The 68,562-nt window shown below is 44.6% G+C and overlaps 3 protein-coding genes across 8 annotated transcripts in view; all 3 read right to left on the reverse strand.

Moving 5' to 3' along the window:
• Nucleotides 1–8,257: 8,257 nt before the first annotated feature.
• On the reverse strand, nt 8,258–11,104 carry LOC119048475 (STARD3 N-terminal-like protein). The gene is given in 6 exon segments (XM_053668005.1): nt 8,258–8,644; nt 8,685–8,756; nt 10,429–10,451; nt 10,801–10,937; nt 10,940–10,975; nt 10,978–11,104. Coding segments are annotated over 6 exon segments (678 nt in total). The 3' UTR covers nt 8,258–8,361.
• Nucleotides 11,105–13,087: 1,983 nt separating this feature from the next.
• VANGL2 (VANGL planar cell polarity protein 2) lies at nt 13,088–39,561 on the reverse strand. Of its 6 annotated transcripts, none has more exons than XM_037144072.2 (10): nt 39,269–39,561; nt 25,364–25,624; nt 25,104–25,224; nt 22,646–23,253; nt 21,759–21,895; nt 21,111–21,246; nt 18,815–19,046; nt 17,910–17,990; nt 14,317–14,365; nt 13,088–13,583 (listed from the first exon to the last, which is right to left on the reverse strand). In XM_037144072.2, the coding sequence occupies exons 2-10, from the start codon at nt 25,432–25,434 to the stop codon at nt 13,573–13,575; spliced, it is 1,446 nt and encodes a 481-aa protein (XP_036999967.1). In that variant the 5' UTR covers nt 25,435–25,624; nt 39,269–39,561; the 3' UTR covers nt 13,088–13,572. The 6 variants fall into 6 exon arrangements, 4 of the variants coding, with proteins under 4 accessions (XP_036999967.1, XP_036999968.1, XP_036999969.1 ...); XR_005082349.2 differs by lacking the exon at nt 13,088–13,583 and adding an exon at nt 17,252–17,353 and having other exon boundaries at nt 13,925–14,365; XR_005082348.2 differs by lacking the exon at nt 13,088–13,583 and having other exon boundaries at nt 13,925–14,365; nt 17,252–17,990.
• Nucleotides 39,562–65,127: 25,566 nt separating this feature from the next.
• NHLH1 (nescient helix-loop-helix 1) overlaps nt 65,128–68,562 on the reverse strand; it is a 5,150-nt gene continuing 1,715 nt past the window's right edge. Inside the window, exon 2 of the mRNA XM_037144093.2 lies at nt 65,128–67,330. Within this exon, the coding sequence (XP_036999988.1) occupies nt 66,755–67,156 (402 nt within the window). The 5' untranslated portion in view covers nt 67,157–67,330 and the 3' untranslated portion in view covers nt 65,128–66,754. The remainder of the gene's footprint in view (nt 67,331–68,562) is intronic.

Raw genomic sequence — 68,562 nt, forward strand, 5'->3', positions numbered from 1 at the left:
CTTCCACTTGCTCTGGGCTGTCTTCGTTGTTGTTCCTCGTGTACTTGTAGGTATAGGGTTAGGTTGTTTGTTTGAAATGTTTCTATCTTTTTGTGGTAGGCCTGTATCTCTATGAACTTCCCTTTCAAGACTGCCTTCACTGTGTCCCATAAGTTTTGGATTGTTATGAGTTCATTTTCACTTGTTTCCAAAAACTTTTTGATTTCTTCCCTAATTTCAATCTTGGCCCATTCATTGTTTAATAGCATGCTATTCAATTTTCATGAGTTTGAGTGTTTTGAGGTTTTTTTCCTTGAGGTCAATTTCTAGTTTCAGTCCCTTTTGGTTGGAGACAATGCTTGACATGATTTTAATTTTCTTGAATTTGTTGAGGCTTGTTTCGTGTCCTATCATGTGGTCTATCTTTGAAAATGTTCCATGTTCCATGTTGGAATTTAAAAATAATGTGTATTTTGCTTCTTTGGGATGTAAGGCTCTCTCTCTATATCTATCTATCTATCTATCTATCTATCTATCTATCATCTATCTATATATATCAGTTAAGTCTATTTCATCTAGGGCATTGTTTAATGACACAATATCTGTTGATATTTTGTTTGGAAAACAAATATTTTGTTGGGGTGTTAAACCCCAACAAAAATGTGGTTTAACACACCATCTTTGACAATGGAGTGTTAAAATTGCCTAGCATAATTTTGTTGCTATCAATATTTTTCTTGAAGTCCTCTAAGATTATCTTTATGTATTTGCGTGCTCCTATGTTAGATGTATATGTATTTACTATATCTGTGCCTTCTTGATAAATTCTTCCCTTGAGTATTATGAAGTGACTTTCTGGGTCTCTTTTTATGGCTCTTTTTTTGAAGTCTATTTTGTTCGATACTAGTATCGCTACTTTGGGGTTTTTTTCTCTTGTCCATTTGCTTGGAATATTTTTTTTTCAGCCCTTCATTTTCAGTCTGTGTAGGCCTTTTGTTCTGAGGTGGGTCTTTTGTAGGCAGCATATGTGTGGGTCATGTTTTCTTATCCATTGGGCTATTCCATGTCTTTAGATTGGGGCATTTAATCCATGTATGTTTAAGGTTATTATTGATAGGTACTTATTCATTGCCATTTTTTCATACCTGTGTTCCTCTCTCTTTCACTGTTTTTCTTCCTGTTCTAAAAGCAGTCCTTTTAGCATCTCTTGCAGAGGTGCTTTGGAGGGGGTATATTCTTTGAGGCTTCTTTTGTCTGGGAAGTTCTTTGTTTGGCCTTCTACTTTAATTGAACACCTTGCTGGATAGAGTAGTCTCTGTTACAGGACTTTGTTTTTCATTACTTGTAATATTTCTTGCCATTCCCTTCTGGCTTGGAGCGTATCCATTGAGAAGTCAGCTGATAGTCTAATTGGGGATCTTTTGTATGTTACTTCCTGTTTCTCCCTTGCTGCCTTTAAGGTTCTGTCTTTGTGTTGGAATTTTTGCATTTTAATCATGATGTGTCTTGCAGTGGGCCTGTTTGGGTTCCTCTTTATTAAAACTGTGTTTTCTCGATTTGTGTAACTTTTTCTCTCATCATATTAGGGAAGTTTTCCATCATTATTTTTTCAAACAGGTTTTCTACCCCTTGCTCTTCTTCTTCTCCTTCTATTATTCCTATTATATGGATATAATTACATTTCATATTGTCCTGCATTTCCACTAACCCCTCTTCAATCTTTCTGAGTCTCTTTTCCTTTTTTTGCTCATTCTGATTTTTCTACCTTGTCCTCCAGATCACTGTTCTGATCCTCTGCTTCACTGAGCCTGCTTTTGATTCCTTCTACTATGTTCCTCAGTTCAGAAATTGTATTCTTCATTTCCTTTTGGCCCTTGTTGACGTTTTCTATTTCCTTTTTCATGTTGATATAATTTGTAGTGAGTTCATTGTAGTTTCCCTGTAGTTTTTGGCAAGCAATTCTCTGTGAGCTCATTCAGCTTCCTTATTGCTTTGAACTCAATATCTGATAGTTGGCTTGCTTCTATTTCATTCAGCATTCTTTCTGAGGCTTCCTCCTTTCCTTTCATTTGGGGATTGTTTCTTTGTCTTCTCATTGTTTGTGAGACTCTTCCTGTTAGCCTCTGCTTCTTCAATTGATCTGTTCTGACTCCCAGGGTTGATGGTGTGAACTTTGTTGTGAGATTCAGTGATACAGTTTCTTTGATCTCCTGAGCTCACTGGTCTTGGGCTGTCTATGTTGGCTCTCTGTATGTCTTTGGGTTTTGATTGTTGTTGGTTCTTTGTTTGGTGGGTCCTTCCTCCACCTGGTTAACTGAGGGTCACTTTGTCCAGCATGTCTTGTGTTCTGTTGTGCAGGTGTTGGCCAGTTGTGTTGAAGCTGGTTCTTCCATGTGTACAAAGTTTTGAGAATTCTTTCTTGCTCTTATTCAGTTGTTTGTTCTGAGTAATTTCTTCACCATTTAGTTGTATTTCCAGACAGTTCCTGGGTTTAGTTAGTGTGGCTTTCACTCCCTCCTTCACCTTCTTCTGTTGTTATCTGTTTAAGGTTCCTTTGTTGATGGGTTTCCTCTTCCAGCAGGTATCCTGGTGGTCACAGCTTCCAGCTACTCTTTTTTGTGATTAGTTGGAGGGGGAAGGCAAAATGCTTTAAGGCAGTGGAAGTGTATTCTATGATATTTAAAGTACCAACCCACAGAGAAGATATAAAAGATCCTTTGGATTTATATAGTGTTAACTGTGATATTTCACCCAACTTGCCCCTTTTTAGAAAGGGTGGAAAGAAGATATGACTCTTGTTGTAGGGGGGAGGATTGTGAGTTGGATCTACAAAGCAGTGAGCTTATGGGAGGTCAGATTATGAGGTAAAGTGAGAATAAAGGATAGAAAATAGGTGTAGTGTGTGAGAGAATAGACTGAACCATAACAATAATAAAGTTCAGAAAAAGTGAAGTGGGCTAAGATATGGGAGGGGTGCTGTGTAGTATTTATAATTGTATGAAACAGCAATTATTTACATTAATAATGGAGCAACAATCATATGACAGAATCTATGTAATCTGGATAACAAGATAGGAAGTACAGGACCTAGAGTAGTGTGCTAATGGAACATAAGTGAAGTGAAAGACACTAAATTAAAAATTCACTACGAAAGAGAGAAGGGAAACCAGTGAAACCACACAATTTAACAAGCCAAGTGAAGAAGACTAAACAGAGAGAAAAGAAATATAAAAATACTAATAAAATAAAAGATGTAAGAATAATAAAAATAATAATACAAATATACAATAACTTGCAAGTTCTCTGGAGTAGCAAAGTGAAATTTGTCTCACTGTCTCAGCTGTTGGGATGACCCCTCTTTGGATCCAACTGTGGTCTCTTCACAGCTCCAGGTTTTATTGTCTCACTTGTGGGAATTTAAAAAAAGAATAAGAAGAAGAAGGAAGGAAGAAAAAAATAAAAAGGGAAAGAAGGGAAGAAAAAGAATAATAGAAAAAGAAAGAAGGAAAGAAAGGAAGGAGTTAAAAGAAAAAATTACTTAAAAAAAAAGTCTCCTGGACTTCCGCCAAGATGGAGACGTAGATGGAGGATCCACCTTGCCTCTGTGCACAACCAAATCTAAGAACAACTATTTTTAACAGCAGTCACAACCAAGCCACACGGAAAATCGACAATACGGAGTCCAAAGGACAACTAGATACTCGGCTGGACCAGTACGAGGAGCGAGGCCAGCAGCGGAGCAGGTTAGCAAGAAAAAATTCTCGGGGCGGTGCGCGCAGGCAACCGAGGGCGCTGATCGCCAGCGAGCTGGCTGCCGGAGCGCACAGGGAAGAGGCGCGGTGGGTCGGTCGGTAGCGCGCATTTACGTGCGGAGAAACCAGTGAGAAGGGAAAACCGCGCGGTACAGCAGGCTCGCCCGAGGCGTGTGAGTGACTGGATGGGCTGGGCTAGCGGAGAGGAACACCATTGCTCCCTCTCTGACCACGCCCCCACACACAGCGTCACAAACCAGCGACCTGGGTCGCCCCGTCCTGGTAAACAACTAAGGCTTCGCTCCGCTCACTTAACAGCACGAATAGACCAAAAATGGCTCTAGGACAACTCAGAGCCCCAGAACCGATAGACCTAAGTGATGAAGAAATAGCCAGTCTTTCAGATGCACAGTTCAAAACACTGGTTATAAGGATCCTTACAGAACTGGTTGACTTTAGTCAGTAATTAGAGAAACATATGGAAGCTAAATTAATTGAAATGAATGGGGATACAAAAGATACCAATAGTAATGGAAAGAAAATTGGGACTCAAATCAAGGGAGAGAACCAGAAGGAAGAAAAAAATGATCAAACAGAAAGGAATGAAGAAATAAGAATTCAGAAAAATGAGGAGAAGCTTAGGAACCTCCAGGACATCTTTAAACATTCCAACATCCGAATTATAGGGGTACCAGAAGGGGGAAAGGCACAACCACCAGTTGAAAAATTATTTGAACAAATAATAAAGGAGAATTTCCCCAAGATGGCAAAGGAAATAGACTTCCAAGAAATCCAGGAAGCTCAGAGAGTCCCAAAGAAGTTGGACTCAAGAAGGAACACACCAAGGCACATCATAATTACATTAGCCAAGATTCAAATGAAGGAGAGAATCCTAGAAGCAGCAAGAGCTAAGGGGACAGTCACCTACAAAGGAGTTCCCATCAGACTGTCAGCTGATTTCTCAAAAGAGACCTTACAGGCAAGAAGGGGCTGGAAAGAGGTATTCCAAGTCATGAAATCTAAAGATCTACAACCAAGATTGCTCTACCCAGCAAAACTTTCATTTAGAATGGAAGGACAGATAAAGTGCTTCTCAGATAAGACCAAATTCAAGGAGTTCATCATCACCAAGCCCTTATTATATGAAATGTTAAAGGGACTTACCTAAGAAAAAGAAGATAAAAAAGATGAACAGTGAAAGGACAGCAAACTCACAGTTATTAAGAACCACACCTAAAACAAAAGCAAACTAAGAGGATAGCTAGATCAGGAGCAGAACCATAGAAATGAAGATCTCAGGGAGGGTTAGCAACAGGGGAGTGGGAGGAGGGGAAGGGGGAAGAAGGTACAGAAAATAAGTAGCATAGACAGTAGATAGAAAATACATAGGGGGGAGGGTAAGAATAGTAGGGGAAATACAGAATCTAAAGAATTTGAGACACATGTTCATGAACTAAAGGGGGAAATGGTGGGGGAGGGGTATGCAGGGTGGAGGGGAAGGGGGGGGGAATAGAGCAAATGTAATGGCATAATCAATAAAAAAAATAAATTAAAAAAATTTTTTAAAAAAGTCTCCTGCTGGCTTCAAACTGGCCAAGCTAGTCCTGCTGGTCTTCCTGGCTGCAGCATGCGAGGAGGATTGGTTTCACTTTTTTCCCTTCCTGAGCTGCACTCCCCCCACCCCACCCTTGCCTCCAACACAGTTCCTCTGGACCCCAGTGCTTTTTTGCATCCAGCCTAGGCCTTCAGTCCACCAGTTGTGCTGTCCTTGAGGTACACCATTTAGGGGCAATTCACACACCACCTTCTCTTTCTTTGCTGTTCCAGGGACTCTCAGAGTCCCTTCAGGCTAGTTCAGCCTCTCCATTGAGTTAAGTCTTTCTGGGGATTGCTGACTCCCTGAGTTCTGCAGTTCTCCTCCTCAGGGGTGTCTCCATCTTCCTTTTAGAGAGCCAGTGGGCACTGCAGGCCAGGGGTGCCGCTGCACCTCCTCTGCTGCTTCCCCAGGGTTGCAGGGGTTGGGTGCGTGGTGCCTCTCAGTGGCAGTGTCAGGCACGCTCCTTCCTGGTATTGCAGGCATGAGCACTGAGCACTGGGTCTCTGCTACCCAGGCAGAATGAGCAGCTGCCAATCCTGCAGGTTCAGAAGTGCACTCTCCTTAGGGCCTCGGGTGTGAGTGCAGGGCCTTCAGTGCTACTGAGCGCGGGGGGGGGGGGGGGGCGGGGGGGGGGCGGTGCTGCTGCAGGAGAATTCTCCAAACAGCTGCCACGTGAGTGCCCCTTTTTTACATTTTCTTTTTGAAAAATTTCTCCTGCTCAAGCCTGCCGCTCCATATAACGGCATGGCTTCTCACACAGCCCAACTCTCCAACCAGACTGGGGACTATCCGGGTCAGGGTCTGTCACAGCCCATCTCTCTCCAGTCCACAGTCTCAGTGGGTGCACACAGGCCTTATGTGTTTGCTACTTCGTCCTATCCCGCCTCCCTGAGACTTCAAGCAACCAGGTCTCTCCTGGTGCAGCTCACCTTGTTTGGCAGGGGAGGGAGCTGTTGACCTGGCTCTCTTCCAAGAACCCTGCAGCAGACCCCGTGGACACTGGACCTGGGGCTGGGGCCACCCTGGTCCCTGCGCTGGACCCAGAGACCTTATTGTCCTAAAGCCCTCTACCTACCATTTGATTTTTCAGTGTCCTCTACAGTTTCTGGTCTCCAATCTTCAAATATGCTGGGATACTGTTGACTGTTCACTCTGTTCCTCAGAAGATCAGCTAGGTGTTTCATCCATGTGCAGGGGGAAGTGGACTCTCCTCACACCTACCTCACGGCCATCTTCAATCCTCTGATCTATTTTTAAAATTTTTTTGACAAATCTATTTTTTGAGATTATGTATTTATTTATTTCTAGAGAGGGGGGAAGGAAGGGAGAAAGAGAGGTAGAGAAACATTAATGTGTGGTTGCCCCTCACACACCACAACTGGGGACCTGGCCCAGGCATGTGCCCTGACTGGGAATCAGGCCAGCACTCAATCCACTGAGCCACGCCAGCCAGGGCTCTCTTTTTATTTTTAAAACAAAGTATTTATAAGTTTTATTTTAGTTGCCATCACTGTGTCTTAAATAACACTTTCTTGGTTCTCCAGGAAACCTATTGACAAATTCCTAAGGTCCAATGATTATGACACTTCTTTTTTGATATGTTGGATTTTATTTTTAAAAATTATACAAATGGCACATGTACATGAGTTAAAAACACAAAGAAAATGTAGGATGTTTAAAAAGAACACAAAAGAAACGTGAGTCATAAAACAAAACAATTGCATTCTATGAATCCAAATAAAAAGATATTTTGTTTACTAAAAGTGTTATCCAAGTACATTAAGAAGTCTTTTGATTAGGAATACAGCACAAGACTTTTCTGAAACTGTTCATTAACAGATCAAAGTCAGTCACTGTGTACAGGCTGGATCATTACATTATCGTACCAGCTACTGGCAGGTTATTAAATATATGTGAATATGATGCAGTGTCTGTGAGGTATTACAATAAATAAATTCTTTATTAGTCATTTAGTCAAGTTAGCAGTGGAAGTTAACATTTCAACTTTCCATAGAGAAACCCCATCTCCATTCCTTTTTGCCCTCTAGTGATTTTCAATGAAGGTTTTTCACCCTTAGAAGAGAAAACACAAAAAAAATTGAAATTTTGTGTTAAAACACCAAATGCTACATTTTGCTTTATGTTTTTACTAGAAAAGTCTGTGTACCAAGGATGGGCTGTGTTACAGACACTTAAAGAACAATGGGTGTGGTCTCTATTGAGGTATAATTGACACAATACTATATTAGTTTCAGGTTTACAACATAATGATTGAAAATTTGTATATATTACAAAATGATCACCACAACTCTAGTTAACATTCATTACCATTCACAGTTACAAAATTGCTTTTCTTGTGATGAAAACTTTTAAGATCTACTCTTTTCCCTCTTATGTTTAAATAATTAAGCAGAGTTACAGCTAAAACAATTTACTTTGTTTGCTTTCTTGTATTACTGAAGTTGTAATGCTTTGATGCTTCCTTTGATGCTTTTGAAGGGATTTGACAATGTGCCTCATCTTGAGGTACATCAAGAGCTACTGCTTTGACTGGATCATGCCTTTTATCTCAGAAGCTCCAAAAACTTCTGAGACATTCTGGTGCAGGGCCAGAGAGAATACTGTCACAGATGGGCAGGGCTGAGTCCTGGTTCTCCATTCACTAGCTGTGCAGCCTTGAACAAATAACTCACCCACCCTAAGTCTCACCTGCCTCAGATGTAAATGGAGACAATAACAATACCACATCATAGGACTACTACCCTCACAACACACAGGGACATTCTGGCTAAGTAATCAAAAATAAATTTGTTCTTATTTAGAAATTTGGGGCTGTGAGGTATTTTTCATACTTCATAAGTATATGCCCATACAGAAAAGTTATGAAATTTTTCAGAAACAAAATGTGACTGATAAACTTATGTAAACAGGACAAACCTGGCAACATATCCACACATGCAGTGTTTGAATTTTACTTGAATCCATTCAAAGGAATGCTCCCTATTTCAGTCCTTTGTTATTAGAGTTTCATTTTCAAAGACTTACTTTGACAAATGTAGTACTCATAGTATCTAAAAGTGGTTTTTCACTGTCCTGCTCTTCTTCAGCTTCTTCAGATCCTGCTTCTGATTCAGGAGGAGAATAAAACTAACCATCAGAAAGACCACCAGGTATAAGTGCCACCCTCTCTGAAGCATCCTGAACTATCAGGAGTCTTTCTTCTTCTGCCTCTTCCAAGTGAGGTAACACTTGGAAATCCGGGAACCACGTCAGGATCCAGACAAGGATAAAATGAATAGCAAAAGCCCCTTGAGAGGATCAGTTTTGCTAGTAGAAAGGTACTGGTTACTGCTGTCATCTACTCTATTACCCACCAATGGTGCAGCCTGTCTACAGCATTAACAAGTATTAACACTTTGAATCAAAAACTGTGTTCTGGCCAAGATGGAGGCATAGGTAGACATACTGTGCCTCCTTGCACAACCAAAATAAGGACAACAAAAAATTAGAAACAAAATAACAACCAGAACTGACAGAAAATTGAACTGTATGGAAGTCCGACAACCAAGGAGCTGAAATAGACACATTCATCCAGACCAGGAGGCAAGGTGGAGTTGGGCAGCCGAGAGGAGAGGGGTCATGGCACAGGAAGGGATGACACTGAGCACACAAGGCACCCCTGGTGCGCAAGATGAAGCAGGTAGACCCTGGGCACGCAGGCTGCAGCTGGCAAACCCCAGGCACTGGGTGGCAACAAGCAGACCCAGTGAGGCCGCAATTGAGAAGTGGGGCACCGTGCACAAGGCGGCTGGCTGACCTGGTGGTGTTCCACATTCACATACAGATAACTGGGGAGCGAGATAGACCATGCAAACCAGGGTCCTAGCGCCAGGAAATAAAGTTTCAAAACACTGATTGAAAATACCTGTGGGGGTTGAGGCGCAGGGAGAGACTCCCATCCTCACAGGAGAGTTCATTGGAGAGACCCACAGAGTCCTAGAATGTACACAAGCCCACCCACATGGGAAATCAGCATCAGAAAGGCCCAGTTTGCTTGGGGGAAGTGGCAGAAGGGACTGAGGTCTGACACAGAGCAGAGCAAGTGCCATTGTTCCCTCTCAGACCCCACCCCTACATGTAGCATCACAACCCAGGAACTGGGTTGACCTGCCCTGGTGAACACCTAAGGCTCCACCCCTTACTGTGTAAAGGGCAAGACGAGGCAAAAAAAAAAAAAAAAAAAGGCCAAAAAGGAAGAACAGATCAAAGCTCCAGAAATAATACAATTAAGCAATGAAGAGATAGCCAACCTATCAGATGCACAGTTCAAAGCACTGTTGATCAGGATGCTTGCAGAATTGGTTGATTTTGGTCGCAAGTTAGATGAGAAATGAAGGCTACACTAAGTAAAATGAAGCAAAGTGCACAGGGAACCAATAATAATGAAAAGGAAACTGGGACTCAAATCAAAGGAGTGGACCAGAAAGAGGAAAAAAATGACCAAACAGAAAAAAATGTAGAAACAAGAATTCAAAAAAATGAGGAGAGGTTTAGGAACCTCCAGGACATCTTTAAACGTTCCAACATCAGAATTATAGGGGTGCCAGAAGGGGAAGAGGAACAGCCACGAGTGGAAAACTTATTTGAACAAATAATAAAGGAGAATTTCCCCAATCTGGCAAAGAAAATATACTTCCAGGAAATCCAGGAAGCTCAGAGAGTCCCAAAGAAGTTGGACCCAAGAAGGAACACACCAAGGCACATCAGCATTACATTAGCCAAGATTAAAATGAAGGAGAGAATCCTAGAAGCAGCAAGAGATAAGGGGACAGTCACCTACAAAGGAGTTCCCATCAGACTGTCAGCTGATTTCTCAAAAGAGACCTTACAAGCAACAAGGGGCTGGAAAGAAGTATTCCAAGTCATGAAAACCAAAGACCTACAACCAAGATTGCTCTATCCAGCAAAGTTTTCATTTAGAAGGGAAGGACAGATAAAGTGCTTCTCAGATAAGATCAAATTCAAGGAGTTCATCATCACCAAGCCCTTATTTATATGAAATGTTAAAGGGACTTATCTAAGGAAAAGAAGACAAAAAACATGTATAGTAAAATGACAGCAAACTCACAATTATTAACAACCATACCTAAAACAAAAACAAAGTAAGGAAACAACTACAACAGGAACAGAACCACAGAAATGGAGATCACATGGAGGGATAGCAACAAAGGAGTGGGAGGAGGAGAAGGGGGAAAAGGTACAGAAAATAAGTAGCACAGATGGTAGGTAGAAAATAGGGGGAGGGCAGGAATGGTATGGGAAATGTAGAAGCTGAAGAACTTAAGACACATGGACATGAAATAAAGGGGGGAATGTGGGTGGGAGAGGGTGTGCAGGGTGGAGGGGAATGAAGGGAAGAAATGGGACAATTGTAATAGCATAATGAAAAAATATATTTAAAAAACTGCCTACATATGAATATGTACATGTATGTGTGTGTATGAAGACATCGTACTGCACCACCTTCTTCTCTAATGTAGTCTCAATGCCTCCATTCACATTTAACTGTTATTCACAGAATGTTACAAATAAGAGGTCAACTGTGACAAACAGAAATTCCTCCTGGCATCTAATATACCTTTCTTCCCCTTCCTTCATGGGACTCAATTCTGGCCATGAAATGTGTAGAGTTGATGGAATGGACGTCATGCAAAGAAGCCTGAGAGCTCTGGCTCCCTGTGAAACAGTTCTCCAAGTCTTGTGGCATTGAGTTCATTTTGGAGGGAAGTCAAAGTAGCCTTTCTCCAATTCACCATCCCTGGAAGAAAAGATTTCATTGCATTGTTCTGGGAGACTGCCCCAGACTGGCCCAGGAATAGCAACTCCATGGTCACACCCGTGGGACCCTCGGGGACCCTCCCTTGCAGAAGAGTGGCCTGGGCAGGGGGGACCCAAGGATGGATCCCTGCAGGCAATGCACCATCCACCACCTTGGCACACTTCTAGCAATTATAAGGATCTTTCTGATCAAAATTGAAAACCTTGAGGTTTTGTGCCTCACCCTTTCAAGCAGTTTTTCCATGAAGCTAAAATGACTTTTAAAGAAAACTTCCTTGATGGCACCTCTCAGTTAGGTTCATATTATAAGGTTCCCATAGCCCCCTCCTTCATTACATTCATCACATTTGAAATTATGTGATCAGTATCTGTTTGTGAACAAAAACTACATCTGTATTATTCATTGCCTTATTACCAACACTTATCATAGTTTCTGGCACATAGAAGGTGTTCAACAAATATTTGTTGAATGTCTAAATGAGTGGAAAACACTAGACACAAATAAGGTAGCTTCCAGAAACATCAACTACATGATACTGAACACGATTATGATGCTGAACAACATATCAAATGATAATGATATGACAATTTTGGCAAAGAATTTGAGGTGGTATTTCTAAATTACTGATATATAATAACTTACTTTTGTTTTATACCCATAGCAATTTAATGTAAGTACTGAAGTAGAGCAAGCCACTTTCTCTGAAACTCTATAAACTTAGTAAAACCTCTGAATTTCTTCTGTTCTATTGATCATGTGGGCAATTTATGGCCAATAATAATTTTTATTGGGACTCCTTTAATTTCTAGGGCCTTTAGTAATAAAGTCTCAGTAGCTTGGCCCTTACTTAGTACCATTACAATGTCTTGTATCAGTTGAGGGGCCCACTGATGTGCTTTTGCAAAAATTCTCACATAAGACCATTTCACAACATATTTGAGTTTCATAAATGACAAATTGATACAGATGGTGCAATCCTGTAACATGAGCAACTATGAATTTACCAAGCTATTCACTACATTCATGAAATTTAGATCTTTTAACAATTTTAGCTTAGATCAAGTATCTCAGTGTTAAGTAAGGCAAGTTTGGGCCCCTCAAACTGTCTTAGGAAAGCAAAACTTCTTTTAGGGCCTTACTACTCAGAGAACAGAAGCAGCAGCAGCACCTAGTACTGTGCACTGAATGTGTCCCCCCCAAACTCATGTTAAAGTCCTAACTCCCAGTGTGATGATTTTGGAGTGGAGATTTGAGAGGCAATTAGGTTTAGATGAGGTCATGAGGGTGCAGACCTCCTATAAGAAGAAAAGAAACCAAAACTCTTGCTCCCTCTGCTATGTGATGATACAGGAAGAAGGCTGTTGTCTGCAAGACAGGAAGAGGGTTCTCACAGGAACCCAACCTGCTAGCACCCTGATCTTAAGACTTTCAGCCTTAACAACTGTGAGAAAATACATTTCTGTTATTTAAGCCACGAGTCTGTGGTATTTTTTTTAGGCAACCAAAGCTAAGACACTTGGAAATTTGTTAAAATGCTGAATCTCAGATCCTACGGCAGACCTGTTGAATCAAAACCTGCATTTTTATAAGATCTTCAAGTGATTTTCATACTTGCTATATGGCACAATTAAGGTTTGGGAAGCCCTATATTGGGGACCTACATCATAATAGAATAAAAACCACCTAGACACTCAATCCCAGGACACAGGTTCCCTGGTGTCAAATTCCTCAGCACACTCCCAACCAGAAGTACTGCACTGCGGACCAATCCTTAAAAATAAAACCTTCAGGGATGGCTTTCCCTGCTTCCTTGTTAACAAGATTTCATCCTGAGGCTAGTGGTACCATGTTAAGATGTAATGAGTAAACAGGCAAAAAACAAGCAATCCTTTGACAACAGGTAAGTACTTTTTCCAGCTTTATTGAAGTATAATTGACCAAGAAAATGTTATATATTTAAAGTATACATAAAGACTTGGCATATTATACTTTGTGATATAATTAGCACAGTCAGGTTTACAGATCCATCATCTCACAGTTACCTTTGCATACATTTGGTGAACACACTCAAGGGCTACAATCTTAGCAAATTTCAAGTAGACAACAGTATTTTAACCTGAATATGCTTATTCACCTCATAATGGAAAACTTATACCCTTCAATAACAGTTCTTTATTGTAAAAACTAACCCTCTCAACCTCACTCTAAAATCACACATTCACATATCAGAAAGTAGCTTTAAGAGGAACCTAAAAGGTGTGAAAATCACAACTAAGTTAAACCATGTATCTCTTGACATAGTGAAGTCCACTCAAGCAAATTTTCAGCTGTCAAAAGTGTTGATAGGCCACCAGATTCTCCTCTTCCTCTTCAGTGGGCCCCTCTTTACCATATTTCCAAGCTCATCAGTGACACACTTTTAAAGGACCCAGGAAAAACAGCATACAATTTCACTTTTGTTTTCTGAATCACAAGTGCCTATGCTATCACTTTTATTACTAGACCTATGTCTAGCACTAAGTAAGGTTACGCCTGGTTTTAGTTTAGTTTTGCTTTTTAGTTGACTTTTCTTTCTGTTTTATTGTGATACCTTTGCCATAGAGCACTGTATAACTTTAAGGTATACAGCATAATGAAATGATCTACATATTTTTACTTTTTATTTGTTAGTTTTATTTGTTAGTTTATTTGTAGAAAGATCTACATATTTCTACATGATAGAAATAAGATATTATGAAATTAGACATATACTTCAGGTAATTTTTAAAACAATTTATTTACTTACTTTTAGAGAGGAAGGGAGTAAGAGAGGGAGAGAAATATCAAAGTGTGGTTGCCTCTCATGTGGGTGCCCCTACCAGGGACCTGGCCTGCAACCCAGAGCTACTCCAGCCAGAGCTACTTCAGGTCATTTTCTTAATGAAATGTGATGAGCTGTCACTATTGACTAAAATCAAAGAAGTTTCTGAAATTCTTATGGATCTTTCTTTCCTCCTTACGCTGACAATCCCTTACCCCCACACCCCAAGGCTGAGTGAATCCTCAGTTCCCACATCTGTCTCCTCCCAGAATAATTTCCTGCTCCTACGTCTGAAAGACAATGGAGCAATGATACACTCACACTGCCCCCTCCTGGCCCACCTACTCACTATCAAGGAGCACACATATCCACTCTTGCAAGACCCTCTGCTCCCACTCCTGCAAAAAAAAGAAAAACAAGAAAATGCCCCGCAAAAGTCAAATGTCTTTATTTATATTAAAAAAAGTTTGTACAGTTTTAGTTCCTATGTTTAAGAAAAAATCCCTAAAATTGCCATAATGTTTAGATTCACTGCAAACTATAAAAACAAGCTTTTTATATATTAAAGAGAAATTTACATTTTACAATTTTCTACACGCATGCACAAGGTCTCAGTTCTGTAAACCACCCCTCCCCCCCCAAAAAAAAGAAAAGAAAAATGTCTAAATCCAACAGTAGAAAATTCTACATTTACAATCTCACTTGGAAGAGACTCAAAAAGCCCTCTTCCTTTCGCACACAGAGAACAAATCACAACAAACACACACCAGGACCAAGTCCATCAGCAGATGCTGCCCGTGGAGAGGACAGAAAAATGAGAAGACAGACTGACAGACACTACAGAGGGTTGGAGAACTCATCTGGGCCCAACAGTGAAGCACAAACTATGGGAAACAGATGTTTGATATGAAAAGATCAGGGATCCCAATGTCTCCTCGCAGGGTTTACAACAGGAATAACCAGGTGGGGGTGGGGAAGTGAGAAATTAGGGCTGAAATGCAGGGGGAAGAATATAAGAGACAAAAGGGAAATAAGCAAGAATAAACACAGTACAAAGAGTAGATTACAGAAAGGGACCAATGGGGACAGCCACAGAGTGGCGAGGTAGGTGTAGGACTGAGGCACAGTGTCCTGGTAAAAAGGAATGGAGGGTGAGTGTTCCAAAGTGATGAAAAGAAAAACCTAGTGGGGCTGCACTAGGGTGCCACACAGTCAGAGAGAGAAAGAGAACGTGGGAAAGACCTGGCCACACAGCCACAGTATCCCCTACAATGACAGGGAAAAGGGTAGGAGTGAGGGGCTGTGGCAATAGGTGGGCACCCCACAGGGAAGAATGAGAAAATCTGGAGAATGATGGAACAGGCAAAGTGAAGGACACTGCTCAGAGGGACTGAGTCAGCTGCATGTCCCACAGCAGGTCACAGCATGAAGACAACCTTCCATACAGGAGAAGCAAAGGACAAACATAGCCATACACTTGACAATTCATCCCAACATTTAAAAAAAAATAATAATAATAATCAAAGAAAACAAAGATACCACAGTTCTGATGCAAAGGACCAAAAGACCCCATTCTTAGTCATGGCCCTTAGTGCTTAGAGTTGGTGGGAGGGGGGTGGGGTGGGGAAGGGAGATTCTTTTAGGAAAAAGGAATGAAAACATCACAGTGATTAAAAACATGGCAGGTTCTCAAAATAAATACTCCTGTGCCCCTAACCTAGGGCAGCAACAAAGATCCCAAATAGTTTCCAACTCAGTCCTTAAACCATACCATATCCCATTCCTGCCCACAAAGGCAATGACCCCAATCACCATCCAGGCCCTATTTTCCAGGATAGTGAGGTATTTAGAAATGTGACCCAGAGGGTCTCTTCCCAAACCAGGTCTCTAAAGAAAAGATACCTTCCCAGTACCTCCAGGAAAGGATGTATTTCCCTCAGGTCTATCCAAAACCCACAGCTCCTGGCTGAGGCAGACCTCCAGGCCCTGCCTAAGTCAGCCCCGAAAACCAACCCTCTGGGAGTAAGGTAAGCACTGGCTGAAGAGCCCTTCTCTAGTAAGTGGTGGGTGGACAAATGTGCTTTTTCAGAAAGAACAGCAGGAGAAATGCCCATCACTAGGGTCCACCAAGCCCAGGAATGCCACAACACAGAGAGGAAGCCTCCCTGCTGAGACATCAGTGGGGATCTTAATCTAGGGTACACTCTACAAGGCAACAACCAATGAGCTTTCCAGGGAAAAGATGGACCTACCAGGAGCATCATGAGTTATTAGAGGACAGACCCTGGGTATGTACCAGCCCAGTCACTAGAATGATCCACTATATGGATCCTGGATGGAGGTATCTGGATACTTCCTAGTTCTATTCCCCTTGGCTAAAACTACATGATTTAAAGGCTCAGATTTACACTAAATACATGTTTTAAGAGGGCCAGTTAATTTCCATCTCATTTTGCTCAAAATGAGATGGAAATTCTCAAGAATTCAGATTGAGTGAAAAGACTATTAAAGGTAAATGGAGTAAAGGGCTAAGTACCCACAAAAGGCAGCAATCCTGGTCCTTCACCTCAACACAGAGGGAGACCAGAGCCCAGAGAACCAGGCAGAGAGAGAAGAGGAAGGGACCCTGGCAGCCAAGGAAAAAAGACCCCTGAGAAAAAGAGGTGGACTTAAGGCAGGGGATGAAGAGGAGCTGCTGCCTCCCCCTAAAAAAGAGATGAGGCATCAGGTCTCTAGAGCTGAACAGAGACAGCAAGACTGGGGGTAGCTATGAAAGAAAGAAAAATGTTTGCCTAAGACCACTGGTGTTGGGTTGGGGTCCACAAGCCACTAATTCTGTACAGGAGTCTACATGCCATCCTTCCCTGGAAAGAGGAACCTGCCGCACTAAGGTGGGAATGAAGGTGGAGGGGAGGTTCAGAGGGCAAGGATCAGTGATGTTCGGGGGGGGGGGGGGGGTCCTCTCCTACCCTTCCCTCAAGGGCTGCCTAGGAGAGAACCATAGGAAGAAAGGAGGTCACAGACAGTTTCTGCCTCAGTTTACCCATGGTCACACATGACCATACAAGTCAAAAACAAAAGGTGGAGATTTCAGAGTAAAGAAGAGATATTCCCTTGCTCTGAGTATGTGTGGCTGGTGTGGGAGGCTCTAATGACTAGGAGCAAATAACCCTGACAAGGGACCCCTAACTCTGGGGCTGTGTGGGAAGACACAGGCATATATCCTTGACTCAAGAATTCAGGGTCTGTTACAGGTGGAGTGAGTTGCGAAAGGGGTGAATCACCTGCTGTCTGGAGGTTTCAGGAAACTGCTGCCCTGGAGAATTTGGCACTGCGGTTCTCTGGAGTCATGTTTGTGTCCTCCAGAGACAGCCTGTCAGGAGCCGCTAGAGAGAACAGCCACAAGAACCTGGGTTTGAGAGTGGGGGCTCAGGAAAGCCCTGTGCACTTTCAAAAAAAGACCATCATCCACGGAGAGGAGAGGGAGAGAAGCAGTGGTTCCTATAGGGCCTGGAAAGATACAAAAGTGAGGGCAGAGGAGACGGATTTCCCAGGTACTGCTGGCAGCAAGATGGTTTCTCCAGGTTCCAATGAGGTGAATGAGGAAGAGACAGAGTACGGGTAAGTTAATTCAAGTAAAAAAAAAAAAAAAGAGGGTAAGATGGGTAAGAGCTGCAGGAAGGGGGCTGAGCCTGAGCACCAAGCCCTCCCCATCGCCCTATGAGCTCCCCCACCACCCAGCCTCCCACTGCTGTTACATAGTCACACTGAGGTCTCAGACTGCAGCCTCATAACAAACTTGTGGGACTTGGGGTCCACAAACTCCTCAGAGAGTTTAAAGAAGGGAACCTTCCTGGTGCTGACCACCAGGCTAAAGTCCTGGCGCTTTAAAAGGAAAATAATGCCATCCTTAAGCCCATTGGTCACCGGCTCCTCGCTCACCAGTGTCCACTGTTTGGCCAGCCAGCGTTCCTTGTGGTACTGGATGGTGGGTCCGGCCTCCAGGTACCGCTCTAGGAAGGCCTGCCGAGGGGAGAAGGAGTTGTGTTAGAAGCTCTTCCACCCACCCTCCCTCCTGCATCCCCTGGGGGCACAGCTTCCAAAGACAACCAACATGCCCCCAGCTCACTGTACATATGATCTTATTAGAATGTCAGAGCGGGAAGAAGCCTGAGATGATCTGCTTCAGACCCTTGCTTTATAAGTGGGAACCCACAGAGGCAATATGGCTCAACAGGGTCAGGACTGGAACTCGGCTGTCCTGACATCCTCATCCTCTGCTCTTTCCCCTGTACCATGGGATGACCTGGGCAAGCTCTCCCACATTCCTCCTTCCTCTCCATTCAGGTGGCATGATTAGCGACAAGCAGGTCTACACCAGCAGAAAGTTAGAAGTGTCATGATTCAAATGCAACATCTTTAGTCATTCATTCACACCAAGGATGGCTCAGGGGAAACAAGTCCAGAAAGTGGACAGTAGAGTTGAGAGATGGGTAATGGCTCAAATAGAACAAAAAAGACCTGGTGGAGGTGAAGGGGTAAATGGGATTTTGGATCTGGAAATTCCAGAGCTCTTCTACAAATGAGAAATAGTTCTTGCCATTCTCAAAATGGTCCCAAAGCTCCCCCTTCTAACCGCTAAGAACTTTACCCCATACAGAGATGGGAAGGATGGAGTAGAAATGCAAGAAGAGACTATAAGGAGATAGACATGAGAAAGAGAGACTGAAAGAGAGCAAGAGATGGAGAATAAGAAAAGAAGTGAGAGAATATGGGAAAAGAGAAGTGGAAAAAAAAGGGCCAGAATTAGAGAAAGAGGAAGGATGCTGAAGGTGGAACAGCCCTACCTTAGGTGTCATGTCATGTGTAATGCAAAACTCCAGGTGCTGCAGGATGCTCTCCATGGTGTGGTAAGGCTGCTGCTTGGTGGTCCGGAGGTACTTCTGCATGGCACGAGCCATGGATGCAAAGATGGCCTGGGCTGCCTCCCGGGGGTCCATCACCTCCCTGGGGTTCTTCTGCTCCTCTTCCTGCAGCCGCTTAATGTGAGTGAAGGCCTCCTCCACTGCCACCACAAGCCTGGGGGACAGGAGGGATCTGGACCAGACACATACCTCTCATCTTCCCCTCCCCCCAAGCTCCAGCCCTCTAGTAGCAAGAATAAGGTCAGGCCTTTGTGCTCTTGAAGAAGTACTGGGAGAGGGTAGGAGCATTTCCCTCAGTGGGGACAGGAAACAGCTGTAGAGCTCAGTGAACCAGCCCAGCCCAGGGACTCAGAGAGGACACTCTAGTGTCGAACCCAGAGAGACAACTAGGAACTGTGTTATGGAAAAGACCAGCAAACCCTAAGAAAAGCCTTCCTAAATAAGTCACTCAAAACACATTTCATGGGGGGGAATGAATAGATACAACCACATCAAAATGACATTTCTATTCAACCACAACAGCATGGGCAGCACTAATGAACATCTGTTGGGGCTGGGGCAGAATGCAAGGAATTTGCTAGAAATCAAGATGAAAAAAGGCAAAAACACTACAGAAAAATGGGCAAAAAAGATGAACAAACAATTCACAAGAGACCTAAAAGGCTAGAAATATATGAATAAGTCACTTACTAGTAATTTGAAAAATATTTATGATGTTAACAAGATACTACTTATCTAATAAAATGTAAAAAACCAGGAAGATGATTATAATCCAAACACTGGTTAAGATTTGTAAAAATTCCATGAACTACTCTGCAGAGATAGGATGCAACAAGCTGGATGTGTAGGCAACATCAGTGAATCTCAGAAACACAGTGTTAAGGGGGAAAGAGAAAAAATAAGCCAATTTACATCAAAAGCATAAAGACACACAAACCAACACCAGTATTCAGAAGCCCTTCAACTAGCTTAGAAAGGGATTCTGGGTTACGTGAATGTGTGCATCTGTGCACATCAACAGTCTCCCTGTTTATTCTTTTGCTTCACCTAAGCTTCTCAGTAAAGTTCTTTTTCAAATGATCCTGTTGTCTCAGGAGCACCAAGGGAAAAAAAGTTTTCTTCTGCTTGTAACACAGGTAACAGGAAGGAAAGGGTTCCTATAGGCCAAGAATGGTCACGCAGAAAATCTGAAGACCAGGATGGAAAGTAAGAGAGCAGGGGACATCTCTGGTTTCCTTCCCAAGAGAGCCACTTCTAAGACAACTGGGAACATGTTGGAATGTTGCAGATGAGGTTGGTGATCTTTGATCTACTGCTGAAGACACCAGGCTTGTGGAAGGACAGGCTACCCTCCGCCTTTGAGACCTGGATATCCACATGAGAGGAGGGACCTGAGACCTTCTGCTCCTCCCCTTGGAAATTCTGACAGACCCATGTGGGACCAGCAGCAGTAGGCACCAAGGAAGGTTCTTCAGGCTCTACTTAAATTTGCATAATAATGTGTATAGAAAAAAGGAAGCAGTGAGGACAGCCTTTAAGAGTTTACCAAGACATGGCACTCAACCTTCATTTTTTGCAGGTAAAAATGTACCATGTGCCGAGCAAGACTTCAAGATCTGCTGTTAGGTCTCGTCAGCTTCAGTCCCTGCTACTGCAGGGAAGACTCACATCTTTTCACTGGGTCACTGGCCCACTGTGGTAGGCAAAATTCAAAGATGCCTCCATCCACCTCTGCCAGGTTCCCACTCCCTGATGATTCAATAACCATGGTACATTTTCAGGATATAATTAAAGTACCAAATCAGTAGACTTTAAAATACGGGATTGTCATGGTGGGCCTGATCTTAACCATGTGAGCCCTTTCAAAGCAGTTTTCCCCGGCTGATGGCAGAAGTCAGAGACCTGTTCCTGCTGGCCTCAAGAAAAAAGCCAATCACATGTTGTGAAGTGCCTACAGAGCCAGGTGACAAGGTTCTGCCAGCAACCAGTGAGCCTGGAAAACAACCCAGGCTCAAATTTCAGCCCCTATGACCTCAATGGAGGTCTGGTAAACCCCACCTGACACAGGGACTGTGACTTGTTTTGGCAGCAACAGAACATGAATACATGCACCCACCCTTAACAGTGCTCGCTCATCCATCTATTGCCAACCATTACAAAAACCAGATGGTTTTCCTCTCCTGACCCTATCCACACCCACCACCCTCCAGGAACCCACCTGGCCCTCCGCTTGCGCACCCTCCGCTCATGCTCTGCCTCCTCGTAGTAGTACTCATTGTGGCTGTTGTCCCGCCTCCGGGCTGCTGCAGCAATCACAGCCCGGGACTGGCCTGTGGAGTTGCTGGTGCTGTTTTCTGCACAGGAGCAGGGGAGAGAGGGGTTGGGCACGTTGGAGCATGGCCTTGGTTCTCACTCCAGGAAGTCTGGAGACAGCAATCTGACACGTCCTGAGGAAGCTATGCCCACCCCCAGCAATATCTCCTGTTCCCAACCCTCGTGACCACGGCTGGGAGAGACCCACAAAAAACGGTAAGGTGGCACTGGAGGGCAGAAGCTCTGCACATGTTTCTCGCCAGTGCAAGAAGTTCTGGAGCTCAGAGAGCCGAGGGCTTGGGACCAGGGCTGATGAGCAGATGGAGAGGAGCCAGACTGGAAGGATACACCACGGAAAAATGGGACAGCAGGTAAGATCAGCACCTAAGACCAACCACCTGGAGTCAAGGGAAAGGACAGGACAGAAGATGCTGGAACAAGGGCTGAGGAAAGGAGAAAGCAAGGATAGGAGGGTACGAGAAAAACGGGGAGGAAGTAATTTGGAATCCTCCTTGGGAAGAGACCAGGAGGGCTGAGGAGCAGGGCCGCTCACCCTCTCCGAGGGAATACACCTTGAAGCCAGACACTTTCTTGGCCAGCACGGACTTGGGCAGGTTGAGAAGGGCGGGGTTGTAGACAGGGAAGTCATGGTAATACTTCTCCAGGATCCACACTGCCACTCGCTGGATGCTGTGGGGGAGACGCAGAAGGGGGAGGGAGGAGGGACAGGCAAGGAACACAGGAAAAGGGATACATCAGGGCAGGTCGGCAGGGCAGGGAAGGACACAGGACAGGGACAAGCTGCTTCCAAGAAGCCTGGCTCAAAGCCTGAGGTCTACTTACCAGGCTCCCAAGCCTTTCCCAGGGCTAGGCCTCCTAGTCTTTCCCTGCCATGCCATAGCCCAGCGGAAAAAGGGCATTGGACCTGGGTCCCTAGCCAAGGGTCACTAATTCCTTTCAAGATTTCCTCCCACGATTCCCTATAGGAACAGAAAGTGCTACTGATATTCTGTATGGTATGTATAATATGGGAGCATCCTGCTCACAAGTATAGGTGTGGGGGCAGAGCTGAAGGGCTCTCCTTATCATTTTTTACTCTGGGGGTCCCCCCTCTGGCCAGCTCATCTCAGTGACCACTCATCCTGTGCTCACAAGAGGCTGTGCCTCCAAGAAAGAAATAGAAAAGTGATTTCCCAAAAGCCTGTTTGTGCCACAACTTGCACCTCTTTAGCCACTCCCCCTCTAAGATCTCTAACTGTTCATTTGCTCACTACTACCACATCGTGCCAAACCAGACCCTGGGCATCAAGCAGCAAACACTGCTGGGAACTCCTTCCCACATGGCCCTCCTTGCCCATCATTTCCAGCCCCACCGTTGCACCCCTTGCCTTGTGGAACCCCAGCCTCCTTCCCATGCCTGTCTGCCCCAGGTGGTCATACCTGAGATGGCCCACGTTGTAGAAGCGGCTGGCTCCATCAGTGGAGCGTACAACCTTGAGTGTGAACTGAGGCTGCAGTTGGCGCAACTCCAGCAGGACCACTGCCAGGTAGTGTACAAAGAGCAGGGCATCCACCAGCGAAACAGCAAACTGCACCACACCCTGGTAGCTGCGTTCCCGGGCATCCAGGATGCGCACACCGTAGAAGAGCCAGTAGGAGACAACAAGCAGGAAGACGAGCACCATGAGCAGGGCACGCAGCACGAAGACGCGGGGCAGTGAGACCTTGGGACGGCGGAAGAACAGGGCCCAGCTGCCCAGCAGCAAGATAAGAAGCTTGAAGGCCACAGAGATGAAGAGGCCTTCGCAGGCTGTCCCACAGGGCTCCAACTCCTCCCGCCACAGCAGAGGAGGCAGCAGCAAGAAAGCCAATGGTGTGAGGAAGGAGAGCAGCGCCAGCGTGGTACCAGCAGCCACCCCCAGGTGACGGGAGCAGTCCAATGGGACACTGTCCTCCATGTCCTTGGTGATTCGGGTGAGGTCATCATGGGAGATGCTGTGTTCTGAAGTACCTGTTACTACCGTGGTCGTTTCCCCCCAGTTGTCATCCTACAGCAATGAGGGTGAGGAGAACAGGAGAAAGGACAAGGGGCATGAGAGAAGAGAACAGAAAGATACGAGGGCAATCAGCTGGTATGAAGCCATCAATGAACAGCCTGAGCTCCAATGTGTCCAAGCCTGACCATCTGAAATTTGGACACTGAGGATCTTTATATCAGTGAGAATAACAACAACAAAAAAACCCTGCACATGCACAGATGACCCTCAGAGCAGAGGGTACGAGAAAGATGCTGAGGGAGATGCTCAGGCCATGACTGGGACTTAAGGTAACACTAATCAGGCAAAGCAGATAGAAGACCTACAATACTAGGGTAAGCAAGAAACACCTATTCTCCAGGCACTGAGAGCCACTGGAGGTTTCTGACGAAGGGAGTAATGTGGCAAAAGCAGCACAGTGAAGAAAAGGGGGACACTAAGGGGAACAGAGGGGGGAAGGTGAGTGATTACTGCAGAGTGTGGGAGACATGGTGCAGACTAGCACCACTCTGGCTCTGTGGTCTGCCCAGCCAGCTCTGCTGGGCCATCTATATGCCCACAGCACAGGGGCTGCCTATTCCTGAAGGCAAGGGGTGGACAGGCTGAGGTCCACAGATGCCCTTCTGAGTATGGTCCTCTAAAGCTATTTCTCTAAAGAGGCTAGATACCATCCCACAGAGGAGCCACAAGACCACCAATGGCCATCAGCATCCATGCTCTTCACTCCTGTGTCCATATTCTGGGGATATGGAGTCATACCCTACACCCTGGGGATTCAGGTTACAGGACTGAGTCATGGGATGAGGCATGTTGGCAACTGCCTGGCAGAGTCCAGGAGTAGGAGGTTGAGGAAGCTTCTCTCCCAAACACAAGAGTCTAATCTGAAGACAGAAAGTGGAGGCACTGACCAGTTTCAGCTCAAAGAATAGGGTCTACTCCTCAGTCTAGTATGACCCTGGATATATCACCTACCCTTTCCAATGATGAAGGCTTGGCCATGCCTCCCAACAGCAAGTGAACCTATCACATCTTGGGGTCACTTTAAAAACTCAGGAGGCCAAGTTGCAGGGAGAAGACAGGATTGCAAAAAAGGGAAAACAAACACTTTTCTTGGGTACTGATCTGTCCCCAAGACCAGGAATTCCCAACATTAGTCACAAGGGGTTTCCTCACAAGGGGTTCTTGTGAGGAAAAAATAGCTGGGAGTCTCCAGTCCCCTAAGATGCTCCTGAGAAAATAGAGGAGGGACGAGACATGGGCAACCTAGGGTCGTCTCGTATCTTGGCTCTGCCCTATTTTTAGCACTGTGTTCTGCCTACAAATCTCCCTACCAGGCGAACACAGTGGGCAACAGAGGTTAAAGCAGGTGCATTACTGTCCTGGAGAACTCTCTTCCAGCCCCCTCTCCATCTCTCAGCCTCACTTCTCCTCCCTCCCCTTTCTCCAATGACTCCTCCCACACATCATTTACCCCTTTACCCAACACCCAAGCAATGCTATTCTACAGGCTGACACCAGAGGGTACCACAGTGCCCTTGCCTTATGGCTTCAAGAAAAATCAGGGTTGCCCTTATCCCCAGGCCTCGCATAGCACCAGCCCTCCTAACCTAGCTTACCAGGAGCCTGACTGACCAGCATTGGTCAGAGGAACCAGGGAATTCCCACTACACAGCCTAAATCACCCCCACCCCTCTGAAGATGGGGATGAAAGTGGCTGTTGCTCCCAAGAAGATTTCAACTGAAATTCCCTGAATTCTCTTGAAGTAGGGTCTGACCCTGGGACAGATACAACAGGCTCTTTCAGATCTGGAACAGCCTCCCAGACCATCCCCCTCTCTGCACCTCATCCCCCTGATGCTCACCCGCTCATCCCCTCGAGTGGACTCATTGTCCAGCAGGGGCTCCCCTGGAGCCTGGATTGTCACCGATTTATCCCCACGATTCCCATCTCGGCTCTTAGAGCGGTGTCGGTCCCGTCGGTCCCTGCAGCAGGAGGCCAGGGGAACAGGCACAGAAAGTCAACAGGAGAACCTGGGTCTTCTCAGAAGCCACACCCACCCCACTTCCCCCACATGTACCCACCTCTGGAGCACTCCCAACCTCCCTCTGCCACCTGTGTCACCTGTGCTTTCGGGAGCTGCGGGAGTGGCCCGATTTGTAAGAATAGCCCGAATACTGGGATTCAGTGTCCATGGCGTCTGAACGCCGTGCCTTATAGCGCTCCAGGGCCACAGGCTGAGGCCTTTGCGGGGGCCTCACAGCCACCTCCTTCAGCACCGGCTTCTTCAGGCCGAGGGGCACCTTCAGGAAATCAACCGTCACCCTGAGGGACTCTATTTTGCTGGACAGGTGGGCTTCTCTCAGAGAAAATCAAGCAACGCCCCTAGGGAGAGAAAGCAGCTGGTTAGGGGTAGCTGAGCTCCTGGGGACGAGAGGGGGGAATCAGTACAAAGGAAAACCATTCCCGAATGGAAGCTTCAGCAAACAGGGGAGCCCAGCCACTGCCTGAGACTATTACATCCAAGTTCTTTCTCTATCCAAGGGGTCCACTTCCTCCAGCCCTGCATCCTGGGAAGGGAGCCCCTGAAACTGTGCCAAGAGCTCAGTGTGGAAGGATGACAGCAAAGGCCTCCCAGAGTGACTCGACACTGGAGGAAAGAATCAGAGCAATGCTTTCTTTCCTATTCTTAGCCAGGGAAACTGAGGCTCAGAGAGTGCAGTGCAGGCCAGGTTGACAGTGTGTACAAATGGAGACCCCAGACAGCAGGAAGCTCTCCCAGGCCTCACCTTCACCCTGCGGTCATGTCCCACCCCCACTTCACAGCTTCTGAGTGTGCCTGCAGGGGGCTGCCTATAACTGTTCTCTTGGCACTATCTCCCCAGCATCTACGTCAAACACATCCATAGTTACTAGCCAGGTAGGTCAGCTGAGTGTGTGTGTTTGTGCATGTATGTATTAGGGGGCAGGGTGAGGGATGGCAAGTAGTGGGGATAGGGTGAGAAGGAAAGTAGAAACCATTCTCCAAATGCCTAACACCCTGAAATGAGCAAGACTGTAGTTTATCTGGCTATTTGTGTGCTGAGGGGCAGCATCTTTCATCTATACTTTTACATTCTAATTCTGTAGAGAAAATGGCCTCTCCCTCCCACCTCCTCCCCAACTCTCACCCAAATTCTTCTCATTCTTCAGAGCTGGCCCTTAGCCCTTCTCAGAAGTCCACCCCCCACACCTACTCTAGCATCCAATAGTCTATCTTCCCCTCTGACTCCACCAACCATCATCATGCACTGAGTATTTCTGTTTGATCTTCACTCATTGAGTCATCAACTGTTTCTTGGGCACCTACTATGAACTGTGTGCCCTGGGTATCCGGTAGTGAAACAGGCTCTGAGTTAGCAATCTAGCGGGGCAACTATACTCCGAGCAAGTAAGCAGGTACACATACATGACTAACCATACAACTGATGAAAGGGGAAGACCAGGAAACTATCAGAGCCAAATCTAGGGAGTAGGGGCTACTTTAAACTGGTTGGCTCTGGAAAAGTCCTTCTGATAAAATGACATCTACGGCTTAAAGGAGATCAGGAGTTCACTACACAAACTGGAAGAGAAGCCCAAAGAGCAGAGACCCACACATGGAAAGGCGAAAGGCAGGGACAAGCTCAGTGTATTTTAAGAACCTTAAAGGACCAGTGGAGCTGAGGAAGGGAGAGGACAGTGGAAGTGGGAGCTGAAGAAGTCAGGTTATCACAGGATCCGTGGGCCCCGGGGAAAGCTCAGCTTTTATTTTAAGAAATGGAAAGGCTACATAGGACTTCAGCTATGCAGACGTGGAATGGAAAGAGGGAAAAGTAGAAATAGGGATATCGGTAAGGAAGCTACTGCTGTCGTGCAGTCCTGAATGGGACAGAGCAGCAAAGGAAGTAAGAAAGTCGTATTTGAGAAAAAACGGTGGTGATAGGATCCACAGGACCTAATGAGGAGTGGTTGGGGAGAAGCAGAGGGCTGAGACCTCTGGCCTGAGTGAATGAGTTGATGGCAGTGCCATTATAAAGTAGGGAAGACTGTGGAGGAAGCAAGTCTGAGAGGAAAGATGACGATTTCCATTTCCAGCATGCTGAGCTCATGACTTTAGAGGCATTTGAGTAGACAACTGGTGCCAGAGGAGCTGGACTTAGTAGCTGGAGATGCAAGGTCATGAGAATGAATGGAATCACCTAGGGAATTAAATAAGAGGTCCCTGAGAACCCCAATATATAAATGTGTCCAGAGTAAAAGGAGCAGGCAAAGGGCTGAGAAGGTTAGCCTGGAGGAGTGGGCTCTCATGCAGCCAAGGACTCAGAGCTTGTCAAAGTGGGAATGAGATCAGCCAGGTCAAGTGCTGCTGAGAGGTCGATTACGTTAAAAACTAAAATGAGTTTGCTTTGCTTAGTTGTTAACTTTTCCCCAATGAAACTAAACCATCGGCAACTTGCAAATAAGAAGTATAACAGTATCCACCACTCACCTGCCCGTGGGCACAGAGCAAGGAACTGACACCCATGTAGTAAACAAATATGGCTCTGACTCTCAGGGAAATGGCAATGAATGCAGGGGGATGAAATCAATGCTAAGTCCATTCATTTATTCTCCTAACCAAATTATCTGGAGGCACTCCATGGTCTAGTGATGTTTGTTATATCCCCATGTCACAGCAAGTGTGTGACAGAGACATAACACCTTGCCCCAACCACAGCCCTCTCTGAACACCTTTGCCACAAGTAGGGTCCTTGTTGGTCACTCTGTGTGCAGTTTCCATTTTGGGAACCTGCCTCCTAAGAACCCATTCCACTGGTTTAGTCTTCAATATACAGGGTGGACCAAAAATAGGATTACGATTGTGAGTACATGAAACAGAGTTTATTCTCATATTATTATTTAATAATTATTGTACTATTTTCCATACAAACCACTGTAAACCCACTTTTTCCCCACCACGTAGTTTAGACATCTCCTTTACATCTCTCTTCCTATGGCTCAGACTGTTCTCTCCAGTCCTCCTCCTAAAAACTGAATTTCACCAGGAGGTTCAAAGAGAGCAAGTGGGTGACAGACCCATAGCAGTGGGGACATTAAGGGGGAAAGGACTGCCATTGGATTGGGAGAGACACCAGAACCTAGACTTTCCATTCCTCAGCCACAGCCAAGTATTCACATCTGACACAGCCATCAGCAATAAGAACCTGGGATTTGCACCCAAGGATATGTATTCAAAACCTAGCTCTCCCACTGACTAGCTCTGTGACCATGGGCAAGTTACTTCTCTGTGCTTTGTAGTCCAGTAGTCTCATCAGCAAAACTGGAAAAATAATGATACACACTTGGTGGAGTTGCTGTGAGGATCCTGGGGGTGAAAGAAGGGCTTTCATAAACTGCTCAGCTAGTAATTAGGTAAGCAATTAATATGCTCTGGCTCCAGGATCCCTCATACTCCAATCCCTAGACACTTCCTCTGAGACTTAGGAAAGAGGTAGTATAAATAAATCCTGGTGTTAGTGTGACTAAATAAAAAAGTCATACACAGACAGACACACACACACACCCCTCTTACCAACACCACCACTTCAAACACACCCAGAGGGAAACTTATGCCACTGTGTTTCCCCTACAAATAAATTTCAAACCAGACAAGGGTGACAGTACCACCCCCCCACCCCCCCTACCCCCACCCCCGCCAGCCCTTTGTTCTAAGCTGCTCAGCCTAGGGCCCTACCAGCTACTTCAAAGACACAACCAAAACCCTGCTCCCCTGGCCTGCTTCTCCTACCCCTACTAACCCAACTCAGGATACCAAAATAGCCCCAAAGCATGCTCCTCCCTCCCCTACCAAAAAGGGGGCCAAATAACCCAATTTCAGAGACCAATTTTTATCCCCTCAAGTATCCCCAGAAACTAATCCCAGCACTGGAGAGGTTGGGAGGAGGGATGGTGGGTGAACAAACAGAAAGGCAGAAGTTCCCCTGGTATAATCAGTCTCAGAATGAGAGGTTTGGAGGGTCTCCAGGGTGGGCAGTGTTCCCAGGAAAGACAGTGGGGGCAGGGATCACTGGATGAGATCAACAAGTGGAAATGAAGGGAAGTGGGACTTGTGGGGCAGGCTATGAAAGGGAATATGTCCCATTACTTTTCACCTTGCTCCTAGCCTCAAGGCACACAAACACCCTCACTCAGTCCTCTGCTCAAACCAACCATGGATTATCTGGGGTTAAAAGGAGACCACAGAGGAGTCTCAGAGAGAGAGAGAGAGAGGGAGGGAGGGAGGGAGGGAGGGAGGGAGTCTGTCACAAAAAGGAGACCCTTCTCCCCTCCAAAGGCCTTTCAGAAATAAAATTAAAGGCATGTGTCTCAGTATCATCCCAAGGGGCTTGGGGGGAGGGATGGGGGGATGAGGGGGGCTTTTGTCCTGGTTACCCAGCTTCTCCCACATTGATCACCATGGAAACCAAAGCCCCCTGTTGCCTAGGTGATGGCAGCCAGGTCCAAGAACCCAGACCCAGTATACGAAGCAAGGAAGGTTATGGAGATGGGGTAGGGCAGGGGTGGTGTTAGGGACAACGCAGGAGAGAATGAGGTTTCTCCTCTGGCAGCCCAAGCTTTTGTCTGAGCTCTGGGATCATGTTTCTTCAGGAAACAATTGGAGGCCTCTGGAAAAAGTATTCTCAGAACCTGGCAACAAGCAGAAGAATCAAGGCCCTAGGAGGAGGGGAGAGGGGGGAGGTTGGTGTTAGCCAAAATGCAGACCAAGGCTAGACCCTTCCCCATTGCCCCACTTGGAGGAGCAGTTCAGATGAACGAGGGCTTGGACACAGATGCTGGCACACCAATTTGGGGCAGGCGCTGAGGACTGATGAGCAGGGGGCAGGCAGCTAGTTTACCACCTCTTTCTTCGGCTGCTCTAGTGAAGGGCCACCCCACCACCCAGTCCCAGCTACTTCAGGTCTGGAGTGGGAAAAGGGGGCAGGACAGAGGTGAGGATGGGGCTGGGGAAGGCACTGTGGGAGCCAGACAAGAGGTGGGGAGAGGAGAGGACAGGACACAAACATGTACCTAAAAAGGGTGTTGACTGTTTCTCATCCACACTAAGCACATGGCTGCAGTGCAGCAGAGGTGTGTGGGTTGGTTTGAGAGTGGACTTCCAGCTGGAGAGGAGGAAGAGGATAAGAAGCCGAAAGTATTCCTCTGATAGAGCCAGTCTCTGACAGGATCACTTTTTAATTTATTTTTATACATGTATATATATTTAGAGAGAGGGAAAGGGAAGGAGAAAGAGGGAGAGAAACATCATGTGTGGTTGCGTCTCACACACCCCCTACTGGGGACCTGGCCCACAACCCAGGCAGGTGCCCTGACTAGGAATCCATCCAGCGGCCTTTTGGTTCCCAGACCAGCACTCAATCCACTGAGCCACACCAGCCAGGGCAAGAGGACCACTTTCAATAAGCGGCCTTCCTCTCCTCAGGTGGGCACAACAGGAGGGTGATCCTGCTGGGATGCAGAAGGATGGCGGTAACCACCTCTTCAGACCCCTCCTGGAGTAATGAGATTTTACCCAGTAAAGATCTCTGCTTTCCACACAAGAGCCTGGGTCTCTGCATGTGCCCTGCACCCCCTTCCTCACTGCAACCCATGGGTGGTGTGAACATGTGGGCACCCCAGCCCCAGGGCACCCTAAGCTTCCCCCACCATAGCCCCAATGTCCAATGACATCAATATGAGCTATACACCCCAGGTGCTGGATGACCACCCTCCTACGTGGCACCAGGAGCCCAACCTCCCAGCCAGGGTCCCAGGAGATAGACGTCTGTCCAGAGAGAAAGCACCTTGCCAAGTCATCAGGCCAGAGTGAGGCACAGCAGAGACTCCAAGCCATACCTATCCCTCTTCAGACCCCTGGTTTTTCCTCTTTCCCATGTTTCTCCCTGAATCTCATTGGTGTGCTCAATCCAGGCCACCCTGTCAGACACTAGAAGGGGTGGAAATGTACAATGTTGGGGTGGGGGGAGGCAGCCCCTAAAATGGCTCCTATGGAAGACAAAGGCTCCAAAACCTGACTATTCCCCATGTCATTCCACAGCTACGCCTCTGATCCCGTCCTTCAGAAGATAGTGAACTGATCCACCCAGTTCTCAGCAGGCTCCAGCACTAAGCTAGTACAACTCTGGGTTTTACAGAGCAAAAGCTGGGGCCCACAGAAAGAAGGTGGCTAGCCCATGGTCAGGACATCTGAGCAGTCCTCCTTTGGCTTCCATCGTTTGAAAGACCTCACGAACGCTGTGACTTTGAGTTGTGCCAGAGACCCATTTCTTTCACAAGACTCCTTCTGGTTCTGCACTCAAGACTGTAAGGCAAGGAAGGACAAAGGAGAATTCACTAATTCCTACCCCACCCCCTCTCCTCACCAGTAACAAAGGGACAGAGACTAGACAGGGCAAAGCCAAGACAACTGAGACCAAAGAACTCCTTCTCCTCAAAGAGGTGGTGTCTGCCCCTGCCATCCACTACTCCTGACTAAGGGTCCTGATGTCCCTTCATTCATTCCCATCCAGCCTCAGGCCATGGACAAGCCATCCATCTGAGGCCCCTGCTAGGTTTTCTCTACCACAATAAGAACTCAGGGACAGAGTAGGCCAGAACCAGCCCCAGGCTCTGGATCCTCAATCCTATACCATAAAAAAGGCCCCAGTGTCCCTGGGGTCAGTGCTGTCCAGAAGACCAGAGAGAACAGCTGGATCTCAGTGAGCTGCAGGGGAGGAAATAGCTGGACCAGGAAGCTCAGGAGCTGGCACCAGTGCTCTGCCCCAGCCCTGCTCACCAGGTACTCTCGCAGAACAGCCCCAGACATGAGCTCACCATCCTTACAGCCCCAGGGCAGAGGGCAGAAACCTTCTCACAGGGCTGAGAAGCAAGGCAGAGGCTGTGCTTGTGTCACCCAGGTGTCTCTGCTCCACAGCAGCTGCTCACCACCAGACCCCAGGGCAAGCAGCAAGAGAGGGCCCACAGACCGGGCTCCTGGCCAGGATACCTGAGCTTGCATTCTACCTGAAAAGGAGTTGGGGAGTCCAGAGCCAAGCCCTCTCCACCTTAAGGAAGTTCCTTATTCTCCCTCTGTCTAAGGCAAGGGTAAGGATGGGTCCCCTCCAATTCCAGACACACTTTAACAGAATCACACACATATGCCCACAGGAGTACTCCTCTGAAACCTCGAAGGGCTCCTGCCTGTCCCACCCAGCTCCACCTACCCTAGCTGGACAGGTTGTGTAGAGACCTGCTCTGCTTTCTCTGGCACCTCCACTCCCACCCCAAATCTCAAAAGTTTCTGCCCCCTAGGACACCACACACAAGCACACACAAGTATGTGCACACTCACACACACAGCCTTCCCAGTCAATCTGGAAGGAAACATGGGCAGGGAGAGGAGTGTGAAATAGGAAGGGTGAGTAATCCCTCTGGCATACGTCCCAGGTGGAGGCTAAGCTAGTGAGAAGATAACCAGGGCTTCTAGATACCTGGATGTCCTGTTGAATTTTCATCAATGGGCAGGTCTCAAATTCCCACACACCAGGCTCCAAACTGCTTCCTCCCTCAGCTGGGGTACAAAGAACTGGCCTGTACATGCCCACTAGGCAAGCTATGAAAGAGCCAAGAAGAAAAACGGGTACCTTCAAGTTGTCTACAGGAAGAGAAGGTAGACAATGGAAGGTTTAAGTGGCTGGATTTGTAGGGTACCCATCCTTACCCCTGCCTTAGACAGAGGAAGATTAGGCCAACCTCCTGTGCAGACTACTCTCATCCTCAGAGAAAACAAAAAATGCCTCTCTCTTTTTATAAGACACTTGGTAGGCCCCAGTTGTCACTAACCCCAAGAGGCCCTGCCACACAGCAGGAGGAGGTAAAAGACACTACCTGTGAGGGGCAGTCAGCCACCCACAGAATTGCATATCGATGGAGGCAACAGTGATGTGGGGCCGCTGTGATGTGGGGCCACTGGCGATGAAGACTGGTTTGTATGGGAAGAGCAGGAAGGTGGGCCCACAGGTGTGAGACACAGTGTGACTGGGGATGCAGGTGGCACACCTGAGTTTCCCCATTCTGAAAACCTTCTCCTTCCACCTTAGCCAATTCTTATCTAGGAAAACCAAGCCAGGTGAAAGGCCCCAAAACCAAGCAACTTCCATCATCTTGACAAAGCCACCACCTGAGGTTTTTTACTCTTTCTAAAGAGTCCAATATCTTGCACCCCTTACATGTGCTACCTCCATTCTTGGGTAAAGCAGGTGATTAAGAAAAAGACAAAACCAAGTGTCTCTGTTCACACTTGGTTGTTTTTTAGATTAATGGATTCATACCTAAGGCTCAGCACCTATTCCTGAACTCCCACTTACCCTAAAATGCCAGAGTCCCCCTCCCCAGATTCATGCACAAATTCACCATCTGTCTTCTGACCAGGGTGGAGGAACCAGGAACTCTCTGATGAAAGCAAGGGTCTGAAGGACAATGTTAGGAGTTTGCTGAGAAACTCTGTAGGCAATGAGGGCCAGGCCCCTCCTCATCACAAACAAGGCCTAAGGGCTATGGTGGCTGGAGGCTCCATGTGTGCAGTGGCCCAGCAGAGAGCAGGAGGAGGCCAGCCCCAGGAGATCTTCTGCCCAGGTGGTAGCCATGCCCAGCCTTGTGACAACCTTGTTCCTCCAGAAGACTCCAAGTCAGGGGTAGACTTCTCTACTCCTCAGGCTGGTGACTGGACCCAAGTGTGCTTTATAGGAGACAGGAGAATTATTCAAGTTCAAGATTCAAGTCCATAATGAGCAAAATCAGACCTAAATGGAATGAGAGTAATGAAAAATGGAAAAAGCACTTTGGGAAACAGAAGAGCAATGAAGTTAGATAGACCTCACACAGCTTCTTAGGAGTTTTGTAATCTTAAATGAGTTGCTCACCTTCTCTAAACTTCAGTTTTCTTATCCATAAAATGAAAATTATAGTGTTTACTTCAGAAGGTTGAGAGTTTTCAACAAAATGATGTATATAGAAAATCACAGAATCAGGCATGTAATAGATGCGCAATAAAATGTTAGTTCCATCCTTTAGAGAATGAACAGCCAATCCCCTCACCTTCCTGTTCCCACAGCCTCATTGTGAGAAGAAAAAACGCACCCAGAATTTGAGGAATCACCTTTGGCTACAGTGTTTGCCCCAGCCCCCAAATGGCAGTCTCTCTCTGAGACTACACCCAGGTGCTGCCTAAGAGAGCAGCCAAAACCTCTCTTCCTCTCTCTGCCTCTTTCCCCAGGGGGTCCCGGGTCCCCAGCCTCTCTTTCCCCTCCCTCCTAGCACTTACAGTGAAGCAGGGCCTATGCTTGAAACACCTCTCACTCTCCTACAGGCACTAAGTTCAGCTCTGTGTGGAATTGCAGGGGAAGGGTACCCCAAGCTTCCTGGCCCACCCCAGCCTCCAGCTTCTTCCCACTCCTCTCTCTCACTGCCCCTCCCTTATTACCAGGATATCCTCAGCTATGCTGATTTCAAGCCTGCTTCTCCCAAGCCCATTCCCAACCGTCACATCTGTAATTAATAACCTTGCAAGGGGCATTGGAGGAACACAGCAGCACCTAACTTCCAAAGACCACCTGTCCCCAAGGCAGGCCTCTGCCTTCTACTCTGTACTGTGCAGGGTAGAGGGAAGGATGGCAAGATTCTCCCTGATGCACCTCATTGCTCACCAGATCACAAAAATAAGATGACAGAAAAAAAAATAAGATGACAGAACACTACCCAAGTCAGGTCACCAAGTCAGAATTTTAGAAGGGGTGTGTGCTACTGGGAGCAGGCATGGTTAGCATTTATTCCCAGGTCTCTCACATCTACCCCCCAGCAGCACAAGGTTACGCATCTGGAGAGGGTAAGAAGAGAAATTTTAGGTCAATTAAGAGAAAAGGGAAGTTGACACCTACTAAAACAGGAAGATGGGAAACCAAAGAGATGAGGGTCAATGCATACAGGAGGGAGCTGCCCAAGAAAAGAGTGAGTTTAAAAGTTCCATCCCATCCAGACCCTGAGAAGAGGCAGTAACATCCCAGCCTCTCCTCTTCCTTTTTCCTCCATCCCCACCAACCACATAGGACTTAGTTATAGGCATACTTCAGGATCCAATAATACCACACTGTGTATGGTTCACCAACACCCCTGATCTGGCTGAGCCTCTCCTTGCAGTACTTTGCTTAGTCCCCTCACTGTGTGCCTAACTCATCCTTTACATGAGGCTGAGAGCAATCCATACTGTGGAATACAATTCTGCCATTAAAAGGAAGGAAATCTGATACCTGCTAAATGAACCTTAAAAAGACTACAGTTAGTAAAGAAAGCCAGACACAAAAGATCACACACTGGATAATTCCATTTATATGAAGTATCCAGAATAGGTAAATCCATAGAAACAGAATGTAGATTGATGGTGGGAAACAGGGAGGAACTGTTCACTGAGCACTGGTTTCCTTTAGAGGTGCTGAAAATGATTTTAGACAGAGGCCATAGTTGCAGAACACTTAAACACTACTATTCATCTTTAAATAGTTAACTTTATGTTATGTAAATTTTATCTCAACTTAAAAAAAAAATACCAGTCAGCTCAGGAAGCATCTCCTCTGTGTACCTTCCTGGACACCCACCCCAGGGCCCGCATTCTTGCTCTATGCTCTGATGGCCTCCGGAACCCACCTCCACACAGCACTCATTAGGCTAAGTGAAGTGACATGTTTACACATGTCTCCACTGTGAAAGCCTGCCTTATGTGCCCCTCCATTCCTCATGCTTCACACAACACCTGGCAGATAGTGCCCAACAAACCAAAGCCTAGCTCTCCTCCCCAGCCCAGAACTCTCTCCATACCAATCCTCAAGCAGAACCCAAACCACAGATGCTACCATTTACTACTGCGTGCTTCCCATGTGCCAGGCACTGTGCGATATATTCTCTATTTATGACTTCATTCAGTACTCATAAACCTAAGAGGCAGGGCCTATTTTTAACTCCATTCTACAGGGGAGGCTTCAAAAGTTATCTACTTTTCTTTGAGGTCACAGAACTAGGAAATGACAAAAACAGAATAAAAGAGCAGCTGGAACCCAGGGAAGGAGGCCACTGGGGGGATCTGAAATTCCTTGAGGAAGGCCCTATCTGCAGTTGGAGGATGGTATCTTAAGACACAAGCTGAGAAATGAGGTTCTTAAACCTGAACGTCACACCACTATTAAGTCCTAAATCCAACCAACTATGTTAGACCTCACAGTGTGGGGAGCTGTTGGAGGAATGAGCTAGGGAGATAACTGGAGTCCCTAAAACTCAGAGGAAATGAGGGGAGTTCTAGAGCTCTTCCCTCCAAAGCTTCTGTTAACCAAGTCCACAACTCTTCTAACTGGAAGGACCTCTTAGAAACCAGATGAGTAGATAAGTCTGTCTTGCTCTCCATCCAAGGAACAGGGCACTTCCTCAGACCTCCAAGGAACAGAAGGCATAGACAGGTGGCACAACAGAGGCCTGCCCCTGAAAAATTAGAGGAAACAGAAGCAGAAGCAAGACAATGGGGAAGGAGGGGTGCATGTGGCCAGAGTCCAATCTGGAAGTACTTGTAGAAATGGCACTTCCTATTGTCTGGCCACAATTCCTCCTTCTTGGAAGAGCGCCCCAGCAGTATACACACATGAATTAATGCACTGAGCAAGCAAGGTGCCAAAAGTCCAGAGCACACTGTCCTAGATGCAACCACACACTGGCCTCCGGAGTCCTACCCACCTGACAGGTGTTGGATTTGACGGAATAATGCATTTTTTAATCCAGTCTTTTCCTATTCTGTCCCTACCCCCAAACGCAACATTTTCTAATTGCCACCACTCTTACCTCCGGTCTTAGGAAATGGTGGGAAGCCTGAGGACTAAAGAAGGAACATTCCAATTACCTGTGTCCATTAGGGACACTAACATTCCAATCCAATTCCCCAGAGACCCTAATGGCCAATCACAGTCTCAGCTCCTAAAACTGGGTATGTTGACCTGACTTCTGGCAGCAAGAGGAAAATGGCTGAGAGAGTGACATGGGCAAACGAGGTGAGCATTTGAAAAGAGAAGGCCACCCCCTTCCCTTCCCTCCAAAATAGAAAAGGCAAGAAAGAGGAGGAAAGCAAGTGGCTGCTGCTTCTTTTGGAAGAGATACATTCACTTCCCAGACAATATGACTTCCCATTGTAATATCATGATGATGGGACATGGGTACCTGCCCCTTCCCCAACTCAGGCACCTGCCCTCTCGCAGCTCAACCCTCACTCCTCACCCTCAGACCTTGCCACAGACCAGAGCCCCATCCAATCATGCTTCTTGCCAGTGAAACAGGAAACCTTCTCAACCCCATGGAGGGAAACCCAAGTTGTTGGGCACCAGGTCTCATCCCTCCAGCATGCATGCTCCTTCCTCTTGCCTCCATCCATTTCAAACTCCAAGACTCCTCAGGAACTGTTATATCCTGGAGGCAAGCAGTGTTAATGGGTTCTGAAGCAGAAACTCCAAGATGGCTTTCCAAGATAACTACGACCTGGGTGGGGGGTGAGGGTGGGTGGTGGTGCAAATTTGGGTTGGAAAGCCAAGACTGTAGCCTCTGCAAGCACAAGAACCCAACCTATGACTGGGAAAAGGGCAGTGGTCCTTCTTACTCTTTTCCTGGACTCCTCCAATCCATGATTTCCCTAGGGCTACAACCAAAACCCCTTTTCCCTATTCCTCTCAATACACATCCTTTTCTAGAAAAACCTACTTCCCAAAACAGGCCCCTCATCAGACAGCCCACTTACTGTCACCTATATAGGTCTGAGATGCTTAAGGCAGTACCCTTGAACCCAAGCAGGGACATCCAAGAAGCCTCAGAATCCTCCAGACAGCCCTCCCTTTAGGCTTTCTGCCAGGAAAATCTGCCTGCAGAAGCAAGAGATAAGTAACCCCAAAACACACACCACCTAAAGCAGGCAATCACACACTCGTACTTACCCATCCACAAAGGTTACACACAAGAGAGCAGATTCACTCATATTGCTTCCCAGTACACAGGTGCACACACACCTATTTGTGTATACCCCATTCTGCTCTTACACCCACATTCCTCAGTCCTACACACCTCTTTCCCTCCTTCACACACAAACACACATGCTTTCCCTAGAAGGTACATGTAAATCCATGTCCAAACACACAGCAGATCCATGGTCAGCGGCTCCCTGGGTGCACACACTCAGGCACAGAAAAACACACCTCCAAACCCACCTGCAGGACACAGAAAACAAAGAATAGTGCACACTGGTCCTCCGCCAATCCTTTAAAACTCATATTGCAGAGCCCATCACTCCCCAAACAGGTAAACAGGAATGGGGAGAGGGATGATGGGGCCTGTCTCCTGGGCCTGCTACCCAATGCCCTGGTTTCCAGCCCACTAACCCCATCCTCGAGCTACACACACACACACCCTCTACTCTCCAGGCTCCCCAGACTCCACCTTACACCCTATACCATCCCTTCCCCAGCCCTCCCCACACTCTAGAGATGTGAATGCACCCTGAGCATCTCCACTTCCAATACCTGCAGACCCCATCCTTAACACTGCCTCTCCCCCTACCTCCAACACACACTCCCATTCTCTGGCTTTAACCGGCTCCCCCCGGATCATTAAGGCCCCCCGCCCGACCCTGGGACCTGGGAAGTTCCGGGCTTTCCACGCCCTGCTCCGCCCCTCCCCACGCACCCCTTCCCCTCCCAAAGTTGCAGTGGGGGGAGCGGACCGGAAGGGGGTTGCCCCGTGCTCCCCTTCCCCCCTAAGCCGCCTCGCTAGCGAACCGGGCACCCCCTGGCTCCTTGTATGACTGTCCTCCTTTTCTGCTTTTCTTTCTTTCTCTTCCTTTCTTTTTTTTTTTTTTTGAAACTTTGCCCCCCCTCCACCCCGCGACCCAGCACTCACCCGCCGCTGTGACCTGCCCAGTGGACTCCACGGGCGCCTTGGTCGGCTCCGCGCCTTTGTATCCGCAGCGCCTCGGGTAGCTCCGAACTCCGCGCTCCCAGCCCGGGTGTGGGGACAGACGGGTGTGGAGGGGGCTCGAGCCTGGTCACCCCCTCTTCGTCCCAGGCCGCTGCCTCTGCCCCCTCAAGGCCCGGGGGCAGGGGGGCCGGGGGCAATGGGGGACGCTCAAGCACCCATGGCGGAACCATGTATCTAAGAATCAGGGATCGGGAATCAGATCGAGAGCCGGCGGCGGAGGGGGAGGGGACTAGGCGTGGGATGCAGGGGGCGGGGAGCGCGCTCCCGGTGCCGCCTCCCGGCTGTTCCTGCCGTCGCCGCCCTCCCACCGTGGTGTCCATTGTCTGCGGCCCAGCTCTTCCCGGAGTCACCGCTCCTCCAACCTCCGCCTCCAGAGGCCTGCAGCCCTCAAAGATCCCGGGACTCGGCGGCGGGACTGCGACCCCGGCCCCTAACGAAGGCCTGGGGAATTCCTCGACTTGGCTCAGCCCAGAGGCCCTCCTGCAGCTGCTTTCCCCGATCCACTGTCGGAGAGCGAGCCCCGAGATCTCTGGGGATGGCCATGTTCAGTATTTCAGGGCCCCAGATCCGGCTACACTAAATTCAGTGGAATCTGGGACGCGGAAGGCCACCCCGGGCCTCGAGAAGGGAATCATCCCTGATGTTAATTAGTGGCGGGAGACGGTCCCCCCTTCCCAAGCATACGGGGATTTCCCTGACACCAACTCCACCATATTCCCTCAGCTTCCAAAAATAATTTAATTACATTGTTTTCTAGCTGTGAGCGCTACCGCCCAGTTAGTCTGCTCCCTCATTAACGCTATTTCCTCCCCTCTAGTTTGAGCACTGGGATTAATTACAAAGGAAACCCTGCCTTGGGCGGTGGGGGGTGGGGAGAAGACGAATGCACCGAGAGTTTGGTTGACCAAAGTGAGGGGCCCTTATCCTAGGAAACTTCCAAGAGTAAAAATGTTATGGCCTGTTGGGTCTCTAACCCTAAGCAGGTAGGGCTCTCGGCCCCAGGGGTTTCAGATACCTTCGAGTTAGGTGAGTGTACGATACAGAGATTACAGAGCATCTAAAAATATCCGCCATAATTGAGGCATTTCTGCCTCCAAGAAACCTGTCGGGGGTTTGTGAATTGGTGCAAATAGACTGAACCCACCAAGAGTGACCTCCGCCATAAAAGTCTAGGCTGTAGGAAGTCCGTGTCTCCCTTGGAGAAAATGAAAGCAAAGTATGATTATCGTTATCATAGTATTATTGCTGTGCAACCTGGCACTTACCTACCTGGCACTTACCTAGAATAGTAATACTTTAAAAGGACCGCCGCACACTTCTTCCTGGGTAGGACAGGGCCCTCTCAACACCTCAACATCCTCCAACTCCCAATCCTGATACCTTTTCTCCCACCCCTGTGATTAAGAAGTCCCAGGGAAGGAAGACCAGCCTGTGCTCCTCACTTGTTTGAGGAATTTCTCTTTGGCTCCTCCCTGATGATTTCGGTTTTTTCCTGAGACCCAATCTAATCCCTTTCCTGCTTCCATTCTAATCTGACTATAGATGAAGACAGCCATCTTCATCTGCATTGTGACCTTTCAAAGATGGAGAACCTTTAGAAACACTTCCCTTCTCCTTTGTCTGAAGCCTTGCCTCTCCTCATTCCTCCTTCCCACATCTTGGGTCAGCAACCACAGTCTGCATGGAATATGCCGAATCATTTCAGGTACCCAGGTTCCTGCCTGCATCCAGGTTTGTTTCCTTGGTGACTATTACTGCTCCAGGAACTGGGCTGTACTGGGAGTCCTGGCAATGACCACAACCATGAGTATGAGAGACAGTGATTAGGAGAGCTGGGGAACAGTAAAGGAAGATGATAAGGAAGCCTTTGGGTGTTCTCAGCCCTGCCCCAGTATGGGCAGCAAGTATATAATTTGATGCAGTGTCAGGCTGCCATGGCTCTGGCTGACGATCCAGGAGGTTAGTGTGCACAATGTTCACACAGTGCTAGCCTGTGTCGCATACCCAACAAGACCCAAAGAATTGTACACAGAGCTTCTGACACCAGAATTACTTAATTCTGTAGATTGGCCCCACATAAAGCTCAAAACCTAAGTCAAGATGTCAAAAGATATCAGGCATCGAGCTGGAATAACCTGGTCTCTCCTTTTTCTTCTCTGAAGTTGAGATTGGAAACATTCAACTATATCTCTGTAAACAAAAACACTGGATTACAGAGGAAAGGTCTAAAATGAAATCCAATTGGTATGGTGTGTTCCATGCAGCAATTCTCTGGATCGCCTTCTACCCTACCAGGGTGCAAACCCACCTGTATCTTATACATTCTTAATTCACAGAGTGGGAAAAGAGAGACTCAAAGAAGAGGCTCTTGTGCCCCAGGGCCCAAGGGACCTAGCCTAATTCTTCAGAAAGGAGGTAGGCATTGAGGTGACCTCTAACCAGGATTTTCTCAAGGGGGCCCACCTACAGTTGACAGAGGGAAGGTAGGAGCTTGAAGGACAACAGAGTAGAGCAGATTGAACTTTGAATGTATAGCTCCTACCTTTGAGGATGTGTGCAAGTTTCTTAACTTCTTCAAACCTTAATTCCTGTATATAAAATGGAACTAATAAGGTAACAGAAGGAAATCCCTCCACATAGCCATGGTGCCTGTCGATTCCCAGTGAAACTTTCCCTCTCTGTTCCATGTCTAGGGGATTCCTAGTGCTTTCAGGAATCTTACTCAAGGAAGGAGGCTCCTAGCCAATAATCAGGACCTGCAGTAAAAGGTTTACCAACTCATGGGCCTGACTCCTTAGAGATGGAACAAGCAGACCAGAGACTGCCCTGGAAAGTTGAGTCTCCTTGGAAAGATGCAAAGGGCTCGAGGAGTGGCAATGGACACTCTCCAGAGGAAGGTCTTAGCTACAGAGAAGTGCCTGCTTCCTATGTAGATTAAGCTGTTCCCAAAAGTCAGGCCCAAACCATGGCAGCAAAGGTTAGGTCTTCCACTCTAGTGAAAATCACTGCTGAGAAAGCGGAATCCTTGGTGCCTTGCTCAAGCATAGAGAGGTTGCACCCTAGAAGAATGGCCATCAAAGTTTTTCATTGTGAGTCACTAGCAATTTCAACCACTCCCAGGTACAACTAACCCCAGTAACGTAACCACATCCCAGGCCAGAACCACCATCTTCTGGCAGCCTAGAGATAAAACCAGGGACAGCTCCATCTCCACTAATAATTAGAACTCTTTCCCTAGCACCCATTTTCTTAGAAAGACTACTTTCAATACTTATAAATCCAGTTTGTACTTCGGAACAATTGGATTTTGTTTCACATTTAATGAAAAGAAATAAAATAGCAAAACAAACAAAAAAAAAACCTTAACTAGTTAAGAACTCTGTCACGTATGTCATCAGGTTGTTGTGAGGTGTTTCTCACATAAGCTCCTAATATCTTGAGAACAGGACCAAGTCTCATTCATATCTACATCACTGGCCCATGAAAGTAGCTAAGTATTTATTTACTTCCCTTTTAACTTCCTTGTCTTTCTCCCTTCCTCACCTATCCCAAAACATTACCACTCCCTATCCATCCAAACTTTATCAAGTATGAGCTTCCATTATCATCAATCTAAAAAGGTACCTACAAGTAAAGTAAACCAGTGGTTCCCAATCCTGACTGCACATTTTAATCATCTGGGAAGCCTGAAAATATACCTACGCCCAGGACACATCCCAAACTAATTAAAACAAAAACTTCCAAGGTCCAGACCAGCTATCAGCATTTTTTAAAGTTACCTTAGTGATTCTAGTGTGAGAACCATTAAGTCAAACTATTTCTAATTTATTTCCTTCTTTCTTGGCAGAATAAGTATCCCTCCCAACTTCCTTGCCTCCAAGTTTGCATTTGCTCCTATCTTTTTCCACTTCCATTAATGTCCCTAATCTCTCCTATCTCTAACTTTGACTTCTTCACCCCTTTTCACCTAGCAGGTGTAATAAAATACCTCTATCCAGTATGCAGCTTCTTCTTGCTTCATCCCTCTCTTTCCTTTTCTTCTTATTCAACCTTCTTAAAAGAGTAAATTCCTCACCACCGTCCTTCACTTCTCAACTCCTTCCAACCTAGCTATCCTTTCAGTATCACTTCTCCTCCCAACTTCAAATATTGATATTTCTCAGAATTCAGCCTTTGGCCCCTTCACTCCTCATCCTACATGGTCTCCCAAAGTAATGTCATTCTCTCCCATGGCTTTATTCAGTGCTTACTTATTAATGCTCTTAAATTTAGATCTCTCTCCTGAGCATCAGACTCATATTTTCAACTTCTTACTGGACATTTTAACTTGGCTATTCTCTGGGTACTCCAAATGTAATAGGTTCGAAAGAAATGTATTATCTTCCCTTCACCACCACCCCATCCCCTTAGCTTATTCAGACCTTTTTCACTTCCAGACTTGCATCATTCCCTTCCAATCTATCTTCCTTTTCTGAAGGAAAAAATCACTATTGCTCCCTTGCTTGAAACAATTCAATGCTCCCCTCTGTCTGCAAGATGAAGCTAAAACTTCTTGACACTGGGTGAAAGGACAGTCAGTAGCTGATTCACTTTCCCCTCTAGCCTCATCTCCTGTTTCTGTCTGTGCATTCAAAGTCCAAACATTCAATGCACATCCATTCAAATTATGATCATTCAAACTATGCTCACCTACTGCTTGTTCTGCCAACTTGGAGTTCTATTACTGCCTCTGCTTTCACCTGGTATTTCTTTTTCCTGAAATGTTATCCTCCTCCTTCTCTGCATAGAAAGTTCTGTTCATCTTTTAAGATTCAGCTGTGGTCTCCTCTTTGACCCCCTAACTTTTCAAGCCAAGTTGGATGCCCTCTCCTACAGAGAGCCTTTTTTGTGCTCCTAGAGCTCTGCATTTTTAATAATATTGTATGGTAATTTCTTATTTACATCTCTGCCTGCCCAGCTGGTCTGTGAGCTTCTGAAGTGGAAGGAACAGTAGTTTATTTCTCTTTCTACAGCCAGAACTTAGCTCAGTGAATGGCATGCAAAGTAAATGTTTGTCTAGTGACACAGAAGAGAAGAGAAAAGAGAGAAGAGAAGAGAAGGGAAGGGAAGGGAAGGGAAGGGAAGGGAAGGGAAGGGAAGGGAAGAGAAGAGAAGAGAAGAGAAGAGAAGAGAAGAGAAGAGAAGAGAAGAGAAGAGAAGAGAAGAGAAGAGAAGAGAAGAGAAGAGACTGAGAGGAGATGCACTGTGGAATATCTGATGTTAAAGGAATCTGCTGGTAAATAATAAAATATTAACATTTTGAGACTGGAAGAGATCTTTCTCTATGTTACAGATGAGAAAACAAGTGTAGAGCAGATAAGTAGCTCATTGCCCCAAAACCATACAACTAAAAACCAGTGGCAGCACCCAAACTAGAACCTAGGTCTCCTGACTTCATGTTCAGTAGTTTATCAACTGCACCATGTTAATGGAGCTCTTATTGTTTCACTTAAATTAAAAATATAGAGCAGTGGCCCTTAGCTTTTTGTGGACTGTTGCTTTCTTTGAGACTCTGATGAAAACTATAGGATCCCTTCATAAAAATGCATACGAAAATTTCATATCCATTATCAAGGAACACAGGATGCTGGTGACTGAGTGAGGAATGAAGAGTCTAGAAATGGAGAGACTAGTAAGAAAGCTGATGCAAAAGTTGAGAGAGAGAGAGAGCGAGAGAGCAGGACCTAAGACAAGGAGGATAAGAAAGAAAGTTCAAATTTAAAAGGTGACCTGCAGATAGTAGAGGTAAGAAACGAGGAGGTATGTAAGATGACTCAAAGTCTTCTGGTATAGATCTTAAGGAATGTGTGATGCCACACATAGAATTACGGCTACTGAAGGAATAAGTTTGAAGGGTAAATCATGTGTTTGATTTGACAGGTGTCTTAGATGTCTGCAGGCCATCAGGGTGAAGATGTTTACAGAAAGCTGGCAATATCACAAGCATCTTCCACATTTTCTCCTGCCACTCTTCCTCATCTTGACAATCTATTAGTCCCTGCTCCAAACACATATTTCCTGCCTTCAACTCCTTTGTTGGTTCCACTCCCTCTGTACAATGTATGTTCCATTCACCATCATCCTTATTGAAAATACAAGGCCTAAGTCAAATCATATTTTCTATGATAAGCCATTCCTGGCACTACCCATTGACCTAATCTCTCCCTCCTCTGAAATATCCATTTTTTTCTCAGAACCTCTCTTACCATATTTTACGTTTTGAATTTCAGTTATGTTTTTTTAAAGGCATAAAGAGAGGGGAAGGAATCACGAAAGATGGTACAAATAGATAAAAATAGCAAGATTGAAATTTTAAACCTAACTATATCAAAAATCACATTGAATGTAACTGTTCTAAACACCCCAGTTAAAAGGCAGAGTTTGTCAAATTGCAGTATAAAAGCAGGATCTAACTATACAAGAAATACCTTTAAATATAAAGACATGAATTTAACCTATTCATGGTTATATTTAACTATATTTATATTTATAAAAGGAAAAGGAAAAATATATATCATGTTAACACTGATCAAAATAAAGCAGAAATGGCTATATTAATACTAACTAAAGTAGATTGCAAGTCAAAGAGTATTACCAGGAATAAAGAAGCTCATTTTATAATGGCAAAGAAGTCAATTCATCAAAAAGACATATCAGAGACTGAAAGTACAAAATCAGCCGTGACTCACTGATTGGGTGTTGGCTCAGTTAGATGTCGTCCCACGAATGGAGAGTTTGCCAGTTTGATTCCCGGTCAGGCTACATACTGGTGTTTTGGGGTTGTGGGGTTGAGGGGCCGGTCCCTGCCTGGGGCATGTGCAAGAAGCAACAAATTAATATTTCTCTCACACATCGGTGTTTCTGTCCCTCTCTTTCTGCCTCCCTTCCCTTTTCTCTAAAAATAAATAAATAAAATCTTTTTATTTTTAACGTACGTGAATCAAAAACTGACAGAACTGCAAATAGAAATTGACAAACCACAATTATAATTAGAAATATCAATCCCCTCCTCTCAGCAATTTATAGAACAAGTAGACAAAAAATCAGTAAAAATAAAAAGGACTAGACTAAAGCTATGAACTAGCTTGATTTAATTGACATTTGTAGAACATGCCACTTAGCAACAGAATGCACATTCTTTTCAAGTGCCCATGGAATATTTACCAAGGTAGGCCATATCTTGGACCATAAAAGAAATCTGGATAAATTTAAAAGGAGTCAGATCATACACAATATATTCTCTGACCAAAATGCTATTAAATTGTATGTCTGTAATAGAAAGTTATTAGGGAAAGCCCCCAAATAATTGGAAACTAAGTAACACAATTCTAAATTATTCATGGGTAAAGAAAGAAATCAAAGGAAAAATTAAAATTTTTGAACTGAGTGAAAATAGAAACACAACATCATAAAATCAGTGGGAAAATATTGGCAAATCGCATCCAACAATATATCCAAAAGATTATACACCATGATCAAGTGGGATTCATCCCAGGGATGCAAGGATGGTTCAACATTCGCAAAACAGTAAATGTAATTCATCACATAAACAAAAGCAAAGACAAAAACCACATGATCATATCAATAGACGCAGAAAAAGCTTTCGATAAGTTACAACACCCATTTATGATAAAAACACTCAGCAAAATGGGAATAGAGGGAACATTCCTCAATATAATAAAGGCCATCTATGAGAGACCTACAGCCAATATCATACTCAATGGACAAAAACTAAAAGCTTTTCCACTAAGATCAGGAACAAGACAAGGATGTCCACTTTCACCACTTCTATTCAATATAGTATTAGAAGTTTTGGCCACAGCGATCAGGCAGGAAAAGGAAATAAAAGGCATCCAAATAGGAAAGGAGGAAACAAAACTGTCACTGTTTGCAGATGACATGATAGTGTACATGGAAAATCCTATAGACTCTACCCAAAAACTGCTCAAACTAATTAATGAATTTGGCAAAACAGCAGGATACAAAGTCAATATCCAGAAATCAAAGGCATTTTTGTATACAAACAATGAATCAGCAGAAGCAGAAATCAAGGAAAAAAATCCCATTCGATATAGCAAAAAGAAAAATAAAATATCTGGGAATAAACCTAACCAAAGAGGTAAAAGACCTGTATGCAGAAAACTACACAGCACTGAAGAAAGAAATCAGGGAAGACACAAACAAATGGAAACATATACCGTGTTCATGGATTGGAAGAATTAACATCATCAAAATGTCCATACTACCCAAAGCAATATACAGATTCAATGCAATACCTATTAAAGTACCAATGGCGTATTTCACAGACATAGAACAAACACTTCAAAAATTTATATGGAATCATAAACGAGCCCGAATAGCAGCTGCTCTTTTGAGAAAGAAGAAGAAAGTAGGAGGGATCACAATACCTGATATCAAACTGTATTACAAAGCCACTGTAATCAAAACAGCCTGGTACTGGCATAAAAACAGGCACATAGACCAATGGAACAGAACAGAGAGCCCAGAAATCAACCCAACTCTCTACAGTCAATTAATATTTAACAAAGGGGGCAGTAACATAAAATGGAGTAAAGATAGCCTCTTCAGCAAATGGTGTTGGGAGAACTGGACAGCTACGTGCAAAAAAATGAAACTTGAGCACCAACTTACACCATACACCAAAATAAATTCAAGGTGGATAAAAGACTTAAATATAAGCCGTGACACCATTAAAGTCCTAGAGGAGAACATTGGCAAGAAAATCTCAGCTATTCCACGCAGCAACATTTTTACGGATATGTCCCCTAGAGCAAGGAATATAAAGGAAAGAATAAACAAATGGGATCTCATCAAAATAAAAAGCTTCTGCATGGCTAAAGAAAACAGTATTAAATTAAAAAGACAACCAACTGTATGGGAAAACATATTTGCCAATGATACCTCAGACAAAGGTTTAATCTCCAAAATATACAAAGAACTTACACGACTCCACTCTAGGAAGACATCGAACCCAATTAAAAAATGGGAAAAGGACTTGAACAGACACTTCTCTAAAGAGGACATACAGAATATGCAGAGACACATGAAGAGATGCTCAATATCGTTAGCTATCAGAGAGATGCAAATTAAAACCACAATGAGATACCACTTTACACCAGTCAGGATGGCTATAATAGACAAAGCAACAAACAACAAATGTTGGAGAGGGTGTGGGGAAAAGGGGACCTTAGTTCACTGTTGGTGGGATTGCAGACTAGTACAACCATTATGGAAAACAGTATGGAATTTTCTCAGAAAAATAAAAATTGACCTGCCTTTTGACCCAGCAATTCCACTGCTAGGATTATACCCCAACAATCCTAAAACATCAATTTCAAAGAACCTATGCACCACAATGTTCATAGCAGCACAATTTACAATAGCCAAGAGTTGGAAGCAACCTAGGTGCCCATCAGTAAATGAATGGATCAAAAAATCGTGGTACAAATACACAATGGAATTCTATGCAGCAGAGAGAAAGAAGGAGCTACTACCTTTTGCAACAACATGGATGGAACTGGAAAGCATTATGCTGAGTGAAATAGGCCAGGCATTGAAGGACAAATACCATATGATCTCACCTTTGACAGGAAGCTAAAGAATAAAACAAACAAGCAAACAGAACAAAAACAAAGACACTGAAATAGAGAACAAGTGGACAGTGACCAGAGGGGAGAGGGAAGGGAACTTAAAGGGAAAAAGGGGGAGGGATTTTGAGGAACAAGTATGAGGGATGCAGAGATGAGGACTGGGGGGTGGAATGGGGGGGAGACTGGGTGGGGGGGTGGGGTGGGATGGGAGAAATAGATTAAAAAAATGTACTTGAAAAGTAACTAAATAAAATTTAATATTAAAAATAAATAAATAAATAAATAAAAATAATAAAATCAGTGGGATATAGCTAAAGCAGTACGAAAAGGGAAAATTATGGCTCTAACAGCCTACATTAGAAAAAGGAGAAAGTCTCAAGTTGACGACATTATCTTCTACCTTTCAAAATTAGAGAAAGACATAAATAAAATCCAAAGTGAGATGAAGAAAGAAAATAATAAAGATATATCAGAAATCAATAAAATAGAAAATGGAAAATCAATAGAAACAAATCAGTTAAACCAAAAGCTGGTTCTCTGAAACAATAGGAAAAAATAGATAAATCTAGCCAGACTGATCAGAAAAATAGACAAAAAAAAAGAAAGAAAGAAAACACCAATGACTAGTATCAGGAATGTGAGAGGCAACATCACTACAGATTCTACAGATATTAAAAAGATAATAGAAATATTATGAATGGCTTTATGCCAATAAATTTGACACTTTAGATGAATGTAAAAATCCCTTGAAAGTAACACAGTATCAAATTCATTCAAGAATAAATAGATCTTTTGAATCCCTCTACAGCTATTAAAGAAATTGAATTGTAGTTAAAAACCCTCCCACAAAGAAAATACCAGACCTAAATGACTTTACTGGTAAATTTTACCAAACATTTACAAAATAACTAATGCCAATTTTACACAGAGTCTTCCAGAAAACTGAAGCATTGGGAATACTTCCCAATTCATTATATGAAGCCTACATTACTCTGACACCAGAATGAAACAATGGCATTACAAGAAAACTACAGACCAATATCCCAAATGAATATAGGTGAAAAAAATCCTTAACAAAAATCTTACTAAATCAAATATTAACATTATATGAAAAGGATAATACATCATGAACAAAAATACAAGGTGGATTTAATATTTAAAACACTGAAAGCATTTTTAAAGTTTTTTTAAAAATAAAATGAATAAAATATGATTATCCCACTATCAAAAACATTTAACAAAAATCCAATATTAATTTCTAATTTTTAAAAATCTCTCAACACCTCTCAACACATTTAAAATTAGAAGAAAACTTCCTCAACCTGATAAAGCACATCTACAAAAAATTATGGAAAACATCATATGTAATGGTGAAAGACTGAATACGTTCTTCTTAAAATCAGGAACAAAGAAAGAATATCTGTTCTCACCACTTTATTCAATATTATAATGGAGGTTTTATCCAGTGCAATATAAAGCAAGAAATAAAATAATGACATCCAGATTTGAAAAAAATTAAGTAAAATCATCTTTATTCAGAGATGACAAAATCATCTACACAGAAAATTCAATGGAATCTATGGAAAAGTTACAAGAATAAAAAACTGAGTTTATCAAGGTTTCAGGATACAAGATCAATGTGCAAAAAATAATTATATTTTTACATACTCACTGTATTTGTTCCTGAGGTCTGCTGTAACAAAATATCACGAATTGAAGTGACTTAGATCAGCAAAAATTGACTCCCTCACAATTCTGGAGGCTAGAAGTTGATATCAAGGTATGTGCAGGCCATGTTCTCTCATAAGGTTATAGTGAGGAACCCTTCCTTGCCTCTTTCAGTTTATGGTGTTTCCTGCAAATCTGTGACAGCCTTGGCTTATAAATGCATCACTTCAATCTCTACCTCCATTGTCAAATGGCAGTCTTTTTCCTCTCAGTTTCTACATAATCTTTTCTGTCTGCTTGTCTGGGTCCAAATTTCCTTCTTCTTACAAGAACACCAATTATAGATTTAGGGCCCATCCTACCACAGTATAAACTCATCTTAGCTAAATCTTAACTAATTATATCTACAGAGACCCAATTTTAAATAAGGTCACATTCACACAGGTACTGGGGGCTGGACTTCAAAGTATCTTTTTAAAAATATATTTTATTGATTATGCTATTACAGTTGTCCCATTTCCCCCCTTTATTCCCCTCTGCCCTGCACAACCAACCCCTCCTTCCCACATTCCCCCCCTTTAGTTCATGTCCATGGGTCATACATATAAGTTCTTTAGCTTCTGCGTTTCCTGTACTATTCTTAACCTTTCCCTGTCTATTTTCTACCTACCATTTATGCTTCTTATTCCATGTACCTTTTCTCCCATTGCCCCCTCCCTCTCCCACTCCCCTGTTGATAACCCTCCGTGTGAGCTCCATTTCTGTGATTCTGTTCCTGTTCTAGTTGTTTGCTTAATTTGCTGTTGTTTTTGTTTTAGTTGTGGTTGTTAATAACTGTGTGTTTGCCGTCATTTTGCTGTTCATATTTTTTATCTTCTTTTCCTTAGATAAATCCCTTTAACATTTCATATAATAAGGGCTGGGTGATGATGAACTCCTTGAATTCGACCTATCTGAGAAGCACTTTATCTGTCCTTCCATTCTAAATGAAAGCTTTGCTGGATACAGCAATCTTGGATGTAGGTCCTTGCCTTCCACGACTTGGAATACTTCTTTCCAGTCCCTTCTTGCCTGTAAGGTCTCTTTTGAGAAATCAGCTGACAGTCTGATGTGGACTCCTTTGTAGGTAACTGTCTTCTTTTCTCTTGCTGCTTCTAAGATTCTCTCCTCATTTTTAATCTTGGGTAATACAATTATGATGTGCCTTGGTGTGTTCCTTCTTGGGTCCAACTTGTCTGGGACTCTCTGAGCTTCCTGGACTTCCTGGAAGTCTATTTCCTTTGCCAGATTAGGGAAGTTTTCCTTCATTATATTTTCAAATAAGTTTTCAATTTCTTGGTCTTCCTCTTCTCTTTCTGGTACTCCTATGATTCAGATGTTGGAACATTTAAAGATGTCCTGGAGGTTTCTAAGCCTGTCCTCACTTTTTTGAATTCTTGTTTCTTCATTCTGTTCTGAATGAATGTTTCCTTCTTCCTTCTGGTCTATACCATTGATCTGAGACCCAGTTTCCTTCCCGTCACTGTTGGTTCCCTGTAGATTTTTCTTTATTTTACATAATGTGACCTTCATTGCTGCCTAGGTCTTTTTCTGTGTGCTGTTGAAGTACCCTGTGAGTTCCTAGATCATCCTGATAACCAGTGTTTTGAACTGTGTATCTGATAGGTTGGCTAGCTCTTTGTCACTTAGTCATATTTTTTCTGGAGCTTTAAACTGTTCTTTCATTTGGGCTTTTTTTTTTTTTTGTCTTGGAATGCCTGCTTTGTAGTAAGGGGCAGAGCGTTAGCTGTTCACCAGGGTGGGGCAACCCATGTTGCTGTGTTGCGATGCTGTATGTGGGGGAGGGGTCCAAGAGGAAACAGTGCTGCTTGCTTCAGTCTCAGCTGGTTTTCAGTCACTTCCCCTGCTATCTGCAATCAAATTGGGCCCTTCTTGTGCTGAATCCTAGTGGGTGGGTTTGTGTACATTCTAGGACCCTGTGGGTCTCTCCATCAAACTCTCTGTAATCCTGGGAGCTTCTTCTGGCACCTCGACCCCCGAAAGTCTTTCCAATTGATGCTTTTAGGTTTTAATTCCCATTGCTGGGGCCCTAGCCTGTGTGGTCTGTCTCACTGCTCGCTTCCTCACCTGGTTTATTTGAGTGTGAAAGTGTGACCGCAGTCAGCCAGCCGCCTTGCGCCCCCATTGGGTCCACCCGTTGCCACCCCACACCTGGGATCTGCTAACCCCGGCCTGTGCACCTGGATTTGTATGGCCACTTTTTCCTGCTCGACCCCACTCCTCTGCCAGCCACTGACTCTGACCCTCTTACCAGTCTGGCTGAGTGGTTCGTTGTTGTTGGACTTCTGTACAGTTCAATTTTCTGTATTTTAGTTGCATTTTTGTTACTAAAACTTGGTTGTCTTTAAACTTGGTTGTGTGAGGAGGTAGTGTTTCCACCTATACCTCCATCTTGGCCAGAAGTCCTCTATAACTGAGTTTCTATCTCATTTTTTATCAAATAACATGCAAATAGATAAAAGTCCAAAGGTAAATAATAGAAACAACAAAATAATAATAAGTATTAGAAGAAAGCAATGGAGTGTTTTGTTGTTTTCATATGTGAACTTGGAGCAGGGAAAGCCAAGGCCTAAAAACCAAAAGCCATAGAAAAAAGTTATAAATTTAAGGAAATAGAAATGTTCTGCAAAGCAAAAGAGTTGCAGTCCATTTATTGTGGATGCTACAATCTTATAATTTTAGAGACCCTACCATCAATTGCACAATTCCCAACAATCAAAGAAAATAGAAAAAGAATGCCTATGATTTTACACCTACCTGAACAGCAAAATTTAAAAGTTAGATAATATTAAGTGTTAGTGAGGTGGTAAGTAATAGAGATCTTTTTTTTCTTTTTCCTTGAAAAATTTTATTTATTTATCTCTAGAGGGAAAGGGAAGGAGAAAGGGAGAGAAATATCAATGTATGGTTGCCTCTCGTGCATCCCCTGCTGGGAACTGGCCTGCAACCCAGGCATGTGCCCTGATTGGGAATAGAACCACGATCCTTTGGTTCACAAGCCTGTACTCAATCCACTGAGCTACACCAGCCAGGGTGGAAATAGAGCTCTTAATGAGTAGCTGAGGTGGGTATAAATTAATGTTTTGTAGGGCAATTTAGATGTCCTTAGTAAAATTGAATATATGTATTATAGACTACATTCCACTTGCCTTTTTAGGAATATATTGCAAAAATAACCTTATAAATGATACATATAATGACATATTCAAGGATACTCATCATAGCAAAGAATTGCAGAAACATCTTATATGATAAATACATGCTGAAATGAACATATGGTACATGTAGATAAAACTGAACTAGTTCTCCACATACTGTGTTTTAAATTCAACCTCATGTATTAAAACAGAATAGAATCTTAAAACATAATGTTGAGTAAAAAAAGAGAAGAAGAAGAAGAAACATGGTAAGATGTATATCACAATACTGTCCTGAAATGTAAAACATGCAAAATAATATAGTATGTCAATCATTGTTACATATATGTGTAAATAAATAAATGAAAGAGAGATTCAAAGATGCGCACTAGCTAAATGAGTAAATGCCTCTGGGAGGGGTGGCAAGGAAATCAGGATAAGGGATGGGAAAAGAGGAAGCAACAAAAGGGAAGCATGGACCAATTATTTAATGTGCCACATTAAAGAATTTAATTAATCATAGCAGCTGAATTTTGTGAAGAACAAAAACGTTTTTGTTTTAATTAAAATAAACTACATTTTTTAAAAAAATTACTGCATAAAGTTAAAAAAAACAAATAAAATGATAGGCCAAAGATGTGAATAGGTAATTTACAAGAGAAATACAAGTATCTAGTAACCATATATTTTTTAAATTTAATTTATTTATGTTTAGAGGGGAAGGGAAGGAGAAAGGGAGAAAAATATCAATGTAGGGTTGTCTCTCATGCATCCTGCTGGGAACTGGCCTGCAACCCAGGCATGTGCCCTGACTGGGAATCAAACTGTGATCTTTTGGTTCACAGGCCTGCGCTCAATCCACTGAATTACACCAGCCAGAGCTACCATATATTGTTTTCAACTTCAAATATAAGAAAAATTTTTATTAAAGAAAAATTTGTTATTTCTTTTACCCATCAAATTGGAGAAAAATTTAAAAGAATGCTGACACTTATTGCTATAAAGGGTGTATAGAAATGTGGAGCTGGAAATAGTGTATAAAGAGTTTCTAAAGGGCAATTTGGAAGTGCCTATCAAAATTTAAAATGTACATTCTCCTTAATCCAACAATTTTTAAGTGAATTTATCCTCCAAATATGCTCACATAAGTGTACAAATATGTATGCATAAAATTATGTGCATTGTTAGTAACAAAAGGTTGGAATTTGTTTTTTTCTTTATTTTTTAAAATTATATTTTACTGATTATGCTATTACAGTTGTCCTGATTTTCCCCCCTTTGCCTGCTCCATCCAGCACCCTCCACCCCCTCAGGCAATACATCCACCTCTGTTCATGTCCATGGGTCATGGATGTAAGTCCTTTGGCTACTCCATTTTTTATACTGTAGTTTATATCACCATGGCTATTCTGTAACTATGTATTTGTACTTCTTCATCCCCTCACCTCTTCACCCAATCCCCCCATAACCCTCCTCCCATCTGGCAACCATCCAAATGCTCCCTACATCCATGATTCTGACTCTGTTCTTCTTGTTTGCTAGTTTGTTTTTTAGATTCAATTGTTGTTAGATACGTGTTTGTTGGCATTTTATTGTTTATAGTTTTGATCTTCTTTTTCTTAAATAAGGCCCTTTAACATTTCATATAATAATGGTTTGGTGATGATGAATTCCTTTAGTTTTTTCTCATCTTGGAAGCTCTTTATCTGCCCTTTAATCGTAAATGATAGCTTTGCTGAGTACAGCAATCTTGGCTGTAGGTCCCTCCCTGCTTTTTGTGATTTTGAATATTTCTTGCCAATCTCTTGCAGCCTGCAAAGTTTCTTTTGAGAAATCAGCTGACAGTCTATGGGAACTCCCCTGTAGGTAACTAACTTCTTTTCTCTTGCTGCTTTTAAGATTCTCTCTTTATCTTTAATCTTTGGCTTTTTAATTATGATGTGTCTTGGTGTGGGCCTCCCTGCAATGTCTTGTTTGGGACTCTCTGTACTTCCTGGGCTCACATATCTACTTCCTTCACCAAATTAGGAAAGTTTTCTTTCATTATTTTTTCAAATAGATTTCCAATTTCTTGCTCTTTCTTTTCTCTTTCTGGCACTCCTATGATGCTAATGTTGAACTGCTTGAGGTTGTTCCAAAGGCTGGTTATATTATCCTCATTTTGGGGGATTCTTTTTTCTTCTTGTTCTGACTGGTTGTTTTTTGCTTCCTTATGTTTCATATCATTGATTTGATTCTTGGCTTCATCCAATCTACTGTTGTTTTCCTGTAAATTGTTCTTTATTTCAATTAGTGTGTCCTTCATTTCTGACTGGATCTTTTTTATGCTGTTGAGGTTCTCATTAAATTTCTTGAGCATCCTTATAACCACTGTTTCGAACTATGCATCTGAGAGATTGCTTATCTCCATTTTGTTTAACTCTTTCTCTGGAGTTTTGATCTATTCTTTCATTTGGACCATGTTTCTTTTTCTCCTCATTTTGGCAGCCTACTTGTGTTTGTTTCTATGTATTAGGTAGAGCTGCTTTTGACTCTGTGTCTTGGTAGTGTGGCCTACTATATAGTAAATGTCCTGTAGGGTCCAGTGGCACAGCATCCCTTATTACCCAAGCTGGGTACTCAAGGTACACCCTTTATGTGAGTTGAGTACACCCTCCTCTTGCAGTTGAGGCTTGACCGCTATTGGCAGGTCAGTGGGAAAGATTTACCCAGGCCAATAAGCTGCAAGAATTGGCTATGACCAATGACCACCAATCTTTGCCCTCTGTGGAGGATCAGCTGTGCAGGGCAAGGTGGTGGTGCTCTGACATGGTCTGTAGCTGCCTACTGCGTATGCAGGCTCTGAGATTTCCCCAGGCAGGGAATGGCAAGGTCAGCCCCCCACCTGTTTTGCCTGGGGCCACCCTGCTTGAGCTATAAAGCAATCTGAAATGGCTGCTACTTGTGCTGGGCTTGGAGATTCCCAGGCAAAGCCAAGCTGTGAATCAAGGCTGCCTACTATTAGTGCTGGACCTGGGTGTCAATGAAGCCAACTGTTGCTTGTTTGAGATGATTTAGGAAGGTGTGAAGCATGAGCCAAGACCAGCCTTTTATATAGAAAAGCAGCTTGGGTGGGTTTATAAGTTGGGTGGATTGGAATATCTGGGGATCTCTAATGCAGGTCAAACAATGTTAGCCAGGTTGGGAGTTTTAGATATGGCATCAGCTTACCAGCTCTGTGGCTCTGTGGCTCTGTGGCTCTGTGGGGAAAGGTTCAGAATGGGGCAATGGCTTCTGCCGTGATGCCAGACTCTTCAGTTTCTCCCTGTGTACCTACCACTGGTGCCTTTTGAGCTGCTACCCTGTTGCTGGAGCTCAGAGGGAATGAGTCTGTATAGGGGAGTCTGTGTGTGGGTTCTTTAGGAGGAACTGCTTAGGGCTCCAGAATTTTCTTCCACCTACTCTATCCTCACTTTGTTTTGCAGCCAGAAGTTGTGGGGACTTATCCTCCTAGTGCTGTAACCCTGGGCTAGGGGGCCTGGTGTGGCACTGTACTCCTTGCTCCTGAGATATCCCTCTTGAATTTTAATGTACCACATTCTGCATCTGCAGCCTTCCTACCTGTATGGATGGATGTGGTTTCTTTAATTGCATATTTGACAGACTTCATTCAACTTGATTTCTGACAGTTCTGAGTGATGGTTATTCTATATTTTAATTGTAATTTTGATGTGGTTGTGTAATGAGCAATCCATGACTGCCTATGCCACCACCTTGACCAGCAGTCAAGATTGGAATTAAGTTAAATGTCCATCTGCAGGAGAGTGATTATACATAGGTCCTGTGCAGAAGTTGAAAAAGTGAAGTTAGTTCACATATAAAGATATAAAATGATCTTTGTAATGTATTGTTAAAGGAGTAGTACATGTAAGATAAATAAAGTCAAATAGTAAATGTACAATATAATTTTAATTTTAAATGCCTGTGCCTATATATTTATATAGATTTATAAAACCTAAAGTCTGGAAGGATACAAACCAAGTGATTAATATGGACTTCTTTTGGGGAAGAATGGGTAATTCATACCTACACAATTGGTATGTAGGGGTCATACACTTACTTTTATGTTTATGTACTGTAGCATTATTTGAATGTGTTACAATAGGCATATATTACTTTGGTAATTTTTTAACTTTTTAAAAATTAGTATCTTATGGCTCACAGTGAACTGAAAAGATAAGACAGCTTTACAGAGGAGGTAATGTATGAGAACCCCACCTGAAATGTCAAATGGATTGGAATAAATGAACAAATCTGTATTCTCAAGGTGAATAGCAAAAGGTAGATGTTGGGACAACTCAACAACTTGAAGTGGAAAGTAATAAAAGCTGTAATAATCCTCTAATAACCACCATTTACTGAGTTTTGTTATCTACTAGCATTGGACTAAGGGCCTTACATGTTGTCTTTGATGAGGAAACAGATACTCAGAGATTTTAGTAACTCATCCCAGGTCACACTGAAACTCATTAATGATTTCAGTACAATTCAATAGGAGAAGGGCAATCACAGAAATATGCACAGAAAGTTAAGGGGGCAAGGAGGAGCCAGGCTTAGGGGCATAAGAGGGCACACCAAGTCAGGAGGTGTCCTGGAGTAGAGGATATCTGCATTTTCTTGAAGAATGAGTGGGACTTACCTAAGTGAAGTAAGAGGAAGAACTCCAAGAGCATAAGCACAGAAATATGGGACAATAGGGAGTGTGCATGAGATTTGAATTCCGTTGAATGCTAAAGCACAATTTGGCAAAGGATGGAAGGTGGGGCTGGACAGACCGGCAAGAGCTGCCCTGTAAAGGAAATTTTATGCCATATTGAAGAATTTGGATTGTATTCTGGAAATAACAGGGGGTCAATAAAAGGACTTCAGTATAGAACTGTTCTGATTATATGTGCATTTTGGGTGGGTCACTCTGATGGCAGTCTAGATGGTGGATTTAAGGGAAGTTAGCCAGAAGGCAGGGAGAATAGATTAGTGACTGCAATAGTGACAGTGAAGGAATGCAGGGGTGTTACAGGTAGAAATATAGAAACAGTTCCAAGTCACATTTAGAACACAAAATAAATAGATGTTGATGATGGATTGGAGGTGAGAGTAAGGGAACGAAAAGTGTGATATCATCAAGACAATTTTATGCTGACAATGCCATGTATTCATTTGAGGAACACGAAGGGAAAAGTAGGGTTAGAGGAGGAGGAAATGAGGAGTCCAGTTTCGGGTATGTGGAAATTCCCAGGAAAGACCTAGAAGAGAGGTCCAGCTCTTCATCTACAAACCCAGGAAGCCGACTTCCTTCTGGAGACCTCCACGGGAAAGAACAGTTCTCATTCAATTTGTCCTCATTACATCACCACTACTCCACCATCTACAATTCCCCACACAGTTTCTCTTCCTATATGGCCTCTTTTCGAACATGGCCCCACTGTTTATTCAGGCCCTTAAGTCAGAAACCTGAGAGTTCTCTTCTAGCATACCACATTTAATCAATTATCATATCTTATTGAATCTACCATTTAAATGGCCTCCCTAAATCTGTCCTCTTTTCTCCATTCCCATGCCACTGCCTAAATACAGACACTTATCCTCTCTCCCATGACCTTGCAATGATTTCCTAAATCAGATCTCTCCTACACAGATCTCACTTGTCTATCTTCAGAATTGCCCTTAGAATGATTTTTCTCATGTGTAAATCTGATGGTGTTTATCTACCCTACTGAAGAACATCCACTGGTTTCCTATCACTATGTGGCATAGAACAAGCTTCCCAGTATAACATACACTTCCTCTCCTGACCTGGCCCCTGCTTACTTCTCCAGGCCATTCTCCATCACTTCCTGTCCCACCAGCCCCTTTCATTTTATGTCCTAACAGTATCAAACTGCTTGTATTGTGCTCTTGCTTACCATGTCTCTTCAGGCCTCCATGCTTTCATCCCTATAGTGCCTTCTACCTGGAATATCACACTCTTAGGTAGGGTTCCCTGGGAAACAGACTCTTGAACTCTGAGATTATATGCAGGACAGTGCTTTTAGGCATGCTCCTGAGAACACCTGTTAAGTGTGTGAAAGCTGAATTAAACACAGAGAGAAGCTGAAATGCAATGTAATCGCAGCACAGTTCTCTGGTAATCTCAAAGGGGATCTCAAGCTGAGATGGTTCGCTGTGAGTCAACACTGCTGCAGCTGAGGAAGTAAGTGTTCCAGTCCAGTGAAGGAGGAAATTTGTGAAAGGGGTTCTTGACAGCACACCACAGAATTCTCTGCGAGCACCTTTGCAGACCTGGAAAACCCATATTGAGGTTTTCCCAACATGGGTTTTCCAGATCTTCAAAGCCCGACTTGGGTTTTACCTGCTCCCTCCCTCATCAACACTCCCTCTAAGTAGCTGAGGAAGTAAGTGTTCCAGTCCAGTGAAGGAGGAAATTTGTGAAAGGGGTTCTTGACAGCACACCACAGAATTCTCTGCGAGCACCTTTGCAGACCTGGAAAACCCATATTGAGGTTTTCCCAACATGGGTTTTCCAGATCTTCAAAGCCTGACTTGGGTTTTACCTGCTCCCTCCCTCATCAACACTCCCTCTAAGTTAATCTTTCTTTCCTTGAACTACTTCTATTCTGTGTGTGTGCTATTCACTGTCAAAAAATTAATGTGTTTACATGTCTGTGTCCCCACGCTACCTCTCCAGTAGATGGTCAGAAGACCATCTGGATCTGTATCTCAGAACCTAGAACAGTGCCTGGGACACACTGACTATTCAATGAATATGTAGTGCATTGACTAAAATGGGATTGACTAGTAAAAGAGAAAGCTACAAGGTATGAAAGGAGAAGGCTGGAGTTTAAATGCCAGTAAGGATAAAAGGGAGGATGGTAGCAAAAAGGTTCTGATCTTGAGGCCCTCCATCTCCTCTCACTTCACTTGGGAACTAGGGCCCTTCTCAGGAGGTCTAAAAGTCCCAGGTTAGAGCAAAGCAAGGCTCTGAGCTTAGAATGTCCAAAGTGAGTCAGGAGCCAACAAAAGACTGTCACATGTAAATAGCCCTGTGGCTGATGGAGCTAGAAGATAGAAGTAAAACCCAGAGAAAAGGAAAGGGCTTCTAGGGGGAGAAGAAAGGAAACAGGGTCCAGCCTGACAGCTCAGATTCCTATGTAAAAAAGGACACACACCCTGGCCAAGTGGCTCAGGGGGTTGGAGCATTGTACCATACAACAAAAGTTTGCAGGTTTGATCCTGGTCAGGGCACATACCTAGTTTGCGGATTTGATCCGTGGTTGGCTGTGTATGGTAGGCAACCAATCTATGTTTCTCTCTCACATAGATGTCTCTCTCTTTCTAACCCCCTTCCTCTCTCTCTCTAAAATCAATAAAAACATATTCTCATTTGATTTTTTTTAAAAAAGGACACAAAAAGAACACATTGATGTACACATACACAGAAACCATAGAAGCAGGCAAACACCTCCAGAGACGGAATATACACACTATATACACATACACAAAACAAATTAAATGGATAAAGGCAGGGGAAAATCAATCTGAAAATTATTGACCATTAATATATGTAAATGAACACCTATGAATTCTCGTCTCTATTTATCCCTAGTCAGTAATCAGCTCTCATTCGCCTTAAAGAAACCTTAACAAGAATTCTGGATGGCAGGTCCCCCCACATCTTTTTCACCCTCTGTCCCCTGTCCGGTCTTCTGTTTTCAGATTCTTGCCAGCTCCCAGTCAAAAAGAGGGGAAGAGTGAGAAAGTCTCTGAGTATGGCCAGAAGATGGCAGTGTTCAACAAGCAATACTCAGACCAAGGTTGGGGGAGGGAATGGAGGAGGAGCGAAGACCAGAGGTCGCCAAACCAAAACAATTTTCTGGTCACATCCCCGACCCAGCTCTCCCTCCTTTTCTGTTTTTTCAGCACACCTCTTCTCAGCTGCAGTGTGTCCATCCTCAGATAAGCAAATTTCATACTTTGGTTCTTTCTAACTTTCCGGAATACACTGAACTAAGGGATCTTCCCCTCTGAGTTCCCATAGCCTCTTGTCTCCTCCCATTCTATCTTGGTTTCCAAGATGGTTGGGACCTATAATTTTTCTGTTGGACTTGTGACTGATGCTCAGGACTCCACATAAGGGTTTTGATTCCAGGGTCACCTCTCAGGGGTTGCATACATCCTCTCTGGTGCACAACTGCTATGGTGGAGCAGAGGCTGGATGTCAGGCCCTTTCACTGCCCTAACCTAGCTACTTTGTACAGTGTACAAGCTATACAACAGTAGAGGATGGCCCTGCTACTTACTGCCCCTGAAGTAGCATGTGGTGAGCACTTACTGCACTGAGCACCACCTGGATGAAATAATTTAATCCTCCTAACACCCTGTGAGACACGTCTTATTATCTCTGTCAGTTTACAGATAAGGAAGCTGAGTCCCAGGAAAGCATATGGTTTGTTCATTGTGGCACAAAAAGGAAAGGTGACTATGGAGCCTAGATGCACACAAGTGCTCTGGCTGCCAGGTATGCATTCCCTCACCCCTTTAGCCCAATATTGCTGTCGTGGTGGCTGCTGCTGCTGCTGCTGCTGCTGCCCATGCCGCTGGCCACCAGCCACACTGACTCCCTTCTCCTCATTCCTTCTATGCTTGTATTCTTCTCTCCCAAAACCCACAATCAAGGACTGTGACCCTTCTGTCAGCTTCTTTTTCCAGTTCACAATCCTCACACAGTATGATTTTAAGAGCTCAGGAAAGGACACAGGAAAGGCAAAAAGATGAAGGAAGGGGTCATAAAAGAGGCCTTCCACACAGAGAAAGAGAAGGCAAAGAAGCAGAACACTGGACTGGGGATAGAGAAGAAAGGAAGCTGGGCTAACTGAAGAAGAGGGCATGGGTAAGGCCTCCATTGTGTGGGCACAAAGGGGCCATCTGCCTGGCAGCCTACACAAAATGTGTGTGGGGGTGGGGAGGAGTGGCTAAGAGCCCTTCCTCCCCCCACTCACCCCCATTATCAAACCTCAGGGGCTCTGCTGTCTGCTCTGACACTGGGGGTGGGGTTTGCTGAGAAAGAAGGCAGAGGGGAGCAATTATGACAGACAGGACTGGGGGGTTAGGGCCTATAGTAACTAGGGATGGAGTAGGGCATGGACAGCTGGAAGCGGTATGGCCTGATGAGAAGAGACTGGAGGAGGAAGGGAAGGGTGAGGTGCCAGAGTCCTCCTGGCCTGGGGCCCCAAACTGCCCCTTTCTCACCCCACTGGCACACTTGCTGAGTTTTGGAGGATATGAAATAAGGATCCCAAGATGGCATGCTCTTCTAGCCTTCCCTTCCTCCCTCCTCTGTGTCTGTTAGCCCTGGAGTTCTCACTTTGCCCTCATCCCTTAGCCTTGGGACTCCAACTCCCCAACAGTCTCCTCTCCCAGTGTCCTGTCCCTTCCTCCTCTCAATCCCACCTCCTTACTCACCTGTCCTTCAGAGCCCAGTAATAGTGAGGCCAATTGATTATCTGAAGAAATGTGGAGCTAGCAGTAGAACAGCTGCAGCTGCTGCTTGAAACCACCCCCAGGTCCTCAGGGATCCCTGAGGAGGTGGCCCAGCAACCCGTTCTGCCTTCCAGCTGACCAAGTGATGGGGGCGGGGAGCTTGAGGCTATGGCTGCTGTGCAGGGGTAAAGCAAAAGCACTCAGGGCCAGAAGTGAAAGACCCAGGTTCTAGTCCCATTCCACCATCATGTGTGAGACAGCAGCCTTGTGGACAGCAGTAACCTGCCTTTAAAACAAAGGTGTCAGATTCAATGCTTTCTGTGCTCCCTTCCCTCTCTTGCCCCTTGTAGTCCTCTACAAGAATTGAAATGGCCTTAGTTCAGCCCTTCCTCTTGTAGTGTTCTGGGCAGAGCACATTTCACTCTAACTCAGTAGAGGAAGGGAATATATCAACTCTCCTCCTTAAGTCTAACTCAAACCCCTCTTGCTGCTGATGCCATTCATTCTGTGCTCATTGCAGATGAAAATGGCATCTTTCAAAAACTATATTTCCCTCCCACTGTCTGCCTGCAGCCTTCTCAGATGACCTTAAGTTTGAAAAGGATCTTGACGACCACCTAAGCAGGAATGTGTTCAGTGGTACCTGTCTACTTGGACCCCTCCTCCTTTTGAGGCTGGCCTTTCCACTGTGGGACAGGTCCAAGTCTTGAAAAGGTTTTCCTGCACTAAAAATCTGTTTTCTATAACTTCTACCTACTACTTCTGGTTCTGACTCCCAGGAACACACAGAATGTTGGCTTTTGTTTCTTCTTTCAGTATTTAAAGATGAGTAAGTAGCACATTGCCCCTGAATCTACTATTATAAAAACACATATCCTCAATTTTTCAACTATTCCTTCTGTGAAGTAGTCTCAGGCCTTTAGCCTTCTTGGCCACACAATTCTAAATACTCTAATTTATCAATGTTCTGTTAAAATAAGGACACCCTATAGACAGGGTGCCACCTGTTAGGCCATCATTTCAGGGAGGCAGAGGGGACTCAGCAGTATAGAAGTTAAAGGACCTGAATTTGAACTTTATCTATGCCCACAACTACCTGTGTGACCTTGGGCAAAGCACTCCTCCTCTCTGGACTTTGGTTTCCTCATCTATAAATTGATTGTAGGTGCCTTTTAGGATTCCTTTGATATTCCTTCAGCACTCCCTTTTGTCCCTTTCCTTATTATTCTCTTAGTCCTAGGTCCTCTATTGTGTTCTTCCCAGTATTCTAATGTTGGGGATCACAAAATGAGTCAGGAACTGGGATTGCAAGGAACTTTGATCCTGCTTAGGGACAATAATGGAAAAGGCAAAGGTTCATGCCATGGCTTTTCCTAGGAGCATGGACTCAGAGACATATGTTTAACTTACAGTAGGTTCTGCTGGGACACTCAGCTCCTTCTCAGACCCATAGAGGGCAGAAGCAGAGCACATCAGAGAGATCAGAAAATGTCACTCCATGAGTGCCAATTTGGGGGTACAAGATACTTTAAGTGGGGAGGTCTGGGACCTGTGTGTTACACCTTCCTCTGCACCTCTTTGCTCTGTGACCCCTTCTGCTTTCTGTCTCCATTTACTGACCAGACTGAACTCTCATGATCCAATGAGAAGAGCCATCAAGGCCTAGAACTCTTAGTGCCCTCCCTACCATAACCTGTAGGCCACCTTCACAACCTAATCAAATGATCCAAGCCATACCTTGTGCTGGATGAGGTCACTTTAATTTTTCCTTTTGTATGAAATCAGAAATGCAACAGGAGGGAATCATAGAGGAAATTGAACATAGACCCCTAAGGCCCACTCTTAGGGGTACTAGGAAGAAGTGAGGGTCATGGGGGAGGGCTTGAGAGAGAAAAGAGGCAGGTGGGACAAGGTGGGATTGTCTGGGAATGGAGGGAGGGAGGAAGGATCTGGGAGCCCTGGAGCTGGGAGAGGGGCACAATCCCAGAGGACTAGAGTATCAGGACAGATGGAGCCGAGGACGGGATACGGGTGTTGTCAGCAAAAGGGATCCCTACACACACCTGGAGTTGCAGAAGGAGAACAAAAGGGAAAGGAGTAATCCAGGAGGCAAGCGGGACCTGGATAGGGCCCCCCCTCACCCTACCCCAAAGTGCACAACTGGGCAATAAATAGTAACATTTATAAATAAATAAATAAATAAATAAATAAATAAATAAATAAATAAATGTCATTGTAGAGCTAGGAGTTTGGTATGAGGGAGGAGCATACAAGTGTAGTGAGCTCCTTTCTTCTACACAGGTCCCAGGGCCCTTGCTCTACTGCTGACCCTAGGCTCCAGTGAGCAGGTTGGGGCTTAGTTATATGCGTGGTGAGAGCAGAAGGCCTGGAGGTTGGGTAGGTGGGGTCTCTTCCCTTGCTGAAGGCAGCTTAAAGAAGGAGGAACAAAAGTAATATAGACCCTATGGCCAGGAGAGCTGCACATTCCCAGAGGGCAATGATGGGGCACCCCTTGCATTTAAGGGAGGAATTGGTGTGGGTTTGCACATTTTCGTGGTGGGCTTGGAAGGAGGAAGCAGGTGTGAGATCTGGTCCACTCATTCCCTGGGATGGGAATGGGTGACATCACTTCCTACCGCAGGATCTAGATTTCCTTTTCTCTAGCTCTACACCCAGGGAGAAAATTGGGACTGTAGAAGCAGGAGGGCACATAGAGGGGGCCAAATAGTACAGAGAGGGCAAGGCACTCACTACCAAGATCCCAGGTCTGCATCCTCAGGAACAAGATAGAAAACAAGATAGAAAGACTCATTCCCTAATTTCAGCTACTGAGATTCACCTCACAGGTATTAGCTCCCCAGGCCCTTCTGCCAAACTAGACTGAGATCTTTGAGGAAGAAGCCCACTCCACTCTAAGCCCAGCCTACCCACTTCCTGTTCTGATGCCCCTGCCCTACTAGGGGCAGGAGAAGCTGAAACAGGGTGGAAAGAAGATGGGTATGTGTGTCTGGGTCCCTGATAATTTGGATGTAGGATAGAAGAGGCAGTAGCCCATGAGAGAGCTAAAGGAGACACATGTGTGTTGGGCTTAGTAAATCCAGCAAGGACTGTATACCAGCCTCCTAAGCAGACATTTCTAACAGCGGGGGCCCAACCACAAACTGCAGAAGGTGTCCATAACAGCCTTGGGATGTCTGGGTTGGTAATAGAAAGTTGCCTTCACAACCAGCTGGTGGTGGGGCACACTGTTCCTGGGCCCAGTGCCTAGGGGACTACATGCCAGGGTACAGGGCTCAGGGAAGAGATGACTGTTGTAGCCAGTGGGTGATGAGAAGGGACCTAGCCAGGCCCAGAAAGGGGTCACATCCAAGCTGCCTTCAGACGTCCAGTACGTGGTTCAGGTAGGAAATGTAGCAGATGGCCAGACGCAGGATCTCAATTTTGGAGAGCTTCTTGTCTGGGGGCAGTGTGGGCAACAGCTTGCGCAGCTCAGCGAAGGCCATGTTGAAGGCCTCCACACGGATTCTCTCCCGCGTGGCATGGGCTGTACGGTATTTGGCTGTGGCCCGGCGTCTGCGCCGCCGTTCCTCCCGGCTCAAGTGCTGCAGGTCTTTCCTGCCAGGCTCTCCTGGCTCCAGGCCCCGAGTCTGGCCCCCTTCTGGACCCTTGGGCCCAGCCCGGTCAGGGCCCGCCATGCCCCGACAGTCGCTGAAGCCTGACTCTGGCTCAGAGTGGGTGGGAGGCAGATCCAGCTCCATCGTGTCTGAGTTGAGCATCATGATGGAGGCTCCCTGCTCTGTTGAGATCAGGATTCCCTCCCAACCCCTTCCCTCTGAGAGCCTGAAAAGTGGTTGTGGTAGAGGCAGGAAGGGCCTGGGGTGGTAGGGTCTGCCACTGAACTGAAGAAGTCTGAACCACTTCAAGGTTCCATGGTCAGGGTTCCAGTTGGGAGCCTGAAAGAGAGAAGAGGAGACTGATAGGGAGGAATAAAGGACAGGACAACTCAGAGATGAGGAGAGCATAAGGAAGGTTTGAGATAGACTTGGAGGAAGGAAGTACTGTAAGTATAGGGGAAGAAGGACAGAAACAAGGGCAGGAGGTGGGGATGGGCAGCAGGAGAGTTAGGCAGGTGGACACATTGTAAAAGAATAATAGAAAAGATGGTAAGAAGGAAGAGAATACAGAAAGTGAGGTACAGGGAAGGAGGAGAGGTGATGAAGAGGACATGGCACAGAATAAAACCAAGCAAGAGGATTAAAGACCTAAAACTATATAGCTCCTAGAAGAAAACATGGGGGGGGAGTTTCATGACATTGGATTTTGCAATTATTTCTTAGATATGACACCAAAAGCACAGGCAAAAAAAAAAACACATAAAATAGACAAGTAGGACTACATCAAAATTAAAAACTTCTGTGTATCAAAGGCCATAGTCAACAGAATAACAAGGCAACCTACAGAATGGAAGAAAATATTTGCAAATCATCTATTTGATAAAGGCTTAAAGTCTAGAATAGTATAAAGAACTGTATCTCAACAACAAAAGATCAAGTAACTTGATTAAAACATAGGCAAAGGACTTAAATAAACATTTCTCCACAGACAATATACAAATGGCCAGCAAATATATGAAAAGAAGATTAACAAGGTCACTCATTAGAGAAATGCAAATCAAAACCACGAGATATCACCTTATACCAATTAGGATGTATGCTATCAAAAATACAGACAATAACAAGTGTGAAGATGTAGAGAAATTGTGACACTTGTACCCTGTTAATGGGATTGTAAAATGGTGTGACCAGCATTAAAAACAGTGTAGAGATATATATCCAAAAAAACTGAAATCAGGATCTTAAAGAGGGAGGTATCTGCTATGCAATGTTCATTCACAATTACCAAGATATGGTAATAACCCAAATGTCCATTCACAGATGAATGGATAAGAAACCACATAGATGAACCTTGAGGACATTATGCTAATGAAATAAGCCAGTCACAGAAAGATATATTGTATGATTCCACTTATATAAGGTATCTAAGTAGTCAGTTTCACAAAAACAGAAAGTAGAATGGTGTATCAGGAGCTGGGGGAAGCAGAAAGGGGAGGTATTGTCCCATGGATGCAAGAGAAAGTCATGGAGATCAGTTTCACTGCAATGTGAATATACCTAACACTATTGAA

The sequence above is a fragment of the Artibeus jamaicensis genome, unplaced genomic scaffold (genome assembly GCF_021234435.1).
Source record: "Artibeus jamaicensis isolate MK-2021 breed Jamaican fruit bat unplaced genomic scaffold, CSHL_Jam_final contig_475, whole genome shotgun sequence".
In the NCBI taxonomy this organism is placed as follows: domain Eukaryota; kingdom Metazoa; phylum Chordata; class Mammalia; order Chiroptera; family Phyllostomidae; genus Artibeus; species Artibeus jamaicensis.

Coding starts and splice junctions, on each gene's coding strand:
- VANGL2 (XM_037144070.2), bottom strand. CDS start 25,434: ATGGACACTGAATCCCAGTATTCGGGCTATTCTTACAAATCGGGCCAC. Junction 25,225..25,363: donor CGCAGCTCCCGAAAGCACAG/GTGACACAGGTG, acceptor CTCCTGCTGCAG/GGACCGACGGGACCGACACC. Junction 17,991..18,814: donor CACATGACATGACACCTAAG/GTAGGGCTGTTC, acceptor TCCCCTCGGCAG/GCCTTCCTAGAGCGGTACCT.